This window comes from Polyodon spathula, chromosome 1, assembly GCF_017654505.1.
Source record: "Polyodon spathula isolate WHYD16114869_AA chromosome 1, ASM1765450v1, whole genome shotgun sequence".
Classification (NCBI taxonomy): domain Eukaryota; kingdom Metazoa; phylum Chordata; class Actinopteri; order Acipenseriformes; family Polyodontidae; genus Polyodon; species Polyodon spathula.
This window is the reverse complement of record NC_054534.1, coordinates 59615242-59687330: the sequence shown is the minus strand read 5'-3', so window position 1 is coordinate 59687330 and position 72089 is coordinate 59615242. Positions and strand designations below refer to the sequence as shown.

Below are 72089 nucleotides of genomic sequence, written 5' to 3'. Positions count from 1 at the left end.
ATGTATTGTAATGTGTTTATATTGATTCTAACCACAGGTGTGGGTTTTGGAACTACTGGAGCAGTAAAGGGAGATTACACATTTATTCCAAAGCAATTAAAATAAACCGCATGTCATTTGCTGATATTATGTTTGTTATTTGAAAGTTTTAACTGAGAGACTCATTTTGTAATATTCGTTTTACAGAAACGATTCTGACAGTATTGCTCTAACACAAACAAATGTGCATGAATGTAATGAAAAATATTTTAAATATTCTTTAAAACTTTAGAAATATATTTTGGTTTGCTTTGTTGCTATTTTGTCAATAAAATGTAATTCTAAAAAAACTACGTCTGTGTCTACAGTCAATATCCTGCCTGACCTTTTATTCTTAAGAACTCAAAACACTAGTTATGGGAATGAAGAGTCAGCTGGTTCTATCCTACATGAACCAAATGAGGCACACAGTGTCATGAAGCAAAGTTTAATTTGGTTCAATTGAACCAGTACTCGTGACCTGTGAGTGTGCCTTTGATGTTTCAGACATTGACGGTAATGAAAGGTAACGATTTTACCGACACTGTCCAATTACTACCACAGTGTTCACAGTGTGCTGTTTCAGGCAAGCTGAAAAGAACAATGTTTGAAATGTTTTTTACAATGCCTCAATCAATATTAACCTCACGTGTACTCCTAGTAGGAAGCACTGTCTACCCAGTTAGTGGAGGGGTACATTGTAATCTGTTTATAATCTGTAGATAGTACCGCTGTTGAGTGAGTAAATAGGGTTTAATTCCCTGCTTGTACAGAAAAAAAATAATAATAATTAGTGAGTTCACATAGAGTATAAAAACAACTTGATTATAATATTTTTGCAAATAAATACAATGACCTAATGTGACTGTACAACTTTCAGAAGTGGACAATCTTATATGAATTGTTTGATGTGCAAATGCACAACAAAAACATGTGTGTGTATATTATATATAAAATATTAATTTTACATTTCTAAATTACTACCAAACTCCAAAAATTTCAAGATGCCTTACCATTTAATGAACCAACATTTCATAAGATACACTGCCTCATAAAATGCTTGCGTTTCAACTGGTTCAGAGATAGATAAGGCGATTTAAATGGTTCAGTGTTTGACTGGGGCTTCAGGGGATTCCAATGTAAATACATGAATTCTGCATTTCTCTATTTTATTACGATTATATTATTACACTGTAATATACCTCCAAACTGAAAAGCTATATGGGAATTGTTTAAATCACACATAATATCTATAACTCAGAACATTAATATTTGCTTCTTGATAATGTGTATCAAAAATATATTATGGGTAGTATTATGTTAAAATATATATATATATTATGGGTAGATAGTATTGTTGTTGTAAAGTTTGTTTTTTTCTTAAATAATTCAGTCTTCAGGTAATTTCAATCAAAACAGTTTTATTCAGGAACAAAAGAAAGTCAAATGTGATACATCAGTTATCTAACACACAGGCCTCAGTTGATGGTGTTCTGAGTCGAAATAGATGTAGTTTTCTGAGCAAATAGCTGCAGGTAAAGCTACACGTCTCGGCCAGGTGGAATTCGAGAGCCCCGTCCCAGCCTCAAGATGTTGTCGGAGCTGCCAAAGCCACAGACATGGTATGTGTGCCCTGCCCAAAAAGAGCCAGTGCACCTGTTACAAGCATTAATATAATGTAACTTACAAATTACTGCCCACTGAGATTCCCTGCTTTCACCAATAAACAGAGTTGCCCCCCTTTACAGGAGGTGTGTTACCAAAAGTACAGCGTGTCACTTTTAGCGAAGTTTGTGGTTTAGAAGCAGTTTTAGCTGGGTTAATTGTGGTTTGCACATATGATCAAAAACAGCTTTTTAAGTGAAAGAACAAGTTGCATATCTTGGTTTTACTACACAGACTTTCTGTATTTTGTAGAAATGAAGAAGCAGCCGTTAATGCAATACATCTTGTGATATACAAAGATGGGACCCAAGGTTATACTAGTTCATCTTGGTCTTGTTGAATCTGTTCACTTATCTTGGCACTCATGGGTGGGGGTTTGTCTATGTGCAGAGTTACATGATTCACAGGTCTGGGCTACGCTAGGCAAGAGTTTGAAAAAACTCAGGGAAATTACACAATGTTCAGAGAAAGAGTTTCCATGGTTTCTCAATTCTTTACCATTTAAAGGGGAGCATAAAATTATTACAATTTATAGAAAACCATACATTGTCCATAATGTCACTTTATTAATATTTTGGTTACATTTTACTAATGTCTTGTTTAGGTTGGGTTAGAAGATCTACCAGTAGATGGCACTAAATGAGCATATAATGCTTATTATACAGTTGGGTGAATATTAGTAGTCAGTAGTATTGGTGGTAGTTGTGTTTATTAGTAAGCGTAGTAGTGTTTGTGGGTTACTTCATCTGTTCAAAACACAACATCAAAACAAAATAAAACAATACAAAAAACGCCCAAGTTAGTGAAGGGATGACCAGTCAAATTGACAAACTTGGCCCTCAATTTTCATTGCAATAGGAATAGGTAGAAACATGAATACAATAAGAGGGGTCGCGTTTTTCTCAATTGTATCGTCTTACATGTAACCATTTTTACATTATTGACATATTCATACATGTTTTCATAGATTGCCTATTTTTGTAATTACATCTTTGTAGAACATTGCATTTCATGTAACTTTGCAATTATTATTATTATTATTATTATTATTATTATTATTATTATTATTATTATTATTATTATTTATTTCTTAGCAGACGCCCTTATCCAAGGTGACTTATAGTTATTACAAAATATCACAGACAAAGTATCACATTATAGAATATCATATTACAGATAAGTGTAGTTATAAAGTACAGTAGTAAAGTCAGTAGAAAATTGGATCAAATTCAAATGACTAAAATAAAGAATAAAGTAAATAATTACATTTAAGAGCGAGTTTGACTAAGAGCAGTTAAACTTATAGTAAAAATATTTGCTTATACAAGTAAAATTCATTAAGAGCACGTAGTAAGTACGATAAATGGTTAAGAACGATTTCAAATAAGAGCAATTATATAAAACATGAATACGGATACCTATAAGAGTAAAATCAAGTACAAAACACAGGACGTAGTTATAGCTAAGAGCTGTAGTAGAATACAGCAAGGTATGGAGCAGTTTAGTGCAAGTACTGGACAACTGGGTGCCAAATAGTCCAGTACAGTCGAGAGTTGTGAGGTTTACAGATGCTGTCTGAGCAGGTCTGTCTTGAGGAGGCGCCGGATGGTGGTCAGAACTGAGCAGTCCTGATATCCGTGGGTAGGTCGTTCTACCACTGAGGAGCAAGGGTGGAGAAGGAGTGGGCACTGGAGGCGGGGGAGTGGAGGGGGGGGGGGGGGGACAGCCAGTCTGCCGGTGGTGGAGGAGCAGAGCGGGCGAGAGGAGTTGTAGAGAAAAGTGATAGGAGGGAGTAGCAGAAAGGTCAAGACAGCAGTAGGCGAGTACAAGAGTTTTGAATTGGATGTGAGCAGCGAGAGGGAGCGGAGCAGCGGTGTAGCATGGGAGAAATGATGAAAGGAAAAGATGAGGAGGGCAGCAGAGTTTTGGATGAGCTGGAGCGTTAATCAAGGTGGGACAGTAACAGGGCCTGAAGTAGGAACAGTGTGGAGTGGTTGGTGAGGGAACCAACATTGTCAAACCATGAGATTTTCTTTTGAATTTAATTTTTCCTTCTCCTAAATGAGCAATTTTTTTTTTTAAGTCAAGCAAAAAAAAAAAACACTGTGATAGTACAGCACACAGAGATAACAATTTTGGCTTTAAAATGAAGACGGAATTGTAAACATGGTTTGAGTCTGGATCACTAAAGTCATAAATTTGCACAGACTGGGAAATGCCAGCAACAGCTGCCACAGTTCTCTGAAAGGAAGAGGCAAGATAATGCAGGGTGGACTACAGTTTTAGCACTGCAGGGATAGCACGGTTTCTCTGCGTGGCAGGCTCCAGGTCATCTTTTAAATTGGACAGCAGCTCAAGATGTGGCTACCGAGCCTGTGCTTAATTTGGTCTTCATTTAAATCAAAGAGGGTACGAAATAGCCTCTCTTGTTATCATACAAATCACTTGATCTCTTACTGAAGACAATGTCTCCTTGCTGCAATAGTTAGGGGATAGTGTTTTTCATACTGCCTTTTAAAGGTTTGTTAATTGTGACTATTTAAAACGTGCTTTAAAAATGCATTAACAAATTGATGTAATTGTAAGTGTTGTAATTGCCGGCAGCTTTAGTACATCTCATTAGAATATTTGAGAACCTTCATTTGCATCTCCACCTCATTTTTGCAGATTTATGCAGGAACACCCATAATTACATATTCATCTAGGGCTGAACCACAAAGAAAAACTGCTGCCACAAAGCATTGCCTAAAAAGTCACTAACAGCATTGTACTTGTCTACTTCCGACTCGTTTGCAACTGGTTTACGACTAATGCGACAGCCGCAACACTTTAGTACATCTAACCTTTACTAGTTTTTCCCCACCAGTTAAAATAATTTGAATATTTTAGGTTTTAAAAAAGAAAGATTAGTAAAATGTATATATTATCTGGAATATGGTAGGAGTAAGCACCTCTCACAAAGTGTATTAAATAGTCCCCATGGAAACCCACACTAAAATTTTCTAAAATTTGCAAAGAGAAAAATTTATTTTCTGCAAAGATTTTGTACAATTCTGATGCAATGATTTTTCAATGAAAAATAATGTTAGAATATTAATAAATATGAAAAAGTAAGTCACGGTTAGTTAAGTAAGCAATAACCCACGAAAAGGGTCTGCAGGAAGACATAGGCCTCTCTTACACATGCCTGGTTGCATTTTTAGGCACGAAACCACCATAGGCCCAGATATGTCTTGACATAGCACACACCCTGGAGTGAGTTATTGCCCTTATACAATGGCTCTATATTTATTTTGTAGACGCTGCCTGTCAGTGAGGCTGTTATGCAGAATGTCATATCAGTCAACCTGAAAAAAAACTTTTCACTGCATTATAAATAGGGCATTTGTTTTTCAGTTTTTATTAATTTCACTTTTAGGTGCTTATTTGTAGCTATTTTCAAGTTATATGTAAAACTTTTTTTTAAAAAATTTTGGGCTTTCGCTTTTTCTATATACTGTGTGAAATTATTGTTTTTGGCAACAGGTACTTTTGGTTTTTGTTCTGTCACAATAAGTATAGTAACTCGACAGTACTTGTACACTTCAATTGTACCTTCTTTCCTTTGCTGTCTTCCTCTATGTGACAGGGTAACGTTGCTGGCCCAGATGGTATAGGCAGGGACAGAGACTCAGAGACACGGAAAGCTGCAGTTTAAAGCACTGATGCGCATTTTAATAAACAAAATTTGAACAAAACACGGCTCATACAGCAAAATAAAGTTTTAAACAAAAACAAAGCTGTTCAGGCTGGACAGAGCCTGCAGTGAACTTTTCCAAATACAAAATTCAGACACAGCATTAGCACAGGTTCACTCACCCAAAACTCCTTCTTTAATAGAGCCCTGTGTTTATGCAGCTGCTCCCAATTAGCACCAATTGTTTAATTAGGAGCAGCCACATTCTAACAAGTATTTTGGCAGGAATAGGAAATTAACGCCATCACTGCCAACCACCATCAAAACACCACAAAACAATATTATTTACAGGCAGGGCCCTGCCCTGCCACACACAATAAAATCCTTATGGTCACGGGTATATTCTTCTGGGGTTTTTGTGTGTTTAGCCATTTTTTTACATTTCGCTACAATTAGCAATTCTGTTTTAAATTCCACAAGCTTGTAAATACTGCCTATAGTACTGTAATATAGCATTAAATCTCACAAGCAAGAATATCTCACAAGCTTGTTACAATTCTCCAATAGAAATGTAGGAATTTGCTGCCACGCAGTAGCTGGGGTAGGTATAAAGCAGGGGTCTCCAACCCTGTTCCTGGAGAGCTACTGGGTTTTCTGGTTTTCATTTCAACCAATCTCAGCTACTTAACAGGACCCGGGTTGGAGACTCCTGGTTTAAAGTATTCTGAACAAATCAATGCAAGACATGTCAGGAAGGAGGGACATTGCCCATCTGCACTAGCAAAGTTTTTTTTTTTTTTTGTAGGTATTTTGTTTGTTTTTTTCACTAGGAAAGGTGTGAAGTCAATGTGAATTGAATAACCATGTTCAGTGTTTTTCTGGTTAGAAAATTAGAAGCCCTAATTATAATTGGAAGCTTAGGTTGATATTTGGGGGAGGGCTAATTGAATGATTGCTCTCTTTAGGATTATTGAATTAGATCATTCCTATGTAAATCCAGGTAAACTCACCCGGGCATTGCAGTCGCAATCACAATTGTAATCCTACAACTGCGACACCATTTCAAAATACAGACAGCACTTGTCATTTTCTTTCTGCAGTCTGCGATTCCCGATGCTTCGCCAGGCTTTTGTTTACTGCATTGTTTTCTGTGCTTTGGTTGTGAGCAGTTTGCCTTGGTTTGTTGAATTGCTCGTTTGTCTACATGAATTTTGTTTGGGGCGTTTTATTTGGGGGTTTTTCCATGCCTCTTTCGGCTTCAAGGTGCCCGCCTGTGCTCTGTGTTTTTGTGTGTTGTTGTGCATTTACTTGTTTGTACAGTCCCGAGCCTCTCACCTCAGACCCACTGACCCATTCAGGCTCCAGAATTGGAAGCAACACATTTATTCTTACTAAGGTTACTGCCACGCCCCTTATGCTGAGCTCTGAGTTTGTTCTGTCTGCATTAATTAGAGCTGTGCTGTCTGTCCTATGCGGTTTGGATGCAGGTAAAAAAAAATGTAATTTTGGGGTTTGAATTTGAATCACTTTTTTTTTCAATTTTGAATCAGTTCTCTGTCCTTTTAGCATACTCATCTGTAAGTCTTCCCCCAATAACGTACTAGAAGGTAAATATAATGGTATTTCCTACAATAAAGCAGGAGGTAATTAGGGAGGAGTCCACTTACTAAGCAGTGTTCTCAGTTTGTATTGCTGCTTGTTTGATACGTCGCAAGACCCTTTTATCACGTCTGCTTGGTAATATTAAAATGTCTGTGGACGAGGTGAAACAAAAGATAGCACAGGGTTTATATAATGTACTGGATAATAGTTCGAGAGGTAAAGCAGAAGTGTGGAATTATTTTGGAACTCTGTGGAATTCTTTCTTTTGCTCTGGATGGAGGGCACCCAGCATGTTCATCAGCATTCTGCTAAAACAATCTGTGGAACCATTCCCCTGAGGTTGGTAGGCGAGGGTTTCATACTCTTGAAGATTCCCAGCATATTCCATAGTTGTTTCAACGGGTTGCTTTCAAAATTCGGTGTGACTACACAAATCAGTGTGACTACACTCTAGAATTCCATAGTGGCAGATTAAAATTTTCCATATTATCTTGGCTATGGTAACCACCAGGATATTCTCAATCTCTCCAAGGTTAGAAAGTTCAGGCAAGCCAGCACCAGTGGGTTAGATGTGTGTATGGATGTTAAAGGGGCACGTGCCTCAGGGGCACCACCTTTCCTCAGGCAACATTTCTCACAGGCAATGCACCACCATTGCATAATATTGTTGGTAGGCCAATAACAACGGGCACGGATAAGATCACTGGTCCTGTCAAAACCCAAGTGTCCCATATCAGTGTGTAGGCTGTCAAAAACCTCCCTTTGGATACAGTCAGGTAGAACCGCCTGTTTTATTGGACCCTTTCCTGTAGTGCATATCTTCCTGTAGAGTACTCCATCTTCTACTATCAGTCGGTTTTGCTGCTTCAACAACACTCGCACCTGGGGAGATTCCTGACATGTCCATCTCACTCTGGGTGCACGTGGCTGAGTTAATTACTGCTGTACTTTGGAGATTGTGTCATCCATCTCTTGATATCTCTTAAATTCTGTCTTTGACAGACCTAGGATGACTTCTGCTCCTCCACACTGCGCTGGCTGCTCTCTTGCCAGTATACCCTCCTTGCTCTGTTTGGGGACTACCAGGGGGTTGCAGTCTACCTTCAGCAAGTCAGCCACCTCACTCTGTTATGCATGCCCCGGTCTGTCTGCATTGGCATTACTCTTTCCAGGCCGATACTTGATGTCAAAATCTAATTCTGCCAACTTTGCTACCCAACGCTGGCACATAGTGTCCAATCATGCAGTGCTTGTCATGTATACCAAGGGTATACCATAGTAACCACAGTAAATTTGTGCCCTTGAAGGTAGTCTCTTAGCTTCTCGGTAGCTGCCCACTTCAATGCCAGAAATTCGAGCTTGTGTGCTGGGTACCGCTTCTCTGAAGGGCTCAGGCCCCTACTGGCAAACGCAATTACCCTTTCCTTCCTTCCGATTACACTCAAATAGCCCCATAGGTGTAGTAAAAGCTGTCATATGCTTATCCTTTTCAGCCACCTCCACTTGCCAGTAGCCTGAGGTCAGATCCAAGGTGGAGTAGTATCTGGCTCCTAGAGCATCTAATTCTTCTTCAATACGTGGTAGTGGGAACGCATCACTCAGTCTTTGAATTTAGTTGCCTGTAGTCCATACGGATAGATATATCACCATCTTTCTTTCTGGCAACCACTATAGCCGAAGCATAAGTACTTTGGCTTGGGGGTATGGCTCCAGCAGCTACCAAACCTTGTAGATGCTGTCTGACTTCTGGGGGAATTCGATAATATGGTTGACGCATGGGAATACAGTCAATCAGTGGAATTTCATGCTTAACAGTGTTGGTGCAGCCCAGATCCAAGTTGTTTGTGAAAAACACATCAGATTTTTTCCTCAAGAGCTCCCTAAGCTGTTCCATCTAGACAGAGTTCAACACTGCTGCTTGGTTTAGGTCTACTTCAGGTGCTTTTGGTTCAGCTACTCTTTCCAACACTGCATCGCCCTGTCCCCCAAGTTCATCACCTGCAACTGTAGAGTTGGACCTTGTGTGCTGTGTTTGGAACCTCAGCTCTGTGATGTCACTTACAGGCGAAATTGAGGCTAGCAGTTGACTCTTTTTGATCACCACTGGAACTGGGGAAACATTGCGCAGACCCACAAACGTCAGGTCTTGGTCCACTTGGGATATTGCTTCCTCAATCATCCTTATCAGAAGTAGGCAAGTCTTTGATTTAGGCGTCAGGCCTTGGTAGCTAACTTTCTGGAGAAAGCTGCTGAGCTGAATAAAAAATGAAAAACATACTTTGAAATAAATACAGTACCTATAGAAAGTCTACACCCCCTTTAAAAATGTTCACCTTTTGTTGCCTTATAGCCCGGAATTAAAATGCATTCAACTATTTATTTTTTTCATTTATCTACACAGCCTACCCCACAACTTCAAGTGAAAAAAAATATTCTAGAAATGTGTGGAAAATTAATTAAAAATAAAAAATGAAATAGCTTGTTCGGGTAAGTGTTCACCTCCCTTGTAATAGCAATCCCAAATTAGCTCAGGTGTAACCAATCGTCTTCAAAATCACACACCAAGCTAAGTGGCCTTCACCTGTGTTAAATTGTAGTGATTCATATGATTTCAGGATAAATACAGAAGTTCCTGTAGGTTCCCTTTGCTGGGTAGTGCATTTCAAAGCAAAAACTTTCAAAATAACTCTGGGACAAAGTTATTGAAAGACACAGATCAGGGGATTGGTATAAAAAAATATCAAAGGCCTTGAATATCCCTTGGAGCATGGTCAAGACGATTATTAAGAAGTGGAAGGTTTATGGCACCACCAAGACCCTGCCTAGATCAGACTGTCCCTCCAAACTGGATGACAAGCAAGAAGAAGACTGATCAGAGAGGCTACCAAGAGGCCAATGGCAACTTTGCAAGAGCTACAGGCTTTTATGGCCAAGACTGGTCAAAGCGTGCATGTGACAACAATATCCCAAGCACACCACAAATCTGGCCTGTATGGTAGGGTGGCAAGAAGGAAGCTATTACTCAAGAAAGCCCACCTTGAATCCCGTTTGAAGTATGCAAAAACACTCTGTAGCCATGTGGCAAAAAGTTTTGTGGTCTGACAAAACTAAAATTGAATTTTTTGGTCTAAATGCAAAGGGTTATGTTTGGTGTAAACCCAAACACAGCGCATCACCCAAAGAAAACCATCCCTACAGTGAAGCATGGTGGTGGCAGCATCATGTTATGGGGATGTTTCTTATTGGCAGGGACTAGGGCACTTGTCAGGATAGAAGGGAAAATGAATGGAGAAAAGTACAGATAAGTCATTGAGGAAAACCTGCTGCCCTCTGCAAGAAAGCTGAAACTGGGACGGAAGTTAATCTTTCAGCATCGATCCAAAGCACACAGCCAAAGCTACACTGGAGTGGCTAAGGAACAAAAAGGTAAATGTCCTTGAGTGGCTTAGTCAGAGCCCCAACCTAAATTCAATCGAAAATTTGTGGCATGACTTGAAGATTGCTGTCCATCAACGCTCCCCAAGGAACTTGACAGAGCTTGAACAGTTTTGTAAAGAAGAATGGTCAAATATTGTCAAATCTAGGTGTGCAAAGTTGGTAGAGACCTATCCAAACAGACTCACAGCTGTAATTGCTGCCAAATGTGCTTCCACCAAGTATTAACTCAGGGGGGTGGAGACTTATCCAATTATGAACTTGCAGTTTTATGTATATATATATATATATATATATATATATATATATATATATATATATATATATATATATATATATATATTTTTTTTTTCTCAATAAAAACTTTTTTCCCCTTAACAGTGTGGAGTATGGTGTGTAGATAAGTGGAAAAAGATTGTCATTTAAATGCATGAAACTCTGAGACACTGACATAACAAAATTTGAAAAAAGTTCAAGGGGGTGTAGACTTTCTATAGGCACTGTATAGACATGTTCTGTTAGTGTAGAGGTTTAAAGTAGAAAAACAATAAAAATATTGGAATGGAAAAACTAAAAAGACTTTGAAAATTAGTGTACGTGGTAACTGGTTAAAACAGCAAACATTGTCAAGTCTCTTATTTAAAGAAAGGAGTGAGTCTGATTTAAAGACGGTCTCTGATTTAAAAGCAAGTATTCTATAGTGATGAAAACAGAATAATTGAATCAACACTTTAAAGTCTTAGGACTTCTACTATATTTCTGGGAGCTAAACAAATGTATAGTTTAAATGACTGGGCAGTCATGTATACTATTTTTAAAAAAGTATTAAGACAGTCTAAAAGTCAGAAGTAAATCTTTTATTTAGATTACAATAATTCAGCTATTAGAATGTTATATTTAAAAGAAGCAAGACAATAAAATAAAAATAGTACAAACTGTAACTCTAACAGTAAACTTACTAAGGGAATACAAACTAATGTTGTAACCTTGATTCTCCCCTGCTTGTGGTACAGGCAGTGTTGAAAATGACTCATTTGTTTTGGCCGATGAAGTGGGGATTTTTTGATGGTCAGCGATTTAACAGCCAAGATCCGCTCTATAATGGGTGATCTCGTTACTATTAACTGAACAGAAATACCTTTCGGATAACAGAAGATAGGAGTTTATCTTCCAAATAATAATTTTCAATATATAACAGAAATTAATTAGAACCTGGCAGGAAGAGATGGGAATGGAAAGCGTAGGACGTGTTAAAATGTTAAGTTGAATATTGGTTTTAAATAAGTATTGAAAAATGCTTAAGATTGTGTTTCATACTCATCAACTCAAAAATTGGCAAAAAGCAAAGGTTGTCTTAAAAATCTGCTTTGACTGGATTTTGTATGAACAGTGAAGAAGGTCAGACTTCAGTCATTGTAACACTATACCATTCTAATATGTTAACAATAGCATGTATTTAGATTAAAATATTTATCAATTGAGTAAAATACTATTACCATTTCTAGGAGCAACTGTTATAATGAAGTAACTTAATTAGAATACATCTTATAATGCCATTTAAAGTTAAACTGTTGAAAGAACATAGTAAATGTTTATTATAACAGAAGCATGGCGTTGACAATATTATAAATATATTGTTGACACATTTGAAATAATGTTAATTTAATTTAATCAATTTAAAAATTAGATCAATTTCACCAACTTAAGAAGTGTCTTTTAGACATTACAATATCAGTTAAACCAAAGAATATACATGTTTAGTTTATATAAAGATTTTACTGCAGTATTATACAGAGGTACTTATTTGCAGAAAAAGCTGTAGGGTTTGAAAGTGAAAAAATAATTTGGGGGTCTGCGGTTTTTCTGTAGATGTTTGTCTCAGACACACAGTATAATTCTGAAAGGGCATTAGACCTTCAAAAGATAAAGCTTGGTCTTTGGCACCTCAAAGCATAATTCGGTGTTGGCTCTTGAAAGTGGGATTTACCAACCTTGAATTATAACCAATGGAAGGTGCTTTAAGAAAGATAGGAGCATGTATCTCATTATATTATAAGAAAATAATGAGAGCAGAGTTATAAAAATTAGGATGTATGCTTTTTTGTATTATCTGAAAAGATAGCGGTCCAGGTGTCTCATGCAGTAAATTTGGAAAACTGCTTACAGTGGAGTTTCATATTAATTAAAAAACTAGCCTTGTCAAGTAAAGAAGGTGTGTGGAAACCTGCTTGTGCAGGCACATTTTTAGAAACCGAGAGGTGTCAAGCTTAGTCCAAGCATTGTACAAGTTAATATAAGGCTATTATATTTAATGTGTTTCATTATAGTTTACATTTAAATGGAAATAACTGAACACCGTATGCTTATTCAAAGGGTTGTGATAAACCCCTACAGTCTTTTCGTTCCATATTTTAACATATTTGTATATGAAAGTAAACCAAACTGAAAAGGTGATGAGATGTTAGAAGGAATATAGTAGGCTCAGGTTAATATAATCACACAGAAAGTTGATATTAAATATATAAAACATCTATTTTTATACACATATAAACTTGTATCGTATTGCATTATATTGTAGCACGGATCCTGTGAACTTTGTTTCACCTTACTTTTTGGAGAAAGAAGGGGTTAGGAACAAGGGAGCCAAATCAGGTTTCAATATTTTTGGAAAGAAGTTATCTCCAATTGGTTGAGAAAATAGACTCTAGAAAATATCATTAACTCAAAGATAGGAACTGTCAAGGCAGATTTATGATCAGATTTAGGGACTCCTGATGTATTCAATGGAGACAAAATCCTATAAAAACCAAGGTAAAACACCAGTCAAGTATCGTTCAACTTGCTAACTACAAGTTGTGTGATCCATGCTCTGAAGGCCTCTGAAAAGCTGATTGCTGTTTGGTCGAAGTCAAGTCTCTGCCTTTTGAAGACAGTTCTTATTTTTCAAAATATCCTATACTACACTTCCATATACTGGAAGGTAAGCATATATTTGAATTTAATATCTATTTTATATTGATGCATTGCTATAAGGTATAGAAATTATGTCTGAGTCTTAAGAGAGTGACATTGTGTGTTCAAGAATTTAATGGTGGGAGTTTTTAGCTTTTTACATTTTATAGCCTAAATGCTAAATATATAAAAACCATATTCATATTACTGTATTGAAGTACTAATGCTGTTAAACCTGTAAAGCACTGGATCGCCCAGGCTGCTTTTTACTTGGGATTTATGATGGTCTGCGCAATCAACCAATCCAATATTTAAAGCATTTAATAAACCGAAAAGAGCACTTGTACTGCTCTGATTCGTTAAGATGTCAAATTAAATGAGTCTGTTTTTTTTTTTTTTTTCTTGATTATTAAAAAGTCATCTGGATACGTTGCAAGCCCAGTGCACGAAAAATCCACTTACAGGAATCTGAAACATCTTTATGTCCTCCTTGAACTTCTCCCCTGAGTTTAAAAAAAAGAGTATGTGCGAATTCTGACACCTGGTTGGACTGCCCGACTAGTACAGTGTAAGGCTTCCATCCTTTGCTCCATGGGGCTGGAACCAGGGCTCGTCTTTCTTCAACTGTAAGGGAACGATGTCCTGCATATCGTGCATTTTCACTCCCTGGTAGGCTCCAGGTAGGCAGCATGCCACACAGGGGACTCATCTCTCAAGCAGTCAGGTAATCTACCACCATGTTGATATTCTAGATCTTGCTTGCTGGTACGAATCACATTAGTTCCTACAAGAGTAGAGACAGCTCTCTAGTAATCAGTAGAAGGCACTACAAACACTGCCATGTCATGATAAGGCCCAGAAATTTTAGTTTTAGTTTCACCACACGCAGATGAGGGACATCTTAGTTTCCAGCTCCTTCAATGTGGACATCAGTGCTCTCTAGCTTCTGCTTGCTCAGAACCAAATGAGTCCTCCAAAAATCAAAACACCGTTCACATTTACAACATCTTCATTTAAAGGGACCACCAGGTCAGACTGACTGGCTGTGTGCTTGGGAGCATGCTGGGGAGAAACAATAATGCAGCCCTTCGCTTTCCCCACAATTTTGGGCTTTACATGTTTAAAGGAACCAAGCCAGCTCCAGCTGCAGAAGCTTGAGAGCAGGGTGGCTGGCGACAACCTTGGGCCAGATGACCTTCCTATCTACAATGGTGTTACAACACTTGCCGCTTGGTAATCCAGGAGCCCCGGGTGTGATCTCTTGCACCTCATGGCTACCTGATTCTGGTTCTTTAGGTTGCTGACAATGCTCATAAAAGTCAACCGTGGGGTCTACAGATAGGTTGAAGTCTCTACACTCAGCCCTGAGCTCTTCAAATGCTTGTGCAGAGCATTGCTCTGCAGGCAGCAGGTTGAGGACAAGCTTTCGAGCCCCACCCTCTCACTCAAATACTAAAGTGGAAAAATGCAGTGTTTCAGGGATGCAAGCAGCTGCTAGTAGGTACTGTACATCTTTAATCCAGTCCTCTATATCTGCTTTGCACTCAGTACTGCCACTAAATACGGGTACTCCACCCTACTTGAAGAGCAGATATATATGGTGATGTTTGGCTTGTCAGGTAGTGTACATGGCTGTGTCCTGTTGCCCCTACCCTACTCCCACTTGCAGACTCTGAGTAATGGTCAGGTATCTCTATCTTAACTGAAGGTGCTTAACCCTTTGTGGTCCTATGTCAGAGCAGGTCCGACATTACAATTTTCCCTTTCCAGTCCGAAGTCCGACATCATCAAAAAGACGTAAAGCACAGGTCTCTAGTCGTTTTTTCTCTGGAAAAAGCAGAAAAAAACTTTTCAATGGCTGAATGAAGCCAAAAAATTTTTTAAATAGGGGCATGTCTGAGCAATAGAGCTATTTAGCCATAGGGGATTGTCTAACACCAATAGACTAGCCCATTACCAATGACGAAGGACGGATCGGCAGCAAGGGATTGTTAGCTGCTTCAGCCTCTAGAGTAGCTCAAAGGCTATGCACCATGTGTTGCAGCTAGCGAAAATTTATAGTTAGAGACAACCGGTCATGATAAGTTATCTAGAAGGCGTACGAGTGCTGACAAGGCTGAGGAGAGCATTCTCAAGAGTTTTTTCTCTCTGGAAATGCAGAAAAAAACTTTTGACAGGAAAGACAGGCATGACAGAAGTGGTGGATAAAAACCGACTCAATATGGGTCAGAATAACAGACAAAAATTCAAAAGGCATAGGAGCAGTTTTTTTCGCCAGATTCAGACGGTGAGCAAAATAATCTGTTATACAATGACATGTGTATGAGCAAAGGAGAAACCATACTAATAAGCTGAGCCCCATGCACCAGAGATATTTAGAGGATACACGTCAAAGGAAAGAGGTATGTCCGACAAAACTAGAGCTAGCAGAAGCGATCACAACAAACAAAGAGAAAGAGGTTAAATTTGGTAATAGATCAAGATCGGCATTATACAGAGCATTGAAAAAGAGCTCAAAGGATATACTTAGTCTTACTAGAAAAAATACACAAAACTGCAAACGCAAGTTTGATTGAGGGAGCATGATTCAATTAAATGTGATACAATTGACAGGAAAGGATCGCATTATTGAGGAGTTTGGTATAAAGACAAAGTATGTGACAAAATACAGTGTCTAACTTTAGCAAGAGGTATGTGTTAAAAGGACTACAGCTTAAAAGGGGGGGGGCTTGGCTGGAGATGCAGTACTGATATCGTTTTTACCATGCAATGCCTTTTAAACCTCTTTTGACTCTGGAAAAAAACGTAAAACCGATCCACAAAAAGGGAAAAAAAAATTGATAAACAGCATGTGGGAAAATAAATTGGACCTGACGCACCTAACAAGCGCTGAATAAATGGACTGCAAAAGGTTTAAATTGGACCTGATGAACATCAGCACAGTTGGGATTCAAGCAGAACATGTACATGGATTAGGGAGTGGTTAACTGTAGAAATCAGGAAAGTACTGATTAGAGGAAAAACCTCAGAATGGAGTGTGGTAACCAGCGGTGTGCACAAAAGGGATCAGTATTAGGTCCTCTGCTAACCCTAATCTTCATTTAATGATTTAGATTCCGGTATAGTAAGCAAACTTGTCAAATTTGCAGACGACACAAGTGTAGGAAAAACACTGTTGCTGCAGTAAAGGTCATTCAAAATGATCTAAACAACATTCAGATCTGGGTAGACACATGGCAAATGACATATATATATATATATATATATATATATATAGATATATTATATATATATATAATATATCTAGACAATTATAAGCTATGATATGTTTGTTTGATTCCAACCATATTTGGTATAGGGCAGGGGTCGAAAACCTTCGACAATGCCACGGTCTTCAGATTAGAAGGTAGTCGTGTATGTGTTTGTGTCTCTCTCTCTCTCTCTCTCTCTCTATATATATATAATTAGTATTACCATTTTACTTTTAAATGCGTTTAAAATGCACCAATTAGAAATTCTATTTAGAAGTCAAACTTAGCAGTTAGTGCGAGCCTTGTCCATGCGTTTCCTTGCTAAGATTTCTGATGTCCGACACTTATTTACACTACTGTATTCTGAGTATATTGGTTTTACTTAAAACATTTGGTGAAATAATTAGCTTGACAGCAAAGACTGTGGGAATGCTAATGCAGTTCCTGAACATGTTACCAATGACAAGGACTATGATTTCCCAATGCTATGTCCATATGACCAGTATTCTGGGAGAATTTGTCATGCTTAGTGATGTCACTGCCGATGTCAAGTGTGTGGGGAAACATACACATAAGGGTGCAGAGTTAAGGTTGCGTGGCTACCTTTACTGGCAATTTCCTAACGTTTTGGACTTTTGCAACCAAACCTTCACATTACTTTAACACATTTTTGGCCATTGAATTTCCTTGTTTTACAGAAGGCATCCTGGAAAATCAAACCACATCTGCCACATAATGCAGTGGTGGAAAAACAACTTGAGACAATAAATCACACAGAAGAGACACACAAAGTATGTTTTTTTTTTTTTTTTTTTTTAAAGGCAAGATTTATTAAAGCAAAATCAAATGTGAAAAATGTTAATCCCTACCCCTAAGGCTAGAGAGGTGGGGGCAGATCTGAACAATAGTGCTGAGGGCAGTTATTCTTCGTTGTGTGGCTCTGTCCACTCTCGTAGAAAGATTGTGTAAGAATCATGCAGGTTTTTAGGCAGTCTGATGCATTGTGTGCATTGCTCATCTTTTCACACCCAGGCAACATAGTGACCATGGCTGATGGTTTTCCCTTTGTGGAATACAATTGCCAGTTTAAAATGTTTTCCTATCAATTACAACTGTCAAATTGGCAAGTGCTGTATTAATTGCAATATCATATTTTAATAAACTAATAAAATATGGGGTAAAATTGTTTGAATTTTAAAATGGCGCTATATAAATCATGGTGATACATAGAATATGCTATAATACAACACAAATAATACAGCTATTAATAACAAATAATATACAACAATAATATACAATATACAACAAATAATTTACTCAAATAACACATGCACACAATGTCTAGAAGTGCAATATCATATTTTAATAAACAATATAGGGGATAATTAATTCCGTGTTTGAATTTTAAAATGGTGCTAAATAAATCTGGTGATAAGGAGCAGTATGTTTATTTTCTAACTCATAACATTCCAAAGAAGTAATTTTTGGTACGAAAAAAATGCATTCATGTCTTTACAAAATCATTTTCATTTTGGAAAATTCTTTTAAAAACTGTAAACAGGAGAATGTTATCATTTATGTCTTCTTGTCAACCAATGTGTAGAAGCACTTTCAGAGTGCGCTTTGAGGCTGTCACAATTACCAGAACCCTTCTCCCAAGCAGCAGCCGCAGGCACAAGCCTCATGCGAGCCAGCAGTCCTAAGGTTTTGCTGGCACAGGTACAGCATCCATTCTAATTGGCCATTCTAGATTATTGCCAATCATGCACCAGACATCTGGGTGTTTAATCGCCACCAATCAAGGCCAGCTACTCTGCATTTTCGTTTTGGCCCTTCTCCCTTTCAGGGCTTTATCGTAACAACGCTAATGAACCCTCAGTGTCTCAGGAGGTATCGGCCCTACTGCAGAAACAGGCCATTGCAATAGTCCCCCCCCTTCAACGAAAAAGTAGGGCTTTACTCCAGTCATTTCCTGGTGTCGAAACAGGATCCTCGACTTCAGGCATCTCAGCCTGTGCTTGAGAGTATGAAGGTTCAAGATGCTAAAAATGCAACAGCTTTTGCAGCGAGTCAGGTCAGCGAATGCCTACTTTCACATCCCAGTAAAACACAGCCACAGGACATAATTGCTGTTCGCTTTTCAAAGGGCCGCATACGAGTTAAGTGTACTTCTGTTCAGCCACTCTAGATCCTCGCACATTCTCAAAATGCATGGATACTATACTAGCTCCTCTGAGGCATCAGTGTGCAATTACATTACATTTACTGTACTTTAGTGTATAAGGATGCTTCATTAATTCATTACCTTGAATATTTAATGTCTCTAATGTTAAACTCAAGACAGTGACACAGAGAAAACACTAAACAGCAGAAGTAGGTGTATTCTGGTTTGAACAGGGAGGGGGTATCAGTAGAGCAGACGTGAAAAGCTGTAGTGCCATTCTATTATAGAAACTACATATAGATGGTGGTCTTCGACATTTTATTTCACTGTACCGTTGGAGGCAGCCGTTATGTAGAAAATGTATGGAACAGGGTAAAGATGCGTTTGATACTGCGATATGATTCTTTCAAGAGAGGTGCATAGTTGGTATGTTTATGATGGGAAATCAAGGAACAGCAGCAGCAAGCAATAGACATGTATAGGTTCAGAATGGTGCATAAAACTACAGAAAATGGTTTCATTTGATTGATTGGCTGTCAAAAAAATCTTCAAAGATTTGAATACAGCCCTATTCATATTCTATTTTACATTGTATGCAAGACATCATTTTATAATGATGTCCGTTGACGAGCATTATTTAAGATTTAAGAATTTTCTGAGAGGAACTTTGCCTTGTGAGCTAGTAGTGCATGTGTTACGGTAAAAGTCAGAATATTGGCAAATATATTAAGATTTACTGGTAAATGTCAACATTTACGAAGCAAAATGGTAAGAGTCTTGCTTTCACACATTGCAGAGCTTCAGGAGTCTTATGTAACTCAAAGTGCCACAAGTCTACCATGCTGCAATAATTTCAGTCATTTAACAATTGCAGAAAAACCTTAATATATTGAATTTTCACAAATTATGGAACGTGTGTATTGCTATGCTGGCCCACTTACAAGATGTACAGTATGAACTTTTTTTCTAATAGGATCAGATCAAATATATGTTACATATGTTATGGTATAAGGGCTAACTAACGATACCTCACTTTGTGTAGCCCAGTTACAGACTCTCCTGTCATGGGACCTCTTTATTCATTCATGCCGAGTTACACATCCAATTCGAACGAATGTCACTGATTGCAATTGTTAGAGATTGCTTTGTTCCATGTGTATTGGAGGGATGTATTAACTAACAGGATTTAGTTTTTTCTCTGCAAGGTTTTTTAAATAGGCGCCTCAGTCCTCAACTACACCACCAGAAATTAAGCACAGTTTACAGGTCAAGAAATGTATATTTTATTTTAAACTGCATAGTAAACATTTTAAAACAAAACCAGAAAATGTAAATCACACAACAGGGCTAAAAATTTGTCAAACATAAAAGGGTTATAAGACACACATTAAAACAGTGCATTAAATACTTTGCATATCTAATTCTGCAAGGCTTTGTAGTGTTCGTACAGCACATCTACTCAAAGGCGGTGTGTCAAATTAAATTCTACAAGTTATTACAATTTTAAATTAGAAATGTGTGTAGGAACAACAACATGTGTACATGTGCTAACTTACATATACAGTAAAATTAGAAGTGTACATTAAAGTGTCTTCAAGCGCTTTGGGCTCCAATAGTTTCTGAAAAGAGAAGTGTACACAATCAATCTGACTATACATTCAGATTAAATAGCACATTCACATTAAATATAACTTAAAACAGTGCTGTCTGTAAAATTTGTCAGATATTGACAATGCTGGATAAAATCTTGTTGATGTTAAACAGCTCCAGCACAAAACTTAAGTTGGAGAAAAACTGGCAACAGTATGGTCTGGAAATTTCAACAGGGTCAACACTTTAGAATTAAGACATAATGGACCTAAATATAACCCAGTTGCCTACCTTTTCCTGTGTTCATGCTCATTTGCAATGCATTATACCCCCCCACCCCTGAAAAATTAGTCAAGCAGGCTTGAGACAAATTTTAAATATAGCATGCATAATCAACTCAATTATTTCTCAAAATCACTCAGATTCTGGGGTTGTGCCAAATAAACAAATGAAGCATGAACTGAACTACTATTCCCTTTCAAATAGCATTTCTTCATTATGGTTGAAAGCATATTTAAATCTTACTATTGATAGAAAGCTGACTGAAGATAGTATGAAAAGTAACAGATTGACATCATCATGTTAAAATTGTATATGTGACCATCCAATGTTTAAAATAGATGACAACTGATAAATTACATTTTTAAAATGCAGCATTACCAGGCGCTTTCATTATCTGGGCATTTCCAGCAAGGCCTTGGGGTCCATCACCACTACCATTATTTTCTGGAGTTAAATTACTCTTCTCTTGTTCTGCAATTCTTTTCAAAAGTTCTTCCTAGTATTAAAAAAAATATGTAGAAATTAGAATTCACAAACTTAAAAAATGTCATAAAATTAAACATTTTCCAAACGGTAATACAGGTGACAAGCAAACTAAAAATACAAAAAGTTGTCTGCATTGCATCATTCTCTCACCAAGAAAAAAATTTAAAAAAATACAATATTCTTAAATCATTCCTAAGAACCAACTAACAGCCCATAAAACACTACCTGACACTTAAAAAAAATAATTAGTATTAGTATTGATACTAAATAATTAGTATTAGTATTGATACATTTATAGGAGACATTTTAGATGTGATTGTCTGTTGAAAGCACATTTGAATCTACATACCTCACACAATACCGAAAGCTGCAATGGTAAATCTTCTAGTTTAACAAAGTCTTCCTCGTCAGACTTTTGGCTTAGATTTCCGGATCCAGCCTCCTAAGAAAAAAGGCATCTCAGCAATGTAGTCCTATCATATAACTTTAATCCCAAACTATTAGAAGCTTCATTACACCGTGTAACAAATGTATTTATTTTTTGTTCCTGGGTAGTAAGTGTTATTTCCTAATTGCTTATGCCTCAAAAGTATAGAAAATGGCTATTATTCCCCACAAACTTTGCTTTTGTGACCAGGACAGTGATATTTCAGAAAAAAACAACATATGAATCCAAATTAACATGTATTTATACTAAAGTAATACAAAAATGACTACAAAAGATTTAGAAGGGAGTAGTTTTTCGAGATTTACGATTATACTGTAAATTTACTGAATCTGAAAAACTACTCACTTGTGAACGAAGAGACACACATTTGCCCGTTTTCCCATTGGAAATAGTGATATTTTGAAATATCACTGTCCTGGTCACAAAAGCAAAGTTTGTGGGGAATAATAGCCATTTTCTATACTTCTGAGGCATAAGCAATTAGGAAATAACACTTACTACCCAGGAACAAAAATTGTGTTACATAGTGTCATTACAAACATGCAAATTCTGCTTGCAAGTGCTGGGCAGTGCTCACCAGCACCAAGTTCATACTGTATTTAGCAAGCCATTCACAGGTTTTGCAAGTCTGTGTCAAAATGGAAAGAAATCAATATTGTAATAGAAAGACTGGATACAGCAATGTCTCCTATTTAAACTTACATACTCAATCATGACAGGAGAGTCTGTATCAGGGCTGCAAGCCAAAGAGCTTTCTGGAGTTACAGTGGCAGATCCAGTGTCCATTTGCATGGGAGCAGTATCTACAACTGTTCCTTCCTTAAGTGGCAAGGAAGGAACCATCTCTTCTGTAGTGACTTTGTTTATAGCAGCAGCAGAGGGAGCATCATCACCACTCTCATTCACTTCTTTAGAGTTCCCATCAATGGGTTCAGTAACAGCTGTTACATTGTTTTTTGCTTGAAGGGGAGGTGAGAAAAAAAAGTTATTTCTATGCAGTTCTTATCATTAGCAATTTTAAAAACATAAGTTTTAATAGCTGGGTCAGACAACTGGTTAAAATAGAAGTTAAGGATTTCAACCTAATAGTGAAACATCTTTACAGTCTTACTGTACAGAAAGTTAACTGTGACCATTATTTATATAATTCCTTTTTTAATTGTTGTTGAACTTAAAACCTGTTCATGGCCCTGCAGCAACACAAATCTACTAATTTTTCTTATTTAAAACAAAACAAAAAAAAACAAAAACAAAAAAACAAAACAACCCCCATAGATAACGGTCTGAATATAGTTTAATAGAGAATAAAAACAAACTAAAACTACCAAACTAAAAATACCTAGCCTATATTTAATTAATCATTTGTTTTGTAGGTCTCCAAACTGCCCAGCATCTTCAACATTAGCTGTTATAAACAGTGCAAAGTGGAATAGGAGAGGACCTGGAAGAGGTAATTTGGACCCATGTATATATAAACTTAATACAACACTCTCCCATCCCATAGACTTAAGGTTTACATAGTTTGTAGTTCTATTAAGTGTTTATTATATTTACAATTCTTTTAAATATACGTATTTACTCCACCTTTTTCCTTTCATTTCAGTGCATGGTGGTCCCAATAAAAAAAAAAAATTAAAAACAACTAAACAAATCATATGAATAGCTATGTGAATAAAGTTTGCTTTTGTACATATATTTTGAATGGTGCTGGCTGTGATCACTCTATTGACCATTTTGTTTACCTGCCCTTTATTATGGGTCTGTGGCTAATTGCAACTTTCAGTTAGGTCTCACAAGCACATTAAAAATCGTTTTTCACTCTAAAGCACAACTTGAACATACCTTCTGAGCTATCAATAGAATCCTGCTCAGACCGATCTGTCGGCGTCACATTTTGGGATTTTACATTTGTACCCTAAAAAGACAAAAACACCAACATTTCATAACACAGGTTTTGCAATCTAGCCCACTCTCCATGAAATTAACACACTGTACAGGAGTAAACAAAAAACAGGTTATATGTATTATTTACTCATTATTCCCCACACTCCCTACAGGAAATTATTATTTATACCCTACAGTCCCAATATTATAAATAAATAAATAAATAAATAAATAAATAAAATAAATCATTTTAGTACTTTACAGATTTGTGTTAATTAAAAGAAAGCTGCAAGCTACCTGTTCCTGCTCCTTTTCATCAGCAGTTTCATTACTAGCTTGCAGGGAGGTCTGAACCTCAACAGGTCCAGCTTCAAACTCCTCCAGTTCCTCATCTTCGTTCTCATCCTCCCCACTGCCATAGTTAGTCAACGCCTGAGTCTCTGCTTTAGAAAGACCTTAGGTTTAAAAAAAAAAAGTTCATCAGCAGGTCACAGAACAATTGGTGGTTGTGAACAAAACAGTATTGTGCCATCTAACATCCTACATAGGTATCTCACATTACCTACATGCACAGTTAATTTATGTGAAATTGATTGTTTAATATCCTTGAAATGTTTACTTAAAATTGGGCAAAAGATATTAACTTATTCTAAGTAGCTTCATGATAAGTGATTTTTTTTTTTTAAATCGCTTAAATAAAGTTTTATACCGATAACTATACTGATGGTTTAATAGTGTAGATAGAAAAATACACTTTGGGGGGGGCGGGGGGGGGACACGACCTTAATCAGAAAAAGACCTGTTTTTTCGCTATAGTATAAACTTGTCATACATTTTTCATCTAAAGACTATTCCATACATGACAAGTAGCCAAATGATTTAAAAAGTAGGATATGCTTGAAAATTACAGCCACTTTGAAGCGCTATTTAGGAAACATCTCTGCTATTACAAATCCTATACTTACTTATAGAAACCAGCAGACCTTCACTGTCTTCATCTTCATCCTCTTCATCCTCCTCCTCCCTGTCAGACGTATTACAACTCATGTTCTCCTTAACTTCAGTGGTTTCATTGATCTCAGACTCAATTACAGGATACTGCTCAGTTTCATCTTTGTCCTGGAATAATTGTAAATAAAAATAATGTGCCAGTGGCATCTCAGTAGGTCTATGTCAAAGGGTTGAAAAATATAACATGTAGAAATTCAACCTAGATGCTTTTACCTTCATTGACATAAAACTCATCAGCAATAAGACTGAGCAGCAACAGGTTATTTACCATGGTAGAAATACTGTCACATTGTGAAGGGATCAGATCTGGCAGCTGGGCCCACTAAACTTACTATATAGCACTTAAATATGTTACATCAAATTTAAAAAGGAGGAAAATTAAAATCAGTGCCAGGACGCATTTAACCCTTTGCAGTCCTAGGTCGGACCAGGTCCAACATTACAATTTTCCCTTTCCTGTCCGACATCAAAAAGACGTAAAGCACAGGTCTCTAGTCATTTTCTCCGGAAATAGTGGGAAACCTTCAAATGACCATGTGAGGCCGACAGGAACCAAATGAAGCCGGGAAAAAAAAAAAAAAAAGGCGTATCTGATGCACCAGAGAGATAACACTGATATAAAACAAAGGAGGTAGCTGCTTCAGCATCCAGCGCTCAGAGAATACCACAGACATTTGCAGAGGTTTCTGAAATGTTATAGTAATAAAATAATGACTTGGATTGCATTATTGAGGAGTTTGGTGATAAAATGAGTGATCAGGAGAGGATTTATCAGTATGCACATCTATAAAGAGGTATGTGAAATACAGCGAACAAGGGGTGGGGCTTGGCTGGTGATAAAGTACTGAGTGTCCTTTTACGATTCAATGTCTTTTAAACCTTACTCTGGGGGGGAAAAAAATTGAAACAGCGCGTGTGAAAATAAACTGGACCTGATGTGCCTGATAAGCACTGAATAAATGTACTGCCAAGGGTTAATAGTAAACTTACTTTATCTTCATCCTCAAAATCTCCTGTAAAAGACTGTTCACCTTCCAGCAGTTTATTTTCCTAAAAAACATTTAAAAGTAAGTTAATAAGGTCATGATGATTCAAGAGAGGGAAAAAAAATAATTGCAGCAATAATGAAAAATGTAGATCTTCAAAGAATAAACAAACCTCTGGATTAAGAGTTGGTTTAATAGTTGTAGGTTCCATTTTATTTTTACATTTCTGTTTTATAGCGCTGCTGTTATCAAGATCTTGCATTAACTTGAAGAAAGCCAATTCATTAAAAAGGATCTCAGAAATTTCCACAAGAAGATCTTCTCCACATTCCTTCAGAGTTCTACCAGCAAACTTAGTTAAAGAATCCTAAAAGTGCAAATGAATACATAGTTAACCTTGGGAATACTATATGCTCGCTTTTCAAAAAAAAATTCACTTTTCAAATGCTACAAGTTCAAACAGCCCTCAGTGGCAGATGTCCTTTGTATTGTAAGTACATTTTCCAGTGGTGAAGTTGCACCAGGCTGTTAAAATGTCTTAACAATTGATGTAGTTTAAGGTTTTTGAATGGACTAAGGAGCCACCCTAAAATAAACTATTTTTGTTTTTACTGACTAGATGCAAGTCCCTCATGGGAGGTCTTCTGCCACAAGAAACATGATACACTGTACATGTTAGCGTTATAGGGAGTATAGGAGTGAATTCTGGAAGCACAAAAGTAAACAAACCAAGGACTGTTTACCTGCCAAGATTACTGATACAACCCATTCACAGAAGCTTGCTTAATTGGTTATATAAAAAAGTTACAAAATCCAACTACTTTATTTATAAATAAATTGAGTCCACCTACATTTTATTTATGAGAGAAATGGCAGATGGATTGAATACCGTATGGCAGGTGATGTAATGAATTGGGTTTGTAAGGAGTCATACCGCACGGAAAACCAATGCTCAGCAGCCTATAATAAACTTAAAAGTGAATAATATGATACGGTTTTTATCCAGGTCAGTTTAAAATCTACATAAACTACCTAAACAAGTGACTTTTAAATGTACTACCACTTGTTTTTTATGCTTTACAATTAGAATGTCGACCAAATTAAGGCAATTGGTCCCATGATCTTCTGTAACTATCTCTTAACAATTAACTAAATAATTTTTAAATACTAAATGCTATTTTTCCATTTATCAAAAAGCTAAAACGCCACATTTAACAAAACTAACAAATATTTTGTGTTGCCCATTTTGCTTTACAGTATCCAGTTGTATCAGTCATTTTTATCTGGCGTCTAAGCCAAATGCACACTACCATTTTGTATTGAAGTTACAGTAACACAAATCAAATTTAAAACAATGAAAGAACAATGAAAAAGTATTATTTAAAAGTACTGTGCATGTTATTGAAAGGCAGTTGTAAGTGAACTTTTAAAAAGAATACAGTACAACTTGAAACCTGCATGTCCCATTCTGATGACGGATATTTTTAAACCACAAAAGCAAGGCATCTTGAACATCAGGTTATTTAGCAAATCTAAAACGCTCATGACTTGCACCCACAGTTCTGCTGTTCATAGGTTTGTATTGTATCCTGTTTTTTTTTTTTTTTCACAATGGTAGAAAAAGTACCGAAATCTGCAGCAACATCTTTCTTTTTCTTGTACAATGGTAAATTATGCCCCAGTTTCAACAACTCCACTTCCGTCTGCAGGGATAATGCAAGTTTTTTGCACTCATTTCAATACTTCACGGAAAAGGCACAGATGTGTGAGCACTTAAGAAACTGGAAATGCATCATAGAATCAGTAGTCCCAAAACCGCACTAAAATAGGAATACAGACACTAATCTGGATGTTAATAGTTAATAAGTTAATACATTTCTCAATACCATTTACACACATCTGTTCGAACTAAGGCAATTTGTTTTATTCAAAATATTCTTCGACTCGTAGGGCTCCAAAATAATTAAACAAAACAGGAAATTCGTGTTGAGTGAATTCATACTATTAGAAGTCATTTACAATATGCGACTTAAATTTGGCCGCAACCATGTAGAAAATTTGTAGTATCAGAAAATTAGTTTAATCCAAATTTGTCTTAATGAGAAATGAATTTAATGATATGCCTAGAAGTAAGTAGGTCAAACTAACCTGTAGTATACCCCCTAGTTGTTTATGGAAAAACCTCACAAACTCCTTGCTCTCATCATTTTGTTGCGTGAGTGTCAGGACCATACGTCTAATTGAAGTTAGCAGTTGTGAAGAGCAAACATCCTCCATGTGCTCCTACCAAAAATTAAAAGTCAACATTAGCTACTACTAGATTTTATATTCTATTGTACAGCTACATTTCATTATTAAACATTTTTATTTACTCACCTTAAGAAAGGGTATGACTTCAGTCATGATGGCTTTAATCTGTCTATCCAGTTGCTGGGTATCAATGCGTGGACAAAGAATATCTGAAGAAACATGCCCAGTAATAGAAGTTCTCTTGCAAGCACCTGAACATGAAGCAAAAATAATTTATAATAAACTAATACAAATATTGTACAACACCACATTCAGAAATGTATACAAAACACAGCAAAACAGGTTAATTACACCCAAAGAAAAATATTACTCAGGAAAGAAGTACCTTCTAAGCTTTCAGCAGCACCTTGTTCAGCTGCGGATAAGTCAGTAGTATTCTTGTTATATTCAGCTTGGAGCTTCATGCGCTCATATTCCCTTATCCTAGCCAGTGCTTTGTCTAAGTGAATCACAGTGTTACCTGCGCCATGAAATATGCAAAAAGAGTCAAAAATAAAAACTAGTTTTACCAATGTAATCATTCCAGTTATGCTAGTACTACAGCACTCTAAAAGACACAGTTTCTATATATAGCACCAGTCCCTTTTGCACAAAAAAGTAATATAAAAGTTGACAACTTCATGAAATAACTTACCTAAATCATCATTTGCAAAAGGTTCAAGATTTGAAGAGGTTGACAATACACTTGCATTATCCAAAAATTCACCATCACCTTCATTCTCTTTCCTGTTTAAGTGAGATTTGCTCTCAGTGCTCTTTTCCGATACCTCCTAGATAAATAAAAATAGGGAATCACAGTACGCTAACTTAACCACTTCAGATCCAGGACGTATGCAGGCATGTCAAAAGACAAAAGAACTTGTAGGACCATGACCAGCGTACGTCAAGGTCTGCCATCTATTCTATGGGTTTCTTTCAACCTTTTCTGCCAGTGTACTGTACAGGTTGTGTTGGGGTTTTGCCTGGTGACATTTTTATCCAATCACATTTCACACAAAAACATATCTTGCATCTGTGAGTGCACTGAGTAGAATGGAAGATACAGAAGCAAACCAATGGGGAGCTAAATGAGTATATACAGCGTTTACATAAATTTTGGTTTATTTGCAGTATTACTGGTTTACTTTTATTTTAGATTGGTATAACTTGCTTGCTATTATTTCAAACAAAATAAATCAATATATAGGAGTCTGGTATGATAGTTTTGAAAAGGAGGATTTACTTTGTGAAAATTAAGACATCCTTTAATTTTGCACCAGATTATACAGCAATACAGCAATAGAGCAATTACATTCGTGTGCATACCAACAGCAAGTGAGGACTTCACATGTACACAAAATACAGTAAAAAGGAACAAACGCCATGATGTGTTTTAGCTGTTGTGATACGTTTTGAAAGGAGTAGAAAAAAATACATGTGCATAAAAACAATTTTTATTCTCCAGAAAGCTTGTATTTTGTATGCACCATACAGTTCACAAATAAAATGTTTATTTTATTGTTCATTGCATGTGATGCCATTTACAGCAACAAAAAAAAGTATTTTCAAAAATAAATATTTATTGTTCATAAAGTATATGTAGAATCTGATTTTTACATCTTGATTTGAAGGGGTTAATAGCAAGACTGTAAAACAGCGAAACATACTTAAAACATAGCTCCTTGTAAAATTTAAAACAGACTTACAGCATCACTTGTAGCTAGACTTTCACTTGGAGTAAGTTCTGAATTAGGAGCCCATGCAGCTGAACTGAGTGATATTGCAGTCTCCTCATTTGTGTCTTTGTTTTCTGACAGATGCCTGGTAACAATGTCCTAAAATTAAGAGGTTTAAATACTGTATCCAGTACCCCAAAAAGTGCTAGTGAAGCAAACAATTTAACCCTCACCCCAGATACACACACAAACAAAAGTGCTGTAAATGCTAAAGGGTTTTTTTTTTTTTTTTTTTTTTTTTTTTTTTTTAAAAGGGAACCATGGAACATAAGTCTTTTTAAAAAAAAAAAAAAAAAAAAAAAAAGATAGCCACACAATGAGAAAATATTTAATATACCTTCACATCTCTAGAAAAGGGAGAACAAAAAAAGCAACACTAATAGCATAATCTAAAGGAGTACGTTATACCAGATTAAACGGTTTGTAAATGATATTTAGAAACTCTATTGAACTTGTTCTAGGTCATCACAGAATAAATATGCGTTCTGAGTATGTAGCCAATCTAAGCGTTAGGTAATTCTCATTCAGAAAACCAAAATTTAACATGACCCCAACATGGCGGACATCTTGGATCACAATACAAAGTAAAAGTTGCTGTGAATCCCCCCCCCCCCCCCCCCCCCCAGAGGAGTTTTGAAAGGCATACTATAGGTTCCCAGTATTAAAGTAAAACATTATTGACACAACAAAAATATAATAAATCCATTAGGAAGTCAGCCATTTAGACTACATGAAAAGAAATACCATTACCTGTAAGGCATAAAGTGCTCTTTGTCGCAAATAGTCCGTCTTGAGCATCTGAAGTTCATGAAAAAGCTCAATAAGAAAATGTGGTCGAGACTCATTCTGTGAAATTAGAGTTGCCACTTCAGAATAGATTGTATCCCGTAAAGCTTCAAACATAGAAAAATCACTGCCAGTTTCTGAAAAAAAAAAAAAAAAAAAAAAATATTATAATTAAAAATAAATTAATAATAAAATCAGCAAAGTATTGCTACACTATTATAATGTTAAAAGTGACCAAGTTTACAGTTGCAACATTTTGTATAAATAAGGAAATTAGTACTATAAAACTAAACCAGTGGAACACTCACATTAATTGTGAAATTTATTTAAACAAAAGCATGGTAATAAAAACAGCACACATCCCAGCTACATTTGCAGATGCTGAATGGATTTTCTAAAACAAACTAAGAGCCAAACGGAATAAGTAAAAATGTGCAGTTAATTTAAATATAAAATCTGGACAACACTAAAATTGCTTAGAACAGTCTGTTGCTTTATGGAAGGTAAATCAGCAATTTGTTCATTTTAATCCTAATAGATAATTATTCTGACCCTACATAGATGACTCAAATAAGGGAAGCCCAAATTAGGGGGGAAAAAAAAGGTAATGTAAAAAAAGATTCACAAATAATACTGATAAACATGCAGAGACACACAAATATTACCTGGTGCTTCAGTGCATGCATTTCTGTTAGAGTGGAAGGGTGCTCTCCAAACATGTGCTGTAGGGAATTGGACAGATACAAGTGATAAACAAAACGAGGCGTGCAGAAACATGCAAAAAAGATTTTAAAAAAATGTATTAATAATAATGCTGGGACAAACATGTTATTTTAATATAATCTTCGTAAATGTCTCTTTGTACTTGGGGCACAAAGTGAATAAATTAAACTAATTTTACATTATATTACATTCAAAGAACAAAACCAATAATAATAATAATAATAATAATAATAATAATAAACAGCCTACATGTTACAGAATCTATGAAATGCACAGATTCCAATACATTGCTATATTAACTCTACTGTTCAGGGATCATGGCCACGAACGGGAAATCTTTTTTTTTTTACCTTCTTGTAAATAGCCCCTTCTGTTTACAAATTAGAGATCAAGGTATTTGATATGCAAACCACATTCACTTAAGGGCGCTAACTTTACTAGGTGCCTCAGCGTGTACATATATAAATTACACAGACACTTTCTTTGCAAAAAAATTAGTTAATTGTATTGCATCTGTTAGGATTGACATTAATGACAAAAAAGTAGGGAAGTCGCTGTCTTGTGTTATCTGCAGAGTTGTATGTTGTTTTTCTTAACTTATGGTGGCTGTCTGTGGTTGCTTGTGTTTTGCAGTCTTCGGGTTAAAAACCCTAACATCACATTTCCTTACTTTTATTGTTTTAATACCACCCGTAAATATACCTATATATGGAGGTATAACAGCACTTTACTAAAATAAAAAAAAAAAAAAAAAAAAAAGTGTTTTTTTTTCCCCCCCATGTACACAAAAGGTTTAAAAAAAAAATAGTTTACTTCAGGATGTTTCGGTTAAAAGCCCTTCAGCTTTCTACACAGCTGAAAGGCATGTAAATAGCCTTTGGTGGTTTGGCTACTTTTATCGTGCATGTTTTTTTATACTCTTTTCAATCACAACAATGCCCTGTATAGTAAAGCATGTCCTCCCATTTTCTTTTATCTGGTGCTCAGCATCCAATAAAATTACAAGTCTCAAAAACACTGACACTTGGCTTCAGCAAATCCGGCTCAAAGAAATGGTGAACCCTACTTCTTGCCTCAGTACTGGTCAATATGGGGAATCTTACACAATGTACACTCATGCAATTAAAATTGTTTTAAAGTGTATTTTAAAAAATTTAAAAAAACACACACTGACAACAGTTCTTTACTATTTATTGGACAGCTTTTTTTTTTTGCTTGTGCATGCTAATCTGGACTTTCTTTAAAATGCTAAGAACCAAGAGCGGCGTGTTAATCTTCATTTTTTTTGTTATTTTTTTTAATATAGAAATCCCACACAGACTATTTTTCCATTTTAGAAACTGCAGCGTATATTCTGGCAATGTGGTCAATTGGTGCAAGGCAAAACACTAATACATATTTCTCATTTCTATCAATTGCGTAATGTCAGGTGGACAGCTCTCTCTCTCTCTACACACATACACAGTAATCCATCACCAACCGCGAAATTCATGTATATACGGTTTTCCTTTTGTAAACCAATTTGCCAACCGTGGCATACAGATTTGTGTATATGCGGTTTTGCACAGAAACATATGACGCATCCGCATTTGCTTCCGGGCCATCTTGTGTATTCTTGCGCGCTCCCATCTCACCAGCATCATCTCTCACTTTGTCTCGTGTACTAGTCATAGTAGTATGCGCATGCGGTCTCATTGCTCGTGATAACTTAGCGTAATTGCCACCAGTCAACAACACCTTGGCCTTGAACTCTAAGGATTCTAGGTAAATAAAACATTACTTTTTATTGTTATAATTTTATTACTTTTTACATGTTACATTACTCAGTATGTTATAGTATTTACATTGTTTTTGTGTTACTGTGTTTTTCGTTTGTGTTTAGTGAACGAAAATGCATCTTAGATAAGCTCTGATAAGCGTAACCAGGGCCGTGGAGAACCTAACCCCCTATTTCCCATAAGCTCTAGTATTTACCAAGCGTGGTTTTGCCAACCACAGGGGTTTTCAAGAACGTAACCCCCGTGGTTGGCGAGGGATTACTGTATATACAGTACAGTGAAAAATGTATTTGCCACTTATTTTCTGCATTTTTGCATATTTGACACTTATCAGATCTTCAACCAAAATCTAATATTAGATAAGTGACCCTTAGTGAACAAATAACAAAATTGATACTTATTTCATTTATTTATTAAAGAAAGTTATGCAAGACCCAATGCTCCCTGTGTGAAAAAGTAATCGCCACCTTAGGCTCAGTAACTGGTTGCGCCACCTTTAGCAGCAATAACAGCAACGAAATGCTTCCTGTAGTTATTGATCATTCTCTCACAGCACCTTGGAGTAATATTGGCCCACTCCTTCATGCAGAACTGCTTAAACTCCGTGACATTTGTGGGTTTTCAAGCATAAACTGCTCGTTTCAGGTCCTGCCATAACATCTCAATGGGGTTTAGGTCTGGGCTTTGACTAGGCCATTCCAAAACTTTAAACTTCTTGTTCTTCAACCATTCTGATGTAGACTTGCTTGTGTGTTTTGGATCACCATCTTGCTGCATGACCCAGCTGCGCTTCAGCTTCAGCTCGTGGACGGACAGCTTGACATTCTCCGATACAGAGCAGAATTCATGGTTTCTTCAATGATGGCAAGTCATCCAGGTCCTGATGCAGCAAAGCATCCCCAAATCATGACACTACCACCACCATGCATGCAGGTTTGAGGTACTTACTGTGGAATGCAGTGTTTGGTTTTTGCCAGACATGACGGGGCCCACGTTGGCCAAAAAATTCCACTTTTGACTCATCTGTCCATAGAACATTGTTCCAGAACTCTTCAGGATCATCCAGGTGCTTTTTGGCAAACTTGAGACGAGCATTCATGTTCTTCTTAGTGAACAGTGGTTTCCGCCTTGCCACTCTGCCATGAATCCCATTTTTGCCCAGTGTCTTTCTGATGGTGGAGTCATGCATACTGACCTTAGCAGAGGCAAGAGAGGTCTGCAGATCCCTGAATGTTGTTCTAGGGTTCTTTGTGACATCCTGGATGATTTTATGCCTTGCTCTTGGAGAGATTTTGGCAGGACAGCCACTCCTAGGAAGATTCACTACTGTCCCAAACTTTATCCATTTGGACAAGATGGCTCCAACTGTGGTTTGGTGGTGCCCCAGAGCCTTAGAAATCGCTTTGTAACCCTTTCCAGACTGATAGGCATCAACAACTTTTTTTCCGTAGGTCTTCAGGAATTTCTTTTGATCGTGGCATGATGTACCTCTGGAACCCGTGTGCTGACAACTTCATTCTGATGGTAAGGGCCAAAGTTAGTCAGACATATTGGGCAGGGCTGGCCCAAATCAGGCCTGATTGTTAACCAAAGTATATAAACAGCTGACCCTAATTATCCCTTTGATTAGGTTGAGTTGAGTTAACTAGGGGGGGGGGGGGGGGGGGGGGCAACAACTTTTACACCTGAAGATTGCATGTTTGATTACCTTGCAAACAAACAAATGAAAGAAGCACCAAACTTTGGTGTCATTTGTTCTCTGACTCCCTCTATATACTACTACAACAAACAAAAAGATCTGACCAAATTCAATGTGAAAAATGCAGAAAATCAGACAGGGGGCAAATACTTTCACGACATACATACATACATACATACATACATACAGTACCAGTTAAAAGTTTGAGTACACCTGCTTGAAACCTGGTTTTTCATGATTATCTATGCTTTTAACTGTATAAACTTGTCTATAAACATTTAATATTTCATTATGATACGTGTACTTATATAAGCTGATAATCATAAGTGAATTGCATTAAAAAATGTCATTTTTAAATGAAAGTGTCAATCTTGTCCATTTCAATGAAATGGTCACCCAAAGCAAGGGGATTTCAGTCTGAAGCCCAAGTCAGTTAAGTCTGAAATGTGTATAACAAGGTGTTAGAACACTGGCTAAGTATAAAGATGTCTGTTAGATGCTCTCTGAGTTAACTAGCATGTTACCTAATTAACCTTTTGTCACCAATTGTTGTTAACAGGTGAGGGTTCATGATTACTAAAAATATAGGTAGCATAGGCATAAGTTTGTCATTCCTGAATGTAAGGGTGCAGAAAATGGCAAAATACACTCAGTTACGCAAAAGAAAAAAAGACAGTCTGTAATTACTTTAAGAAATGAAGGTCAATCTTTAAGACAAATCGCAAGAACTTTGCAAGTGTCTAACTGCTGTGGCCAAGACCATCAGAATCAGAGAACAAGCTCATTCGAGTCACAAGTCTGCAAAACCAGCAATTAACTGCCCCTGAAATACAAGCTCGGCTAAATGCTACTAGAAGTACAAATGTTTCAACATCAACTGTTCAGAGGAGACTGCACGAAGCTGACCTGTGCAGAATCGGACCAATGAATCAAAATTTGAAATATTTGGCTTCAACCGCTGAGTATTTGTAAGACTCAGAAAGGGTGAGCGCATGAGTTCTGCGTGTGTGGTTTCTACTGTCAAGCATGAAGGAGGCAGTGTCATGGTCTGGGGTTGCTTTGCTGGAGAGAGAGTTGGTAATCTGTACCAAGTCCATGGCAAGCTCAACCAGCATGGCTAATATAGCATACTTCAGAGGCATGCCATTCCATTAGGATTACGGCTAGTTGGGCAGTCCTTCATTCTTCAGTAAGATAATGATTTGACATGGTGCTCAAGGCTTTGTAGATCAGTGGAAAAAAATCCTAATTTAATCTATTTCAAATTCTGAATCTGAGAGTCAAATGTGAAAAAAGGGATGGGGGCCGAATACTTTTTCAAGGCACTGTGTGTGTGTGTGTGTGTATGTATATATATATATATATATATATATATATATATACACAGTTGCAACTTATGTGGAATGTAATAAACGAGAACCAAAATGTTGATTTTTGTTTCCCCCATCCCCATTCACTTTACAATGCCATTTCACGTTTGTTTTATCTGAAGTGCTAACATTAAATTTCAGTTTTCATTTGCTTGTTCAGCTACAAAAAGGCACAAATAAGCCTCATGTTATTACCTTACGAAAATGTGTCGATGGCCACTGTTTACTGTGAAGAAATGGCAAAGGCAACGAATAAAAAAATAAAATGCGTTCTCAACTATGTACTTTTTATTTCAGGAATAAACTAAACGTTTACATCAACTGCTATTTGGCATGCTTTGTTTTGTAGCTAATTCACTGGAGTAAAGTCCTACACAACTTATTCTTAATTCCTGGGATATCTTTCTATTTTAACATTTTACATATTGTAAGGTCTTGCTATCAAGTAAAAGGCACACACACAGGGCCATGGCCACGGCCCCTGTCCTTGCTGCTGTGCTGTCTCTGTGTTCAGAACATCATAAATGCTTTTATTACTTTTAGAAAAAATAACGAAGTCAAATGAAAATTTAAATTATGAGCGAGTATCCGAACATGAAAATCCTGTGTTCGTCCCAGCACTAAAATAAAAAGGGAGATGAAGAGAAACAAAAACAAAAAAAAAAAAAAAAAACTGGAAAATGCAAAAAAACACACAGATCCAACTGCTTATGCTGTACTTATTTTAGAAGTGCTTGATCGTAAACAAGCATCTAAAAAAATACTATTCTAATTAAATAGTTGTTATTTTAACCCTAACAGGAACAGCTAGTTTGACAACCATATTCCAAGAACGTAACTCCAACATTAACTGTTATGAACACTACCTGATGAAAGATCATTGGATTTACTGTTTCTTAATTTTTTCTCCAGTTTGTCATGAGTTAGTTTATCCAAGGCCTCTCCAGATTGTTCTGTATGTTTGATGTGGCTATCCCCCTCTTTACAGTCACTGGCACTTGAGACACTATCACAGTGCTGTCCTGGAAAAAACAAAAAAACAAAACAAAAACAAAACACATTTAACTAGAAACCGGAGTTGAACTAAAAGAAATATGGAACTTTTAGAATACACCTATGTAAGCAATTCCTCAAATGGCTTGAGATGAGGTGCTTTTGATACTGAAGTGTGAGAAACTGAAATCATTAACGCTAAAAGGGTTCACTTTTCTTGTACAATACCAATGATCAAACTGGTAAATCTGTAAATCTAAAAGCGCTGGATATTATCTGAAAACCAACCAAGTCACCTAACCGCAATATAGCAGCCATCTTATATGTCACAGTGAAGGGTAAAAAGTCAAATTGACAATAAAACTGCTTGATTATATATATATATATAAGTAAAGGTCTAACAGATTTCACATCTTTTCCCAATACATACCAATGTTGTTAGCATAAAGGTCTAACAGATTTCACATCTTTTCCCAATACATACCAATGTTGTTAGCTCTCGAGTTTTTGCCTTGGCCTTTATTTCTTCTTCTGCTCTTTGACTTGGGAGTTTTGTCTTTAGAAGCCAGACGTGCTTGTGCTGAAGCTTTTCTTGATTTGAAGGTTTTAGTCACAGTTGTCGGATCCATGGGATCTGGCATACTGCTAAAACTTTCCAGGGACTCCTGGTCAAACTGTCTGCCACTGCCTGCAGTTTCCTGCTTGATCTTGGTCTTCAGGCCCAGCATAACCCTTCCTATGTGGCTGGAGGGATGCTCTTCAGTTTTGCCACCATCCATCCAACAGGCTCCTTGCTGCTCAGCTCCATCTTTGGTTTCTTTTTGCTGCCTTATTTGGTTAAAAATATTACATATTAAGACAAAAAAAAACCCAAAACAAGTAAATGTTTCAATGCTTCTAATTCTAGTTGTATTCAAAAGAGACACGTTGATCTATTTCCAGTGGCTTGGTTATAGAAAGCTTTCTGAAAAATGCAATTTTAAAAGTCAAGGGTCGCGTTTAGATATCCAATCAAAACTGTACGTTGTCAATGATGACAATGCTAGTAATTACAACAAATGATACACCTGCAAAAATATAAATTTCTTATATGCACAAAGTAACGATTTTAGGAATGACACCACTCCCTTCAATGTGCATCTACAAAAACATTTTACTCCATCACAATGACATTAGTATGCCAATTATTGCTTATTTAGATCATTTTTTATTTGCATTGTGCAATGTATTAACATTTGAACCGCCAGCCAAAGTCATCTTTTGAGGGGCGGCACCTTGGTGAGGGGCGGAAGTACGAGTATGTAAATTCCAGCCACTGGAGTCAAGTGAAGGATAAGGACACTTGTCAGTTGGGGATTGGTGTTCCACTGACTACAGAGGTGGGACATTACATACTAAAGGGAACGTACTACTGTGTTCGGGGTTGGTCAAAGTAAAATAGGAGGAGTAACAGGTGGAGGGAGAGACTAGTTTGGTGCAGCGAGATTTAAAAAAAAAAAAAACACTAACATTTCTTTTGTCTTTTTTTGTTTATTTATGGTTTACCACGAAGACGATTAAAGACGAGTTATCACGATCGGTTTTGGATTTCACCCCTGCACTCCTTCCCTCACATCATTTTGTTTTCTTTTGTTATTTAATTATTTTGTTGTGTATAGATAATAAAAATAAATTATTTTATTTCTGTACACATAAATTACTGTCTGGATATTCCATTTAATACACTCTCGCCTCACAGCTATACACAGCTGAATGCGTTACAAAAATAAAAACAAAAAAATTTAAAACAGCAATGCCTCTATATACTTTCAAAAGTATAGGCTACAGGCGAGATGCATAGAAAAAAAAGTGATCAATTGTGAACAGGCTGGCTTTAGTGGCGACGTCAGACCAGAAATGAACACACAGCACTGCGAGTGAAATGGTGAATGAAAAACGCTGCTGCGTGGTTAATTAAACACAGAAAAATAAAAGGTTTGAACAAACATGAAAACACTTTAAAATAAAACGGCACAGTAGCCAAAACGAACAGGCAATAAATACATAAAACGGTTCCCCAGCACGTAGTAGCAATTGTTATTTTAAATCTCAATATTTACCTCCTCTCTCTCACCCGTTCTCCACTCACCGAACACACAACCGAGTAAGTGAAAAGGTGACTCTTATGCAGCTGTACCGAGACTCAACTGCTAATCAATCATTCAACTGGAATCTCGGTACAACTGTATGTGAATTGAATGAATGCTCCTCATGCTTCTACGCTAAATATCTAGTATGCACGTGGCATGACTGTGTAATCCTAGTGCCTAAATACAAAACATACATTTTGAACACACTCATTATCCACATTATATCCCGTGTACCAACTATAATACATCAACATGAGCGGGGCACATTGCCACATCAATACAGTACCTTCAGCACGCACATGCTTCAAGACTCTGGCTAGCTGTAATAGGCTGTACAGTATAGTTTATCCTAGCTATTATTGCCTGTGCATTTCTTGGAAAGAATAAAAGCATGTAGCCATCAATTTGATGGCGTCTGGCGGTTGTAGGTAGGAGGGGATTATAACTTGTGTCATCTTACCACTTGTTTTCAGTCATATTCAGAGAAGAGCTTTCAAATGGTTTTGGAAAAGCCATGTACTCTGTTTTTGCAGAGGTATTGAGATCTACTTGTTGTTGCTGCTGCTCACTAGTTTTGGTAGCTGCATTTTGATAAAAGTCTCCAAAGCCAGGTGGAAACACAGGGTTTAAGTTAAAACCTGCAATGAAAATGTAAAAGAAAAACAAATACTGAATCTATGCATTAGAATCAACCACACTATTACAACTAAATCTCTCTCTCTCTCGCTACGTGTTACAGGAAGCAGTAATACAACTGCAGGGATTATTTTCCTTAAGTACATTTATAACAAAGTATAATTTTTGTTTTCACAGGGATTCTATAAGGGTATACATCTTTAATATATACTGTTATCTATGCAATTAACTACATTTAGTAACTCAAACTGATCGGGTCTGGCACAATACATACCGGTAGACATAGGAGAAAACTGTGAAAACCCAGGCATGTTCATTGAATTTAAAGGAGGAAGAAAATTGAAAGGAAATGCAACATTCGATGGAGAGCACAGACAAGGATCCTGTTCAACACTTTGCTGCGTCTGTTGCAACTGCTGCTGCCGTAGAAGATCATTTAGCATTTGCTTCAACCTGGTTGAAATAAAAGTTGTACTTAATATTTTCCTTTTTCATGGAGATACAACAAAGATCTATTCAATAAACTTTTTTAGGAAAAAAAAAAAAAAAAAAAAAACTTGCCATGGGTAACCTTAACCATAGTAACACTTAAGAAACCACTTCAAATGCAACTTTTGCTGCTCCACTTCATTACGTAGCCTACCAGCATCCAAGCAGGTAAAAGTAGGAGGCTCCCACCATCCTCTCTCTTTCCTCTACCCCAAGGGAAGACTACTCACACAGAATCAACAAACAAGATGGAAATAAAGCTCATGTACCATCCACGCCTTTACAATACAACTTACTTTTTACTGGTATGCAGACTGGCAAGTCAATGCATGGAGGGCTGTTAATGTCAAGGTGGGACAATCGGGTAAGACAGGTGTATCGATAAAGCTTTTATTTTCTAAACTGCATCCTTTACTTTGTTTATAGACAAAGCCCGCCTACTTTCCCCCTTTATATTGTAGTCAGGTTTTCATTATTCCAGCATTTTTACCATGACATATTTTTCATAATGTATTGTACCTCTGAACATTGCTCTGTTGCCAAGCCAACTGTGTATAACACTGGTTTAACTGGTGCATGATTAGGTGCACCTGTGGGGATCCAACGTTGTTCGGCAAAATGCTATAGGGGCTGGTAAGCAGAGTCTGAAGCATGTATGAAAGAGTCTGTTGAAAAAATACAAATGTAAGACTTAACAATTCAAGGCTATTTTCTTAAATATACCTGAATTAAATCTTGCTATTTCAACCCACTTTTGTTTTCTGGAGCTGTGACCAACCCAGTAAAAAAACAAAACAATAACATTTAAAAAACAGTTAAATACTTAATTTTATGTATATTTTCGAAATAGGGCTTCCAGTTTTCGCCACTTAAAACCAAAAAAACAACAGGAGGCACTTATTTTCAGGTAAACGTCTGTGAAATGTACCCTCCTGCACTGCAGTCTGTCAGCGCCATTGAAATTAACTTTGTACATCCAGCTTAGAGAGACATCCAAAAACTCTTTTCACCAACACAGCACATAATTTGTTCCAAGTTGGCAGCGGACACAGAGGATAGTTCTGGATGTTGCAGAAAACAAAGGAGTGTGCGTAACACACCTGATATGAACGGACGTGGGAAGCTGCCTCGCACGTACTCTCTCTCAGCAGGGCATGTTGGGAAATGGAGTTCAAAATAAAAACTAGAGGAGATTCTGCTTTTATCCGTTTCATAAAATAAATGCTGGTAACTTGAACATTACATTTGGCAGCTATTTATTAGCAAAGTATTTTTTACCGAAAGCCGGAACTCCTAATTATAAATACATTTCAAAAAAATAAATAAATAAAACCGAACAATACATTTTACAAATACTATAAAAGTAATTAACTGATAAGAAAAACAAACCTAATGTGTGATTTGTGCCTGCTTGCCCTCTAAGGTTTCTCCAGAGACTTATTATGAGAGAGATTCTAACCGAGGTCATTCCCCATCAATTTCTTTTTAAACTAAGCCACAGGTTTACCTTCATCACCCGGGTGTAGAGTTTGTTGATGCCTCTTGACTTTTCATGGTTTCATGCTGTCATTGGCAAGAACTTTGCAGTGGCAAAGTGTGGCAATGTGCCCTGCTCATGTTGATGTATTATGACACATTGCAGTTTGGGTTCAGTTTTGGAACCAGTATAAGTGAAGCCCAACTGAAGATACGATTTGTTGTATTTACGCTTAGGCCCACTGCTTTTATATTTTCTTTTTCGCTATGCCTTTGGTTTCTGCTGTCCCTGTCACTGAATTTGATGGTGATGCAGCTTCTTGGTCAGGGCCAATGTATTTAAAAAATCCATCCATTAAAAAAAAAAAGTTAATTAAAAAAAAAAAAACCTCACTAATCGAATTATAATTATTTGTATTTTCTTTTATTTTAGATATACTTAATTTATCTTTATTTCTTAACTATTCCTTACACCTTTTGCTTTTTACTGCTTTTGGCTTTCCAGATTCTAGCGCTCCGAGTCTTAACAGTTGCAAAGCACTCGCTTTCTTGCACTCAACGTAATTTCCGGCTGCCTTGCTCTCAGTGTAAATTAATTATATTTGATTGGCGGAACTAATTTTAAGCACACCATTTTGGTTTACCGGAGTAAGCTGTCCGCAACTGTTGCAACTCACTGGTTGAGAAAAGATGCTTTACACCCCTTGTCATTTAAATCCACTGCCACTGGGTGAGAATCAATGTTATGGAAATACTGCCCTGTCTTTACATAACAAAAAGGTGAGTATTGAAATCAAGCAGCACTGTAAAACAATTACTTGTACTGCACCCTCCCTCCCCCTACAAACACATATTCTGATTTACCTGCTGGTCTTGCATCAGAGTTTGACACATACTAGTGCTGAAATCAAGTTGCTTTTTCAGCTGGCTAATTTGTTCCTGCCATGGCTCTTTCTCCTTAACGAAAGAGAAGTCAGATGCCCAGCGAAGATTTTCCTGTCGTCTCATGCTGACATTTTGCTGTTGGTTGGACTTGGCGGAGGGGCGAATGTTACCGTCTACAGAAAACAGATGAGGCCTCCTCCAATTGCTTAATAATGTAAAATAAAAGGTATGTCAGTAAACACATACAAGTCAATGGAATAAATCACCACTTTACACATGTCAATAACCATTACGCCCATACAAATGAAACTCGCTGGAATGCTTGCCGAAACAACAAGAATATTGTTGAATATGCCTAATTTTAATTTGTATTTGTTTTATTTTAATACTGTATAGTGTTTGCAGCAATGCATTTGTAAACTCTAATCTCAACCCAATGTGAAGTGTAATACATAGCCTTATTAGGTTTGCACTTAGGTTTATTGTGATCATAAAACCAACCTGTCTCTAGCTTTTCTTGTACTGAAAGGCCTCCGACTCCCGGACACGGGGCAGTTTTCAGTCAAACTGGTGTCTCCCTGCTCTTCCTCCTCCTCCTCCTCTTCTTGAACAGCACCTTCAGAAAGGAAACCGCCTTCATCCTCATGTTCCAGTGCATCCACCCGAGTAGATCCACCCCATGTTGCCATTGTTCTGCAAGTTTAAAAAATAAGAATGATATATACACACACACACGTGTGTTGATATATATATATATATATATATATATATATATATATATATATATATATATATATATATATATATATATACACACACACACACACACACACACACACACACACACATATATATATTTTTTTTTTCCCTACTTCACTTTTAGCTTTCACTGAAAATCGAAAGTTACAGTGGATAAAAAAAAGGCTTTTTTTTTTCCGTAACCGAGATTTTTATCCGGTAAAAGTCGATTTGTTTAAATAAATTTTTTTACCCCCCCCCACCCCCCAATCAGAGGATAAAAACCCTGGGTACTGCCACTTTACTAAATTTGGGAATGACAATAAATGAGTGAAAACCACCACACAAGGCCACAGCATGATTGCTAACCTTTCATTTCTGCTCATTTGCAGAGAACCCTGCGCATCAGTCCCTTCACTTTTGAAGGTCTTATTCAACACATTTTGTCTCTGATGCTCAGCCATTAAAGATTCAAGCTGTTTTCTCCTTTGTCGAAGTTCTTCTCGGAGGATCTGGTGTCGACGCATTTCAGACCAAAGCTAAAATAAAAAAAAAAAAAAAAAAAAACTATATATTGTTAAAAGCATTAATAAATTAAGGGCAATCTAATCTGATACATACATAAATGAATAAAAATCAGTTTTACAAATATAGCCTAAATTTAAAAAAAACTACATTGTTAAAAGCATTAATAAATTAAGGTCTATCTAGTCTGATACATATACAAATGAATAAAAATAAATCTCACAAATATAGCCTAATAAGCAAAAAACTAAAAGTTCTATATTTAAAAGGTGGTGGTCTGAATTTGTGGATGTCAAACGGCTTTTAATTAAAAGATTAAAATCTTAGACATGCTTCAGGAAAAACTGACAAATTCAATGACTAACCAATGGATATACTCATCAACATTTATGCAATTATATTGTATTTCTATTGTTACAGTAGGCATGCCTTTTTTAGTACTCTTATTTTAACAAAAGCTGGATCTATACTTCCAGTTGATATATGGCTTTAAATATTGGCCATGGCTGCTAGCTAATACCATGCACTCCTACAACACAGAAGCAGTATCCATGGATGGAAATTGCAAGTTTTAATTGAGCTTGATTAGCCACAGTATATAGGTAACAATCTCAGATATGTCTTTTTAAACTCATAGCAAAAACAGGAGAGGATGTTATGAAATGGGAGTTGTATTTCTATCCTAGTGTCTACAAAAAAAAATCAGAAAAAAGGTAGCAGTGCATCACCTCATTATCCGGGGGTGAATCTTCTTCAGGTTCTTGCACTGGTTTTGATACTCCATCTTCAGTGACAGCAGGAGTTGATGTAGCAGAGGGCAGCTTTTTTACTACAGATTGACTCGTTGTACTAGACACAGACAACTGGAGAAGATATGAAGGATCGTTAAATGTGTACACATTCAAAGCAAACCATTTTTTTAAAATCATGTTTATTCTTAAAGTTTACACTTTCAGGAAACAAGAATGTACATGTAGTAGAGAAAGGCTGAAATGACACAAGTCAGTCAAAAAGAACAAATAGTTTAAATTTGTGTTCAAAAGGATGTACTGTACAGTTATACTAGCAGTAAAAGTAATAACATTTAAAATGTTCTGTCAACACTAGCAAATGGACGGAAAAAAAAACACTGCCTCACATATTCTACTGGATCAGTATAATGTTTACTTATAGTTCACAAAAAATGCAGTTTGTGTTTAATATATTAAATAAGGGAACAAGAGAAACTGCAAAAACAAGCACATATTAAAACATGTAAAAATGCATTAACTGAGACCATTGAACAGGTCAAAGATCTAAACCGTGTTTCAGTGAGGAACTCATTTCTAAGTATGTCTCCCCCTTGACTGTTAACCTAAAATGTGGTATTTGTCACTTCGAAGGCAGACAATCCTACAGAGCATGGGTGGGGACATGAGAAAAAAACATATCTTGTGTGCATGTCTTACTATTTTGTGGCCATGAGACGGTAAGTCATGCGCATAAGAAATTTTCTCTCTCTCATCCCCTCATGTACAGTTCAGTACACTGAAATGTACCGATTTATTTTTTAATAGTAAATTACAAATAGTACTGTTTATTAAATCTTTGGTTCTAAAAAGCAGATTTTATTATATAATACTATGAGACACATTTCATTAATAGCTAGTCACAAACTGAACAGTTGTATAAATTCCACTGCATAATATTACTGCAGTTAGGGATGGGACGGTATAAAATTTTCGAAGTATGAGAACCATTAAAAAACCTTAACATCACGGTATACAGTACATCTTGCAAGTTATCAAATAAAGGCTCAGAAGAAGAAAGACTAATGTAAATCACTTAAAATTACCGTTATTCACAAAAATAAAACCAACAAAAAACACACTTTCATGGAATGATTTAAAACATTTGGAATTTAGTATTTTACTATGCCAAATAACTTGGTACGTTTCTTTTATAACTATCAGAATAATAAAAAAAAAAAAAAAAAAAAAAAAAAATCACTAAAGTTGTACACTGTCAATGTTATAATACACGAGTATTAAGATCTATTTGCTCAAAATAACATGCTGCTGTAGTTTAATAACATTTTAATGTATAAAATTAAATAAATACTTTGTATAGCTGATGGCAAATAAAACTGGGAAATGATTGAAGAGCAAAGGGGAGATGTTTATTTTTTCAACCGGATAAATAAAATATGTATAGCAAAAAAGATGTATTTTAATACTAAAACATGTTATTGGATTTACACTTACGACACTGCACAAGTAAGCTTCCAATGATTATTACACATGGAGTTTGGGGAAAAAAAAAAAAAAAAAGATTTCTTCACTTAAGAAAATTGGAATACTGTTACAACTTGTTTAAACAAAACTACGTTGATAATAAGTAGGCTATCATGCTGCAGTCGTGGGTCTGTGCTAGTTTTATATGAGACATTGGTTGTGTTCTTATAGCGCAGATTTCCGCAGTTATGCACAGTATCTCAGAGATGCACTGTAGACGCCACTCAACTCCACTCACATAAATCTGTGTAGATTCTGCATAGTCCAGCACAGCTTTAAAATGTTATTGCGGGAGGCTGGCTGCGGCTGTGAACCAAAGGGACGATACAAAGATCACGAGTGACCTGCTAATCGTAATGCAAATAACCACTAAAACTACTGCTGCCACCTTGTTAGCGGAGGCGAACAATATTTTTATACAATGAAGCAGTGAACAGCTTTGTCAATGCTATATTAAATAAATCAATTATTTAAACAAACATAATGTACTAAATCCATGATAAGTGATGTATAATTTTACCATAAAGTTAATCTATTACATTAAACCGACTATTGATAATCCAAACAAATGTAAATATAGGACGTTGAAATGTATGCTATGCTGCAAGGTTTGGAGAAGGCGTTTCTCTAAAAGCTGTGTGCGACGTCAGAAAGACAGCAACCAAGCGCAGCAAGCTCTGGGTATCACAACACAGCAACTGAAACATGTATTCTGTGTTGTTGACCATTTCCTTCAAAACCATTATCAAAATACAGTATCAGTTCACAAAAAGATCGTCCTCAGACACTTTGCTAAGGCTGCAAGTACCATCGCTTGATTTAGAAGAAGCGTGTTTGCAGTTGAAAAATGCGTTAACTGGTGTAAAACTGAATTACGATAATTGCGGTTTAGAATATTAATACCGAAAAACCGGTATACCGACTAGTAACTATTTTGTAACAGGTCTCTACATACGAAATTAGTAAACATTGTATTTGTTTGTAAAAAAAAAAAAAAATATCAAAAAAGGTATTTTTTCAAAAATAGTATATAATGCACTACTTCAAAACATAAATAACTACTTTAAAACATAAATAACTACAATACAATAAACTATTTACGTAACATATTTATTTTAGCCTACATACCTGGCAGCTTTCTAACCTGTGCAGTCAACACACAATGCACGCTTCTCCACCCTCCCTGAGCATTTATCCACACTACGTGTCCACAACCGGCGCAGACATCCAAAGTCTTGTTGTCGTTGCATTTTGCAACTTGCCATTGTTTTCTCTTGCATGTGGGTGCAGCAGCTGTAGTACTGCCCTTTTCTGACCGATATGTGCTTGCCGAAGTGAAGTCCCTCCTGCAGTTTTCCCCAGTACATTCCTTGTACAAATCATAAACACTGATGGCTGCCAGGTCCAAAATGTTATAAAATACAGCCACAGGCCACCAAATAAGATCAGCCTTTGACTGAATATTTTTTTTTTTGCCATCTGTTCCGATCGGCACTGTTTTGTGTACCGAGTAGAGAATGAACCTGCAATGATACACACAGGGGGGTACCTATGACTCAGAGAGGCATGTTTTCAAGCACTCAAAGAATGCAGACAGGTAGACACCACTTGATCACAGGACCGATTGTATTGAAAATGACAGGCAGGACTATAGGCTATATTTGATAATTAAATGTATTGAAATGACCGGTTAAAAGTGACCAGTTTTTGGTGCTTCTGGGTAAACATGCTTATAATTACATTATAATTACAATTTCTTGCAAGTATGCGGTTCAAACTCCATCATTATATCTAAAACATACATTTAAGAAAAGTCATGAACGGGCACTACATTCTGGAAATTTAAATTTTAAAACCCAAAATGGTCAAATTGACTGGCCTGGCGATACTTAATTCTACAGTAACGACTACAAAAAGAAACACAAAGCACTGAATAAGCACTAAAATACGCTATTTCCACAACTTTGGTTTAATTAAATTAAAACAATCATATAATGAACACGGACTGGTGCTCTGACGTGAAAATAAACATCAATATGACTTATTTATTGCTAGGTATATTGACATATTGTAGCAGTTAAAATACTCTTTACTGTTTCAAATGTGGTGTTGGGTGCTCCAGAGAACATAAGTTCTGTCATCACACTGCAATTTGAAATCGGCAATCTTTTTCTTTTTTCTCCCCAATTTGATAAACCCAGTTATTGTTTATTTCAACCCTGCTCAACGATGCCGCCCCAGCGCTGACTCAGGAGGGACGAAGACGGACACACACATCCTCCGCAACATGTGCCGTCAGCCACCATTTGCTTGGCAATACTTGGTGCTACTTATTGAAACACTCAATGCCTGCCTCCACATGGCAATGTTAAATTTGGTTTATTTATGTTATTGCAGGCAGTGTAGATCTGCCATGCTCATACATAAACTACTACCTCTTCTCCACTGGCACATCCGACCCATGAGGGCTCGGTGCAGAATGTGTAGTTCTCCACTGGCTATTTGTAGAATCACAAAATTCTACCAAATTTCTCATCCTTGACCTTTATTATATTAATATAAAAGGGTAAAAAAGCAAAAATTAAACAATTCTAAACTTATTTACAAAAATAAAACAAAATACTATACAGCTGTACCATATATGCAGCTATGGCTCTCGTTGCCCTCGCGCAACTTTTTTTTTTTTTTTTTTTAAAGCACTCAAACAAAAAAAACAACGATCCTAAAAACAGGATCAAATAATTTTAAAACCTTTTTTCCCCACTTCAACAGAACTAACTATGCGTCACTAAACCATTTGTTTGCATATCTTTTGGCAAACTGAGTTAATTAATAACAACTGTCTTCCGTTGCGTGTGGTGTCAGTAGCTCGGCTCTGTAGTGGAAAAACAATCCAGGCTCCCCATCATTAGGGCTCGGTATAGTCCTGGCACAGCTCAGTTGTACAGTGGAAAAGAGGCATAAGGTAAAGCAAAAAAAAAAAACCACAACTCCAGCACCCTGACTTCCCGCATCCTTTGGCACCAAAAAAAGCAAACAGCAATAAAAACAGATGTGTCACTGGGGCGTGACGATATGTGAAATGTAGGCCTACCCGTCCCAGACCAAACAAACTTGCATTTTGCTAGTGGAAGTGTGCTTACTTCAAAACCTGTAAATCATAAGAATTAACTTTTTTTTTAAGAATAGAAAAACTACAAAGATTTAGACCAACATGCAAGTTAAATCTACCTGCAAGTTGGGACAAGCCCACTGCAAGTCCTGGATCTTCTCCTGAATTTCCAATAACCGCTGTCTTTCATCATGCAACTGCTGAAGTTCTTCCTGTTGCTGATGAAGTTTAGCTTCATACAACTTCTCCCTGTCAAACAACCAAAATCCAATAAAACTAAATTTAGGAGTTGTCACCTTTACTTCATAGAATCTCACAATATAAACAGCTTAACTATATGTATCTTTGTGGATCATTTGAGATATGTTGCAAAGTTTAGTCATTAAAGATTAATTAAAATGGCAATCCATTTTACAGTCCAAAAAGACAAAACAAAAAACACAAGTTTATATCACTTACAGAAATACTTCAAAAGAATAGTCTTTGTACTACGAACAACAGTTTAAAACCAATTTAGCTAAATTAAGTAAATTGAATATATTGTTGCAGATATTACCTAGCCTTTTCCTTTAATGCAACATCCTTCTGTGTTTTAGGAATATTAGGCCTTGTGTTATTTGGCTGGTGATTTCCCTTATCTTCCTCAATCGCATTGGATGCATTTGAAATGGCTAGATCATCATCACTGTCCTAAATATTTAGAATTAGAAAAAAATTAGAGCCATCAGTAACACGAAAAGGTAGATTACCATGACCTACATTAAGTGTATGCACATGTAAACATGCAAGTTAAATATACAGAAGATGAAAAAGGACTTCCACATATCAGATTCTGATTCTCTCAATAATGTGTGCTAAAGAATGATCTTAGCAAGCTTCATCCCAATTGGACAAACAGTATTATTCCTAAAGACTGACACTACAGGTTGTATTGCTGAGGAAAACATTGCAACTCGCCTGCACCATTGCAACAAGCTCTTGTAGTTGTCTCAGTTTCTGCTTAGCAGTATGGAGCCTATGGATTTTCTCTACAAACTCAGGATCGTCTTCAAGATCACTCCTTTGGCTGGAAACAGAACCTTCATTTCCCTCCTCATCCTGATCCTCCTCATCCTCTGGCCCTTCATCTTTGTAATCCTCATCAGAATCATCATCTTCCTCATTGAATGCACTCTCTCGATTGTACTGGCACTCTGAAACAAAAGAAAACACTCAAGTTAAAATTATATGAGAAGTTAAACCAAACCCCTAGTAGTGCAGCATAGTGATGAAAATAAATAGGCAACTGTAGCTGAGAAGATGAAAACGTATGGGATTAGACAAAACAATTCTCAGTTAAGGTTGAAAAGATTGAGATTGAAACACAGCGAGTGTGTAGACATCCAACATGCTAGTAGAACCTAAATTCCTTTTAGTAGCATACAACTAATTGGTTACTTCGTTTCATTTTTAGCAAGCGCTTTAACTTGAAATTTCTATAATGGTACAATAGTCATTACTTCTCCATTTTGGTTAAGGCTCAAATCCAGTTTAAATTACCTATCCAACGTCAGAGCAGAATTGTTATTATTATTATTATTATTAATATTATTATTATTATTATATTATTAATAGCATGTTACCAGTTCTATCTGGAAAGGGACTATGTCCAGCAAATAAATAAATCAGAGAATCAGGGCACTGAAGCCAATAAATGGATTTTCAAAAATTCAGGTTCTTATAAATAAATAAATAAATAAAATAAAAATACCCAATTAAACATTTAAGTATATTTGCATAAATCTTCTAACAAATTGCTCCGTACCCAACACAGATGGAATGTTTAAACCCCTCAGGTTAGCTGCCGATCTGTTGTTGATCTCGCAATCTGTATTCAGTCTTCCATCTTTATTATTTGTACCACACTGAGCATTTGTCAGACTATTCACTTCTGCCCAATTTCCGCCTCTTTGTGGGTTTCTAAAAAGGCATAAAAATGTACAATAGGCATTGTTAGTAAATGGTTTAAAACCAGTATATGTCTCTGGCTTGGAATAACTTAGCCCCGAAGTCCACATTTAAGTTCTCCACTTATAAAATGATAAATCATTATTCATGGAGGGTGGATGGGGAAAATCAAGTTGTGAAATAATCAATCTCAATGTTATTGCACTGAAAAAAAACTAGGGAGGAATGCTAGGGAGATATAGCTACTTCAAATCAAAACCCTGCAGCATGCAAAGCATTCTGGCTAACTGCTCAAAATAATAAAATTTTGGCACGGCTTGTAAACAATGGTGCAAAATCAAGGTAGATATCTGGTTCGCAGTGAAACATGCGAGTCAGTTAAATGAAATGTATAATTAAAATTTTAGTAATACTAAAACATAAGCCACACTGATGAACTTTACAAACACTGATACAATCTATGTAAAGCCCAGAACAGACAGGCGCGGTGCTGCAAGCGAGGCATTTTGCCATCTGTACTGCTGCATTTGCTTTAATATGATCAGCACGGGACAATACCGATAGTCCCACTGTGACGCCAAGCAATGCCGCTCAAATCAAACCCGAAAAGTTTTTTCTACCATTTTAATACCTACAGTTCACAAGTAAGCATTAAAATGTCTTTACTAATGATCATTACAAATATGGTTACAAAAACATAATTAGGCCATTTCGCTGCAGTGGCTTACCTCTGCTAATTGAAACAGTTTCTTTTAAAACCATTATCAAAATACAGTATCAGTTCACAAAAAGATCTTCCTCAGACACTTTGCTAAGGCTGCACGTATCACCAGTTTAGAAGCATGTTTGCAGTAGAAAAATGTAAATGCAAAACAGAAGTTATCATGGTGACTCACAGTAAGGTAGAAGTGGTGGAATGTTCATGTGTTAGGATAGGTGAGAAAGCCAAGTAGTACTGAGACTTGTTCTGTACATGACGTTTTCCTTCACTTTGTTTAGAGGAACACCAACATAGTATTAACTGCTGTATACCCCAATTACTATATTTGGGGTGTAGCATTACAAGAGCGGTATCAAGTGACAGAGCGCGAATGAATCCAAGTCAATCTCCCTCCCGATCTGTGAGGGCGCTGTATAACAGGAAGAGAGTGCCCCATACTAGTTGGTCTGGCAGTTCATTCTAGGGTCAGTCGGAAGCCAGCCGTCCAGGAAGGGGGCGGAGTCACAATGCTCAAAGTCATCGCCCTACAGCGGTACGCGACGTGTGTCATGGATTGGAGGAGACGTGACTGAACTAGTTACCACAGGGGTTATGTGAATCACCGAGAAAGGAAACGGACTGTGGAAAAAGTATCGCAAGTGTTAAGTGCTTTGTTTGTTTGTGGAAACTAAATATCTGTGTTTGTCACTTAGACAGTAAACATGAACCGGGAGCTGTCGCTACAGGCCAGCATCAAGCCCAGACTACACTACACAACTTGCACTGATTACCTTGCATCGCACCTGCACTCAGAGCACTCACTGTCAACAGAAGTGACCGTGTGTGGTGGTGTTGTTGTTCTTCTTATTATTATTAGACTGAACCCCCTTAGTTTATACACTGGCAATACACACTTGTGCAGAGCCAACATTATTTTTTAACAGTCTCAAGCAGAAAAAAAGAAAATAAACTGTTTTGAACCATATCATTGTCGGAGCACCACCTGTACTCTGCAAAACACTATCACAGAACCCTAAAAACAACAAAACAATTATAGATTTACCAACCTTATGTTTGTGATTGGTTCTGGGTTTTCTTGATCAGAATCAAAAATAGACTCTTCTGTTTCTTCATCCTCATCTTTACTGTTTTCATTGACTGTGTCCACTATCATGTCTGATGTCTGTTCATAGTAATGGACCAGCTCACGCAGCTCATTTAATCTTTTATGAACCTCCTTCAGTTTTCTTAATATATATATAAAAAAAGTACATGTTCATTTGTAATAATTTATATATTTTAACAATTCATTTTATAAATGTTTACCTAGATCCTTCAGCAACAAACAAACTTGAGACACTGCTTCTCAACCTTTAATCTATGCCAAAGCTGCTGTGTAACAGGTTATACAAATATACAAAGCAGTGTCCTTGAGTAGACAGTCTTTCTTCCAGAAGGTTTATTTAGTTTCAGCATTAGATTATCTAAAATGATGCGCCACGCTGTACCTACTGCTTTAATTTTGACAAACTACTTTTTCTACTAAAGCAAATACACAAAATGTCTGCTGTACACCTACCAATAAACAACTGAATCATTATCATCTGGCTTATAGATTTTTTCCATACCGGAGTTTCTCTGTGGGGTTAACATTATCGTCTCCTTCACTATCATTCTGGGAAGCTTCTGAATCAAGGTGGATGGCTGTAGAAAGGCTGTTTGATGCCCTGTTGACTGACATAGTCGTTCCTGCAGGTGCTGAAGCAGCTGAAACTATACTTCTCCGACCCACACTCCTCCGGGAAGTAACTGATGCAGACATAAGAGAAGTCAGACATCCACAAATTAATTGCCCATCCACAGAAACATTTTTAATTATTGAGCACTTAAATAGCTACAGAAATTATGTGTTAACACAAAAAGCCTGAATGTGTGATGTGTTTTTAAAATCATTTTAGGACTGAAAAAGCGCAATAGAACAATGAATGAAACAGGCAATGAATTAAACAATTAGGAGAAAGTACAGACAGCTTACTTGAGCTGTTGTTTAGTGTCTGGTCTCTCAATGTGTGCAGTTCTTCCAGTATTTTATCCATTGTGTGCTTTTTATCCTGCAGCTCTTTCAGCTTAACAAGCCGGGCATTCTCTACCAATAGCTGCTCTGAAACAGATGAATTTCTGCTTCTGGAAGCCTCTCTGGTAAGGGACAGACTCTCTGCTTGTCGTCTGTTATCTGGGACAGCCTTTACCTAAAAACAATTTTATAAACGTTGTATTTCAACACCATATTACACAGTGTAACAATTCTTTTTTTTTTTTTTTTTTTTTTGTTCCTTGGTAGTAAGTAGTAAGTGTTTCCTAACTGCTTATGCCTCAAGTATAGAAAATGGCTATTCCACAAAAAAAAGATTTAGAAGCGAGTAGTTTTTCGAGATTTACGATTATACTGTATTTACAGCATAATCGTAAATCTCGAAAAACCACTCGCTTCTAAATCTTTTGTAGTCATTTTTGTATTACTTTTGTATAATACATGTTAATTTGGATTCATATGTTGTTTTTTTCTGACTTTATGTGAACGAAGAGACACACATTTGCCCGTTTTCCCATTGGAAATAGCGATATCACTGTCCTGGTCACAAAAGCAAAGTTTGTGGGGAATAATAACCATTTTCTATACTTTTGAGGCATAAGCAATTAGGAAATAACACTTACTACCCAGGAACAAAAATTGTGTTACATAGTGTTCTTGCACGGACAAAACATTACAAATACAATGCACACTCTACCTGGGAGTCATGTAGCTGGTTGTGGAATCTCTGAATCAAATCATTTAACTCATCATTCAACTCTGATGTTATGCTCAGTCCAGAGACACTTCCAGTAGTTTCTGTAACAACTAAAAATGACAGTAGCATAATAATTTTGATCACACATTTAAAACAAACACGCAGTATACAATGACAAATTATATCAAATAGGTCCAAGTCTAAATAGCCAATAGACTGATCCACCTGGACTAGAGAAAAAACATGACAGGAAACATGCTGAAGTAGATAGGATAGTATAATATCTCATCATCATCAACTTGATTTTCACTTTTTTTCCTCTTCTTTTTCCATACACGCCCCCAGTTTTCAAACTGCTGGTGGATTCATTTTGCATTTTTAGCAGTGTCTTAAACATTTGGTAACATGGTAATGCAAATTGACATTTATGAAACAGCTTTAAAATATGCAACATTAAATACAAATGGCATTATTTAGAAAGGATTACAAAGGCAGAGGCACATTTTCTAAAACGAATAGATACAATAGTAATGGTGTAAAAACAAAACAAAAAAAAAAAATCAACTAAGTTTCTATTTCACTCAAAGCAAAATAGGGCCCAAAGTATTATAACATTTGTTTTTCCAAAGGCAGCATAAATAGAAGTATAAATAACATATTTTTTCCCCCAATGGCAACATTATAATACATGTATAGGCATATCACTTTTTAGAAAATGTATTTTTTGTGCAATAAATTTCAAACCCTCATCAATGCTATCATCATCTAGCACATATACATCAGAAAACTTGCATTGCAAATTTTCAGTCACATTATATACTGTACCTTCCCCAGTTTCAGGCACGGGTGTACAGCGCTGTTATTATGCATTGTTATCTGTGAAGTGTAGGTACAATAAGTTTTGACCAGTACCAATCCTGACAAGGCTTCCTTACAACATGTAACACCAACAAATAAAGAAATCTCCTAATTTTATACAGAGGTATCCATTTTTCACTCCCATCTGCAAGTGAAAAACAAAACTGCATACTATTTTACAATACAGCTCTCTTATTTTTAACTTGAAGCACGTTAAAAAGACGTGTTAAATTTTGCAGATGTACATATAAGCACCTGCACTCTATTCAAGAGAGTGACTTGGAATTTGGAATCGCTACCGCTCCATGTCAAAATTGTGGGATAAGTAGATGGGTGATCAAATAAAATATATTCAGTTATTATAAAAGCAAAATACACTTGCCCTTATTTCAACAAAAACATCACAAGCTCTTAACTTGAAAATTTGAATGCTTGTTTTCATGATTACTCCATGTTTATCAAACACTTTTGGAAGCTTTGTGGATGACATATGAACTATTTTGTGGATGACATATGAACTGAACTGGTCATATAAAATTAACTTTAGACCTGCAATACAAAATTTAAACATACATTACCTAGTCTAGCATCCACTGATTGTATAAAGAAAGATTAATTAATCTGAATAAGGAAGTTTGGCATGGACGACAATCCATTCCATACAAATCAGCTTCTTTACTGAATGCAGAAAGGAGCATCTGTTGAGTCATGCTTTTAAAAGAGGTGGTTTGTTTCTCAAGTTTGATACAGGATATTCAAATGAAAATATGTTGATTTGTTTCACAGACGTTTGAGGTTGCTCGTCTAGTGTGCAAGCGATTTGTTGCAGGCAAGACAAAGGTTTACCACTTCAGTGAAACCAAACTTTGACCCATTCCAGCTTAAAGCCTCATACTTCGTTTATTACTCATGGAGTGTTTACTACATACCTACCTTTCGCTGCAATAACAGCTTTAGGTCTTTTGGGTAAGCATGTACCAGCTTTGCACAGTGTCGGAGTGATTTTGGCCCATTCTTCTCGGCAGATTTGCTCAAGTTTGTTCACGTTGGTTGAACGACACTTGTGGACCGCAATTTTCAAATAGTGCCACTGATTCTCAATGGGATTGAGATCAGGACTTTGACGGCCACTGTAGGACATTCACCTTTTTGTTCTTGAGCCACTCCAATGTTGCTTTGGTTTTGTGCTTGAGATCATTGTCCTGCTGAAAGGTGAATTTCCTCCCAAGATTCCATTTTTTAGTGGACTGAAGCAGATTCTCTTGCAGTATTCCTTCAATTGTAACAAGATGCCCAGTCCCTGCTGATGAGAAGCATCCCCACCACATGATGCTGCCACCACCATACTCCACTGTAGGGATGGTGTGTCTTGAGGCATGCGCAGTGTTAGGTTTGCACCACACATAGCGCTTTGAGTTTTGGCCAAAAAGCTCTATCTTGGTCTCATCTAACCACAAAACCTTTTTCCACATTGCAGCTGGGTCACTCTCATGCTTCTGGCAAACTCCAGACGTGCTTTCAAATGGTACTTTTTGAGTAACAGCTGCTTTCTTGCCACCCTCCCAGGGTTATGCAGAGCTCTTGATATGATTGACTGGTGTACCATTACTCCACTCCCACCTACTGAACTCTGTAGATCCTTCAAAGTGATTGTTGGCCTCTCTGTGGCTTCTCTCACAAGTCTCCTTCTTGTATGAGCGCCGAGTTTTGAGGGACAGCCTTTTCTTGCCTGGGTGGTGTGATGCAGCTTCCACTTCCTGATTACTGATCCAACTGTGCTCACCGGGATATCCAAACACTTGGATATTATTTTGTACCCTTTCCCTAATCTATGCATTTGTATTACTTCATCTCTAACTTCTATAGAATGCTCTTTGGTCTTCATTTTCCTTCAGATTCACAGCCTTACCAATGATCCTTCAACAGTGGGGTTTTTATCCAGAAAATATAACAGCAACTTTAACGGTTCACACGTGGAGGCCAATGGTAAGGTAACTGTGCCCTCGTTAGGGTAATTTCTTTCATCGGTGGAAACTGGGAGCTTCCACAGCACAGGGATTGAATACTTATGCAAGCAAGATATTTCAGTTTTTTATTTTTCTTAGAAATATTTCCAATATAAAACCAATGCCAACTTACAATAACTGATTCTGAGTTTCAGTGTTTAAAAATAAAATATCAAACAGAACAAAATTTCAATGTACCATTTGTAATTCAGTAATGTGAGAGAATTGGTCAAGGGTCTGAATACTTTTGCAAGCCACTGTGTGTATGTATATATATATATATATATATATATATATATATATATATATATATATATATATATATATATATACACATACATACATACAGACACACACATTATGTATGTATGTATATATATATATATATATATATATATATATATATATATATATATATATATATATATATATATATATATATACACACATACATATATACACACACACATATACAGACACACACTGAGTGTACAAAACATTAGGAACACCTGCTCTTTCTGTGTAACAGACTGACAAGGTGAATCCAGGTGAAAGCTATGATCCCCTATTGAGGTAATCTGTTAAATCCACTTCAGTCAGTGTAGATGAAGAGGAGACAGGTTAAAGAAGGAATTTTAAGCCTCGACACAATTGAGACATGGATTGTATATGTGTGCCATTCAGAGGGTAAATGGGAAAGAAAAGATTTACGTGCCTTTGAACGGGGTATGGTAGTAGGTGTCAGGCGCGCCGGTTTGAGCGTGTCAAGAACGGCAAAGCTGCTGGGTTTTTCACGCTCAACAGTTTCCCGTGTGTATCACAGATGGTTCACCACCCAAAGGTCATCCAGCCAACGGCAGGCCAGTGGTCGAAAAAGGCTCATTGATGGAAGAGGCCAAAGGAGGCCGACACTAATTGTGCAGAGCAACAGACAGGCTACAGTTAGTCAACTGACAGTCCAGTAAAACATTGGTGCCGAAAGACCCAGAAAAGAATGCACAACTCGTCGTACCTTGACATGAATGGGGTATGGCAGCCGACGACCTAACAGAGTTCCACTTCTTTCAGCAAAACACAAGAAACTGCGGTGGCAGTGGGCGAACGAACGAAAACACTGGAGGATTGGAAAAACATTGCCTGGTCTAATGAATCTCAGTTCCTGCAGTTTCACGTTGATGGGGGGACTAAGGTATGTAGAAAACCACAGGAGTACATGCATCCATCATGCCACGTGTCAACATTGTAGGCTGTTGGTGGTTGTGTGATGCTGTGGGGTGTTTTCATAGCACATATTGGGACCCTTGATATAAGTGGAGCAACGTTTGAAGGCCACAGGATATATGAACATCACTGCTAATCAGGTGCATCTCTTCATGGCAGCAGTGTATCCATCTGCTAATGGATTTTTTCAGCAGGATAATGCCCCATGCCACAAGGATAGGGCCGTCCAGGAATGGTTCCACGAACATGAGTGAATCCAGCTTACTGCAGTGGCCTGCCCAGTCACCAGATCTCAAACCAATTGAAATTAGCTATTCGGAGTAGAGATCCACTACCAGCCAACTTAACAACTGTGGGAAGCATTGCAGTCAACATGGGCCAGCATCCCTATGGAACGCTTTCGACACCTTGTAGAGTCCATGCCCTGACAAACTGAGGCTGTTCTGAGGGCAAAAGGGGGTGCAACTCAATATTAGGACGGTGTTCCTAATGTTTTGTACACTCAGTGTGTGTGTGTGTGTGTGTGTGTGTATTATATATATATATATACATATATATATATATATATATATATATATATATATATATATATATATATATATATATATATATATATATATATATATATATATATATATACACACACACACAGGGGTGTGCCAATACATCGATACACATGACACATCGCAATACTTTTCTTGACGATACGACCAGATACAGTGATCCATATTGTTTTATTTTGAATTTTTTTTATATGCATATAAACTTTATATAAAACAATGTTTGTGCATTCATTTGTGTCAACACTTAAATTATTTATTTGTATGTATCCTAGCAGCCTCACATACCATGTGTAGCTAAGGATGTTACTTCAAGCACACAGGAAGCTGAGCTCAGGCGGGTTATTAATGTTCTTAACCATCACATCAAGCTATGGAGGGTGACACCAAAATTCATCCTGCTCCAGTCTGTGGATTCATTTTGGTTTTAGCTGCGTAAAGCACTCGCCTCAAGTTCTTGATAAGACTCGAGCTGTGTGTAAAATATGCAAGGCTCGAATCAAGTATTCAGGGAACACAACCAATCTGAGTTTTCACTTAAAACAACATCATCAAATTGACAGCACACCATCACCATCAGAGTTACACATACAGCCACAGCAAAGGAAGTGTGACCACTCGTTATGCACAACTTACAATAAAAAACTTTAGTCGTTCAAAATAATCTGCAACATCAGTGCAAGCTAAAAATATAACCCAGTCCACAGTGCATTTTATTCGCAAGGATTTGCGTCCCTACTGTACTATGGAAAACAAAGGGTTTCAAAAAATTATAAATACTTTGAAGCCAAGGTACACTGCCTGTCGTTATATTACTAAAAATGCTGTTCCTGATTTATACCAGTGTGTTAAACGACAGATCATACAAGAGCTTTCTAGGGCAGAGAGGGTAGCGCTCACATGTGATAGCAGGACCTAAGTGACAATTACCTGTCACCACATATCCGCAGAGTGGTCTCCAGCATCCTCCAGACAAGGGCTTTACTGGAATGCTGTACTAGTGAGAACATTGCAGATCTGCTAAAAGGCTCCCTCTGCTGGGTTGTACTTTTAAAAGCAAAGACTCGATCATGAGCACCAAGATGCTTTCAAAAGAACTCCAGGACAAAGTTGTTGAAAGGCACAGATCAGGGGATGGATATAAAAAAATATCAAAGGCCTTGAATAGCCGTTGGAGTACAGTCAAGACAATTATTAAGAAGTGGAAGGTGTATGGCACTACCAAGACCCTGCTTAGATCAGGCCGTCCTGCCAAACTGGATGACCGAGAAAGGAGGAGACTGATCAGGGAAGCTACCAAGAGGCCAATGGCAACTTTGCAATAGCTACAGGCTTTTATGGCCAAGACTGGTCAAAGTGTGCATAAAACAACAATATCCCAAGCACTCCACAAATCTGGCCTGTATGGTAGGGTGGCAAGAAGGAAGCCATTCCTCAAGAAAGCCCACATTGAATCCCGTTTGAAGTATGCAAAAACACTCTGTAGCCATGTGGAAAAAAGTTTTGTGGTCTTAGGAAACTAAAATGGAACTTTGTGGCCTAAATGCAAAGCATTGTTTGGCACAAACCCAACAGAGCGCATCACCCAAAGAACATCATCCATACTGTGATGCATAGTGGTGGCAGCATCATATTATGGGGATGTTTCTCATCGGCAGGGACTAGGGCACTTGTCAGGAGAGAAGGGAAAATGAATGGAGAAAAGTACAGTGGGACAGAAGTTCACCTTTCAGCATGACAACGACCCAAAGCACACAGCCAAACCTACACTGGAGTGGCTAATGAACAAAAGTGTAAATGTCCTTGAGTGGCCCAGTCAGAGCCCAGACCTAAATCCAATCTAAAATTTGCTGCATGACTTGAAGATTGCTGTCCATCAATGCTCCCCAAGGAACTTCACAGAGCTTGAACAGTTTTGTAAAGAAGAATGGTCAAATATTGCCAAATCTAGGTGTGCAAAGTTGGCAGAGACCTATCCCAACAGACTGATGTAATTGCTGCAAAAAGGTGCTTCCACCAAATATTAACTTGGGGGACGGGGGGACGGGGGGACGGGGACAACTCTGTCACTGTAACACGACACACTGTTTTGACGTGTAAAAGTCTCACCGTATAATAACAGGGGTGTGTTTCCCGTGGAAACATTACTAGGGGCACCTTTGACAAGATTGGCAAAGGAGAAATGTTCACTAACAGGGATGTAAACAAATTTGTGCACAAAATTTGAAAGAAATAAGCTTTTTATGCATATGGAAAATTTCTGGGATCTTTTATTTTAGCTCACGAAACATATGATAGAAATAGATAGATAGATAGAGATTATATATATATATATAGACACACACACACACACACACACTGTATATGTACACAATTTGGTGTAAAATGAAAGCCAGACACTATTTATAAAATTATTTTTGATCCTAGTTCTTGAGAGTTGTGGCTACCACTGATACATTACAGTTTTTAGGTTGGAGATCACTAAATGACACTTATTTTAGTACATGAAGACTTAATTTTTACATTCAAACTAGGTAATCGTAGGGTATATTTCAGAGTGAAAACGTTATTCTCTTAATCTTCAGACACTCAGCTGTTTAGAAAGGTATAGGATGGTATACTTTTGGTGGATATTTATCCTGATACACAAGCTGAAAGTCAGGTTATGTCAATCAGACCTCAAACAGCTAGAATATTCACCATAGCAAAAGGGTTAAACAGCACTTAGACTTGGACAAGCTAAAGACTGGGCCTCAAAGTTTCCCCTCCATATTCAAAAAAGTTTTAATCGTACACCTTGAAAATATTTAAACTACAGAAAATACTTATCATGCTATACCGTTGTCATCCATTACTGCTATGGCTTGCTCTGTTTTGTGCTGCATTGCCAGCAGTGTAGCTTGTCTTCCCTGCAGTGCTCTCAACTGTTCCTGTTGTTGTAACATCCTCTTCAGGAGATCATGCTGTTTTTTCAGATTTTCCAGCTCTTCTTTTGCATCGTGGTTTGTAACGCTACCCTGTGAAGCAAGGAGACTCATTTTTATTTACATGATCTTTTCTATGCAACTAAAATCGTCCCACTTAATGAATTTTATAGTAACCAGAAGCTCTATTGTTACCAGTTTCAAATGGTGTGCTTGGTTGACTGGTCATTTCGTAAAATGTGGGGTCTGCAACTTTGGGGGCACATGCTTGTATGTATAAATAAATAAATAAATAAAAGTGTCTTCCTGTCTAAATGGAGGACAATTTAGTTGCATAACCATACCATATCATCATATTACAATTTCTATTTTTAATATGTGTAAAGGTTTAGAAAATAAATGTAGCCTATGCATACACTGCTTAATGTAGCAAAATTAAATTGTTCACTTTAAAAAAAATGTCATAAAAATATTCAATTTCCGGTTACAAAATTGTAATTAATTTCTAGATGATGATGATCGAACAGAGAGTGTTGAGCACCACTGGTCACGCAAACGCTCCAGAGCCTTAAATATTCAAAGGAGAGTACTTTAAAGAAAAGCAGAATAATATTCTACTCACAGTTCATCATTGGGAATTAATGTATCAAGTTTGTTCTGCTGCACACAACTCGCTATCCTACTGATGTCTTAAGATATTTAAAAAATAAATCCAAACACCGTTCTTTTAACAGACATGTACTGCAGGTTATCGCACATTATACAGCACTGGGAATGTCAGTGTTCTTGCGTCATTAGTAGGGGTCTACCGAAATTGAGGGGTCACTGTGAAATTCACCTCTTAGGGGCCAATGCATACACAAGTATGGAGAGGGGAAAAAAAAAAAACTTAAATGAACTACTGCACAACGCAAGCAATGCAAACTATGTATCTTCCTTCTGTAGCTAGCCTTTTTAATCCTTTGCCGTCCTGTGTGCCTTGCCAAAAAACGTGCACAAGTAACATTTACAAAAAAAATTCTCCAAAGCGGTTAACGTTCTTATTTACTATTCAAAAGACAACAAAGTTTTAATCAGCCTATCTGTGCATCTTTTCTGTGACCTGTAATGTGCAGTTGGGGGTAGGACAAAGTTGGTGCTGCATTTAGGTTGCTAAAATCTAGTTTTCAGCATTGGAGGTATAATATTAGAAATGGACGACAAAAAAAGGAAAGTATATTTCGGCCGATGATCGTTTCAAGATATTTCCCTAAGAAACTGTACGTGCAGACTGAGGTAATTGTTTTGCATATAATGTGTCTGGAGAAATTTATTTTGCATCGCTATTTAGCTTCAGAATCACACAAACAAAAGGCTACTACAGAGGCTGCTGAACAGAACGTAAAATAAACAGCTTTCAGAAAATAAACTGGAAAGCCCAGACAAAAAGCATTCCTGTCTGCAAGTTAAATCCATATTAAAACGATCTAGCACAGCCACCTCGCTTCAACCTGCTGCTTACTTTTTCGCAGTTGGAATTTCTTTTTTTTGACTTCGTACTAATAAAATTAAAAATAAAATAACATGACAACGAACGTGCTGCATACACTGCCTTTATTAAAATATGCCAGATTCCCTTGGGTAACCGAGTTCTGTGGCTGTTTCTAATCGATTTCCACATCGGTATAACTTGGCAAAGCTTTGCCTTAACTTCCAACCAATTCAGTGGATGCAGAACATGCAATCTCAATGTATGGGCAAGTCAACTGCATGAGGATGCTGCATGCTTGCCTTTAACAAATGACAGCACTCTGTTTTAGCAAGGAAGCAAGCACCACTTTTTTATTACTGTCATGTCTTACACTTAGGTTTATTTAATGTTCCAACAGGTCTGCAAAATCCTAATTGTATTCCGCACCCTACCCGTGAAAAATACATAAATTTACTGTGATTTAAGTAGACCCCTATTCATTAGTATACCATACTCCTTCGAATTTAAGGATGCACTTTAACCATTTTTTGCTTCTCAAATAGCCTGCTTCTTAAATTCAAGCACAGTATAGTTATGCGTGTATTAAAATTGGCAAACAAAAGACGTGACTACCCTAGTACACAAATAGCTACGTGACAGACTGCCGAGAAAAGAGGAAACAAAACGTTACTGCCCGATCAACTCATCCAAGATAAACAGGCAGCCATTTTCAAAGAAGAGTCCTGAGGTATTCAAAGAAGCTTTTACAATGTCTGCGTTTCTAACAAACGGTACCAGCTTGGACAGATCGGAAATGCTGGCGAGACCCCTGTATCGTTTGACACGCCACACAATAACACAGCTCACAAACTGGGAGTAAAACAGGTGTGAGCAATCTCCACATACGTATGTTATGTTCTGTTAGTTGGTACTGTGCATACCGTTCTGACTGTTGTGTTTGCAATGCTATCAATGCTGTTGTGGTTGTTGGGTTACATGTTGCCTGATGTAGTGGAGTGTTGTGTTGTGCTTGCTGTTGCCAGGATGCGTGATGCCATAAGTGAGTGAGGGGTACTGTGTGTGTACGACAGAGAAGCCATCTTAAGTACTATAGTAGGCAGCACAATAAAACTATTTCCGTGGTTAATCTACAACACACTGTTTCATGTCAGTTTTGTACGATACAACAGCGTAATTGAGGTTGTATCTTTGTAAATGCACATTTTTTTGATGTTTTATTTTTTCCTCAAATTGAAGGTGGTAAATTTGAGCTGCATTTTAAATATGAGGGCGTCAAACTTGAAGGAATACGGCAGTAAGTGCGCCTAACAAAACATTCAATCCTGTACCGGAAGAAATTCAAGCATGAATATCGGTGCACACTACCAACTAAAATAACAAGAACTGCCGATCGCCGAAGGTGTTTTCTTCCCCCCTTATCAGTGTCATACCGATAGGCTACAAATTATCGGTGCACCCCTAATAATTACAAAGATTTAAAATGTCAATTTACACATGAAAGGACACAAACTTCCTCCCAACACCTTCCAAAAAGAGTTAAGTCTAAATTAGTAAAGGTCAAAGGCAATGTTTTTTAGGTACCTTTGATGGTTCTCCACAATCCTGACTATTAATCCTATCAGCATCAGGCCATATTCCCCTGCAATTCAGAGCAGCTCTCTCCCTTTTCCCTTTTGGTGTTGTAGTAACATCAAAGTCTACAACCTGTTCTCGTATGGCTGACTTCCCTAGAGTGTCCTCAACGCGGGGTTGAAATCTCAGAATAAGAGATGCCTTCGTAACAGTTTAGTAGTTAGTTAGGTTAAAATGACAAACACCATGTTAAATAATGACACATAAAACTCATAAGCTAATATTGCCCTGAATTATTTGCAAAAATGGTCAAGCGTTTGGTTTCTAAGTAAATTAAGGCCTCTTAGACAGAATACTCTATAAGAGTCATTATTGCAATCAATTACATAGAGATTATTTTACATTTACTACAGAGATATGGCATTGACAAAATTATGATTGGATTTTTATCCCGGTAGCAAATCCTGATAATTTCTTCAAAAGCTCTTGAACGGGAACTACAATTAACTTTTTAGAGGCAATATGTATTTTAACATACAAAGCGAACATAAGCTTCAGATCAGAATCTTGTTGCCATGTACATTTTATCATGTAATATAAACAATAACTGCAATATAATACAACAAAAAAGTTACTTCCACTTAAAGCATATATTGGCTCTGTATATAGTCCGCTAATTACTGTAAAGCTGCTTACCGTGGCATTTGAAGCTTCTGAGTGCACCATGTTCAGAGATGTGCTCTCAGCAACAGAACCAGATCCCACAGCTGAATCAACAGTGCAGACTTCATCATCATTCTCTCTAGCCTGCAATTCATTAAAATAGCTTATTTTTTTATACACACACACATAAATAAAAAAATGTGGACACGTATTCGGATATAAAATTCAGATGTTCGTACTCTCTAGAAATGACAAAAATACCTTGCACTTATTTACCGCCTCAACAGAAGTTGCACAAGTTTCAAAAATGGAAAATGAAAGAGCTGTGTGATGCGAGATTAATGTTAAAAAAGATTATGCGCACACGTGCATAGTGATCTCTATGGAAGGCCAGCCATATTGTGCTGCTTTAGAGCGAGTTAGAATCTCATGGGACCAAAAAAAAAAAAAACCCAAACATGTCATTCTGAAACACCTCACTAACAGTGCAGAGATTTTATATATTATACATTTGTTACTGCAACTTTTATGTGGAATGTAATAAACGAGAACCAAAATGGTGAGTTTTTCCCCCCTTCATTCTAATTTTGTTTTATTTGAAGTGTTTAAAACTTAAATTTCAGTTTTCGCTTGCTTGTTCAGCTACAAAAAGCAGAAGTAAACCTCATGTTATTACTTAATAAAGTGTTTATGGCCACTGTTTACTGTGGAGAAACAGCAATGGCAAAGAGTTAACAAAAAAAAAGTGAAAAATAAATAATGCAGTCCCAACTTTATCAACTAGATATTTTGGGATCAAACTAAACATTTAACTTGAATTGCTATTTGGCATCTTTTGTTTTGTTGTTAATTCACTGGGGTAAAGTAAGGCCTGCACAACGTATTCTTTACTCCTGGGATATTTCTCTACTTTAACCTGTTACATATTGCCATGTTTTGTACCCCTTGCCCTTGATGCTATGGTGTCTCTGCCTTCGTTCTGAGCATTATAATGGCTTTTATACTTTTTGAAAATGAACGACTATTTAAATCATGAGCGAATATCTTAACATGAAAATCATGTGTTCATCCCAGCAGTTAACCAAGTAATATACATGTGATGATCGACTTAAGACGCTTCAACTTACGACTCTTTTGCATTATTACCCTGCTTCGACTTTACGACATCAATACGGCACTTATGACACAGCAAGATCCGATCCATGTGTCATGTGCACATACTCAGTGTCTGAACTGCAGTACATGTGGTCGCCCTGACACTTACTCTAGGGTTTTTTTTGTATGCATGTAACTTTTTTTTTTAATTTATTTATCGTTAACAATGTCTGATAAGAGTAACTAACTCAAAACAAAACTTAAGCTGTGAACTCTGTCACATGATGAGGGGCTTAACTTCAGGCGTTATATTTCCTGCTAGGAGTACCACATACACACACTGAATAAGTCATTGGAAAGCCTTGAGTCTGTATTTTTAAACAAGCCATGTAGGTAGTAATATGCGCGTAGTTACCGGGCTGAGTGTAAAGATTTAAATAAATATTTGCATAAGTACAATATAACGGGTCATTTTTGTAAAACTACATTATCTAGCTAATGAGTCAGGAACGTAATCCCAATTTATAACATTGTTCCTACGGGAAAATGTGCTTCAACTTACAGGAACCAACTGTGTCGCAAGTGCGAAGACTGCCTGCCTAATAATTTTTTTTTTTTTTTTTTAATTTTATATATATATATACACACACACACACACACACACAATATACACAATAAATCATTGCAAAGAAATCAAATACTGTATCATCTCAACTCTTGAGCTAAAGGTAGTTGTTCAAAAGTTTATCAACTGGATGAGATAGCTAAATAATTAATTTTATTTAATTTACAGGTGCTGCCACTATATTTGGTAAATTGTACTAACCAACATCTTTTGAAGAAATTTTAGGTAAGATTTCTCCTGTTCCTTAAGATGTTCTATTAGATGTGACAAACGGTCAACATTAGCAGATATTTCATTTTTTTCCACAAGGTCATCCCGCATAGAGCTGGCCTTGGTTATGTACTCCCGGATTTGGACAAGTTTGCTGACAACCTAAAAAGCAAAGAAATACTTGGAGAAATTTTTTATGGATTAAAGAGATTCAGTTATGCACTTCTGCATCAGTGAAACTGGTTTAATGGAAATATGTTGAGTTTCAATCAAATAACATTTGCATGAGTCAAAGCTTTACAAAACACTGTGGAACTGCAGGACATATGCTTAACACCCAAAGACAAGCACCTCCTCCATTTTTTAAAACCGTTTCTAAAAGTTGACAAAAGACAATGCATGAAAATATTTACCTGACTGCTGTCTATTTCAGGTTCTCCTCTTCCATTTTCACTTTGAGGCATCTGCTCAATCTGAAAAGAATCTTTGCTCAAAACTGAAGCAAGCAAGTCCTTGTCTGAAGACTGCTGCATTGTCTCATTGCTTGGAGTGACAGCTACTTCCTTGCTTTTGTTAGTGTTAACATATAGTGGTAAAAAGTTAAATGGCTTTTTGTTTTCAGCAAATTGACGCTGGTTATTAGCAGCAGTGGCTCGGCCTTGGGAATCACTCCCAATGCTCCTCTGTATAAAAAAAAAAAGTAAACATTTAATATTTGTTTAAATACTATTTTTTTCACACTACATGTCTGTGCGATGCAAATATAGCCAGAAAAAAAAAGTTAATCCGAAAATATTTCATATCAAAATCTTAACTAGGCAAAACTTAACTAACGGTCAATACATTTTTTTTTAACTTTTTGGGTTATACTAGATTACACTTCCGTGGCGATACAGAAGTGGATTATTGTAGTTTTGGCAAAGTAAATACAAAGGAAAAAAGTCAGTTCACCAACCTCATCTAAATCACTGAAATTAATCCTCTGTTTGAGTCTCTCCAACTCGGCTTGCTCTGGAACAGACATCTGGGTTGCATATTTCACATGGGAGAATGAATGAGGAGTTCTGGCTCTCCTTCGACCTGCTCCTGGAGAGGACTCCGGAGAAATGTCATTGGTTACTCTACTTTCAGCTCCAACAGCAATTTTTTTCTTGTTTTTTTCAGAGGACCTATTTGCTTTATTATGTTGCACACCCCAATCCTAAAAAACAAAAATAATAATAGAGAGATAGAGAGATAGAGAGTGTTCTATATCTATTTTTCATTTATGAAGTTCACGTTACAAAAAAAAAAAAAGATACACAATTTAAGAACAACTTACTGAGAAGAGTTATCTTATAAACAATATTCTTGCAATTTAGTTTCAATTCATACCAGTATCTGCTTCACATGGTTAACCAGATTTTAAAAGTGGTACATCAGGTGCATTAACCCCTACCATATTATTTAGCCTGTCCTCCAGACTTCCATTGGAGATACTCCAGTTAGGCAAGTCCCGGTCATCAACACCTTCTTCAAAAGGAGTCCCTCCAGTGGCCATACTTTACAGCTTTAATACATATACCTGTAAAAAGCTAATGTTATATAGACAGCATGAAAAAATTATATTGTATTACCAGAGTGAACATATACATCCTCAACATGGAAGTCTAGCAGGTGGGGTGATCTATTGAAAAAACAGTTAGAACTTTCCCTGTTACTGAGAAGAAAATTATGCAATTATTACATAGTGACTACATCCTAATTTCTAAACATGCTGACATCCTACTGTTATAATCAAGTTGTGTGCTGCTGGAACAATGCCAAACTAGCCATTAAACGAAAAATCCATTAAAATTGACTCCATGAGACAGCAAACAATGTGCCCAAAAGAAATACATGTTCCAGCAGAGTCAATTGTCCTAAACAATAGACACTCAGTCATGCATCAGTCTGACTGATGCTGCATAAACGCAGCACCTTTATCACCACAAGCTTCAGTGACATACAAGGCCTAAAAATCAAGTCGATTTTGTGTGAACACACAATATTCTGCTTTTTTTTCAAAAGGTAAAATACATTTTAAAATACTTCAAAAGATGTACATTTACACCCCAAGTGCAAATGTTTCCATATCCCATGTTTAAAAGAAACAAGTTTCCGCATACCTGAAGAAATGTCTGTTTTATTCAGTGCAAACCTGATTCAAGTATCCCTTGCAAAAGCCAGGAAAACTTAAAAGAAACGCAATGCTACGTACAACAAAGAACCACAGGCTCAATCCAGAAACAACTGAATTATATGCGGGTTTCTTCTGGAAATTACAACCTCGCTCTCGCGAGCTATACCCAAAATCTATTTTCTTGTCACCAAACAATAAACCAACGGCACTGTTTGTTTAGTATCGTTGGTAAAACAAATACCGCGCTAAAACAACTATTTTTGCCGGCAAATATCTGTAAAGCACGTAAGTCGCTTAACAGTCCAACCTCTGGGAATGACCTCCCGCTAAGAAAGCACCATAACAAAATGTTTCCTTTCACAAGGGGGAAAAAAATACCATACATGGATCGAACCATGTATAAGTTACCAATTATCACACAAACAAAACATGTGCCAGTTTATTTCAAATAATCGTTTTACAAAAACCCATCCAATGTATCTTGTTATATAGAAATGAGGAAAAAAAATGTGTAAGGGCAAGATACCAAAGAGACAGGGGCATTTTTTTTTATTTTGTTATATTAATAGAAAAGTGAACACTACATGTGGGCAATTCACTTGGGTAGAAGTGCAAAAACGAATAATATTAATAGCATACAATAGTACATACATTTATTCATACGCAACTGCGCTTTTTAAACGTTCTCAATTTAGCAGAGTTTCGTACAAACACAGGCTTCTAAACTTTAGTAAATTCGACAAGGGAAGAAAAACTCGACAAGAAAAAAGATTTGGGGTAAAGTAACTGAAAATGATGCAGTTAATATTACAGCGACATACACAGTCACCATGGAAACATAACAAATATGTCCTGCGTATAGGCTGCTAAAGTTTAAATTGCACAAAAAAAAAAAAAAAAAAAAAAAAAAAAAAAAAACATACACAACCTTAATTATTGCAGTCACCTTTTAATAATAACGACAGAAACCTAGCCTGAGTTGGCAACTTGAGTTTGTTTTCAGTCCAATGCTGTACAGCAATACTGAGATTATTTTGCTGCTTTAATATTGACAAAATGCAATAGTAAAACAAACAGAACTGGGCTCGTCACACTGCATAATATTATGTATTTATTATCTTGCCCTCAATTACCGTACCTGAATTTTTTACCACATGCTTTCCTATTCAATTCTAACATTAAAATTATATAAATTATAGACTACACAAAAAAAAAAGTTAATTATTGTAGTCACCATAAAACTGAAACCTACCTAGCTTGTGTTGGCAACTTGAGTTTGTTTTTAGTCCAATGCCTTACAGTAATACCCAGATCACGTTGCTGCTATTCAAAGTGCAACACTTACACACCCTCTTGTAAAAACAAACATTACTGGGCTCGTCACACTGCATGACATTTCCTTTACCTTACCCTCAATTACCGTACCAGAATTCGTAATTGCATGTTTTCCTATTAAGTCCTAACATTAATTATATAAATACGCCAACATACGTATACACAGCTCTATAAACAAAACATAACTTATCTTTTCTCCCGAGGCCTTCAGGACGTACTTGGCGTTATTTATTTATTTATTTCGCAACAACAAACCGAGGAACAGTAATAAATAAATAAATAAATAACATACGAACAAACCTACATTATTACCTTATGTTACGAATCAACACGCCCACTTCAGACTGCTGGTATAGCTTTTTAAATACCAGTGATACCGTAAAACCAGTACTGTTATATTCACAAAACCGTTCCAATAACGTGAATTTTAAAACATTTGTTCATCCAATCCTTTTCCACAGAACAGTGGATCAGCCGCCATCTTTCTTAGTGTTCTCCAGCTCAGATGCGGAGGAATATCCTGTTGCCAATAGCGACCGGTTTGCAAACACATAATATTTAAATAGGTGACCTATTGTACTTGCAAATAATGTCTATAATGACTTTTTATGACATACATTATAATAACAAAGGATGTGCTCTAAATATTGATGATAAATCGTTGACTGAATGCTGGGGACTAATTGTTTTCTCGGATGATTACGTGTAGTGGTGGAGGGATTTGGCGCTAAATGCAGCAACTGGGAGAAAATGTTTGGACTGTTCCAATGGAAAACTTTCTAAACTGAAGGCCGAAGCAGGTTGCTGTGAGACACCTGCTCCACCAACTGTCTGTTATTTTTATTCTTAACATTCTTATTTTTAT

The 72089-nt window shown here is 36.8% G+C and overlaps 2 protein-coding genes across 8 annotated transcripts in view; one reads left to right on the top strand and one right to left on the bottom strand.

The window, feature by feature from the left end:
- LOC121320379 (acid ceramidase-like) overlaps window positions 1–244 on the top strand; it is an 8682-nt gene extending 8438 nt beyond the window's left edge. Inside the window, exon 14 of the mRNA XM_041258651.1 lies at window positions 1–244. This exon is cut by the window's left edge and continues 180 nt beyond it. The gene's annotated coding sequence lies outside the window, so the exon portion shown is untranslated.
- A 19764-nt stretch (window positions 245–20008) lies between these two features.
- Window positions 20009–71713, bottom strand: LOC121320352 (pericentriolar material 1 protein-like). Of its 7 annotated transcripts, none has more exons than XM_041258614.1 (40): window positions 71537–71713; window positions 69167–69302; window positions 68684–68929; window positions 68142–68411; window positions 67720–67890; window positions 65832–65942; window positions 62008–62185; window positions 54524–54633; window positions 53770–53983; window positions 53363–53543; window positions 52802–52981; window positions 50892–51046; window positions 50045–50280; window positions 49644–49777; window positions 49207–49336; window positions 44431–44565; window positions 43547–43716; window positions 42941–43132; window positions 42419–42644; window positions 40598–40743; window positions 39864–40042; window positions 39414–39591; window positions 37309–37652; window positions 36698–36853; window positions 30927–30983; window positions 30226–30398; window positions 29446–29574; window positions 28395–28530; window positions 28086–28220; window positions 27827–27951; window positions 27599–27733; window positions 25623–25817; window positions 25455–25514; window positions 24419–24572; window positions 23751–23908; window positions 23412–23484; window positions 22272–22528; window positions 21471–21563; window positions 20993–21131; window positions 20009–20382 (listed from the first exon to the last, which is right to left on the bottom strand). In XM_041258614.1, the coding sequence occupies exons 2-39, from the start codon at window positions 69266–69268 to the stop codon at window positions 20997–20999; spliced, it is 6159 nt and encodes a 2052-aa protein (XP_041114548.1). In that variant the 5' UTR covers window positions 69269–69302; window positions 71537–71713; the 3' UTR covers window positions 20009–20382; window positions 20993–20996. The 7 variants fall into 7 exon arrangements, 6 of the variants coding, with proteins under 6 accessions (XP_041114548.1, XP_041114521.1, XP_041114557.1 ...); XM_041258587.1 differs by having other exon boundaries at window positions 21014–21131; XM_041258623.1 differs by having other exon boundaries at window positions 21014–21131; window positions 22272–22510.
- Between the last annotated feature and the right edge of the window lie 376 nt (window positions 71714–72089).

What these genes read in the sequence shown, in the direction of transcription:
- LOC121320352 (XM_041258587.1), bottom strand. Translation starts at nt 69,268, where the DNA reads ATGGCCACTGGAGGGACTCCTTTTGAAGAAGGTGTTGATGACCGGGAC. An exon ending in AAACATTCCATCTGTGTTGG is followed by an intron (nt 50,281 to 50,891) that starts GTACGGAGCAAT and finishes CTTTTGTTTCAG; the next exon opens with AGTGCCAGTACAATCGAGAG. An exon ending in AACTAGGGGGTATACTACAG is followed by an intron (nt 25,818 to 27,598) that starts GTTAGTTTGACC and finishes TTGCACTTTTAG; the next exon opens with GATTCTTTAACTAAGTTTGC.